This window comes from Enhydra lutris, unplaced genomic scaffold, assembly GCF_002288905.1.
Source record: "Enhydra lutris kenyoni isolate GAN:26980312 unplaced genomic scaffold, ASM228890v2 scaffoldscaffold48, whole genome shotgun sequence".
NCBI classification, from domain to species: Eukaryota; Metazoa; Chordata; class Mammalia; order Carnivora; family Mustelidae; genus Enhydra; species Enhydra lutris.
In genome coordinates this window covers 3,797,836-3,869,361 of record NW_019154132.1, presented here as the reverse complement: position 1 = coordinate 3,869,361, position 71,526 = coordinate 3,797,836, and the positions used below count along the sequence as shown (strand labels likewise).

At 47.0% G+C, this 71,526-nt stretch overlaps 1 protein-coding gene across 1 annotated transcript; it reads left to right on the top strand.

Moving 5' to 3' along the window:
- Positions 1 to 12,127: 12,127 nt before the first annotated feature.
- LOC111156762 (PX domain containing 1) lies at positions 12,128 to 39,620 on the top strand. The gene is made up of 5 exons (XM_022517829.1): positions 12,128 to 12,436; positions 25,757 to 25,848; positions 26,589 to 26,706; positions 34,158 to 34,269; positions 38,430 to 39,620. Exons 1-5 carry the CDS (start codon positions 12,181 to 12,183, stop codon positions 38,545 to 38,547), a joined length of 696 nt encoding a protein of 231 aa, XP_022373537.1. The 5' UTR covers positions 12,128 to 12,180; the 3' UTR covers positions 38,548 to 39,620.
- Positions 39,621 to 71,526: the final 31,906 nt, after the last annotated feature.

Genomic DNA, 71,526 nt, shown 5'->3' with positions numbered 1-71,526 from the left:
TCCCTCATTTCTTAGACTAACCCTCAAGAAGCTAGAACTGTTGTGTTGAGAAGGTAGAGATAAATAAACAAGGGTTTCCCAACCCAGAATGATACTCTTGCAATTCCAAAAGGAAGGCCACAGAAGGGCAGGAAACAAGAGATTATGCCCTAGAAGGGGAGGAAAAGAAGAATGTAAGTTGCTTAGGACATATGGCCGGGAACATGGTGGCAGGAATGCTATTGGCCATGGTGGGAGAAAAAATTGGGAGTGGAGAGGACCACCTGGCTGGCAGCACAGGCTACTGCCTGAAAACCAAGTCACACCTGCAGATTGTGAGTGGCAAGATGTGTTCTACCTGTCCTCATTGGGCCAGACCCTCATGGACACCTACAGACCCACTGCCAATGGACAGCATGCCCATCTCACTAAACATCTGCAGAGCCCCAGAATTGCCTCATATTTCCTCCCTTGAATGGCCTGAACCCATATAATTACCCCCAAAATAGAATAGGTCTTTGCTACTCAGCCATGCTCTTGGGGACAAATCTAAGCCCCTGGATGTGGGTGAGGTTGAGTGGGAAAATAGCATCCCCATCACAAATGCCTGCTCATTCTAATCAAATTTATGGATATTGAGTCAATCCAATCTTTTCAGAAGCATCTCTACTCCATAAAGAGTCTTCTCGACTAGGAGCCCTTGCTCATCTCACCTACATGGCTGATGGCTGATGTGTTAGATTGAAAAGGCACTAGATGGGCAAGATGTTAGATAGATAGATATGAGCAGATATCAAATGGAATAACCTTGACCCAATCTTTCCCCATAATTTCCTGAATGAGCCAGAAGTGCTCCAATCTCCTTTTCATTCCCTCATAGAAGAAAATGTTTACCCAGTACCAATCTAGAGTCTCTCTGTTATGTCATTCAACGAATGCAGGTGCAATCAGGGTACATCAGGGTAATATCTCTCCCCTCAGGAACATTAATAATTGTACAACCAACATTCACTACAGTGAAATGATCATTGAAGTCCCAATTAGCTAGCAGGTGAAATGATTCTATTAAAGTTTCATTGAATATCTAACTTGGGTATAAAATGCAATATCCTGGGGAGGATTCTTGTGTCCTATGGTGATGATGATGGGCCAAAAGCCTGGGTGTTTCAGGATGAAGAACCCTTGAAATATGGCTGTCCCCACTCTCTTTGTCACCTCATGCATAACTATAAATTACACGTAAGATGCCAGATTGTTTGCTTTTGCTTTTTTTTTTTTTTAAGTTATGTTCAGGTAGGCAACATACAGTATATCATTAGTTTTTGATGTAGTATTCAGTGATTTAGTAGTTGGGTTTAATAGCCAATGCTCATAACAACACGTGCCCTCCTTAATACCCTCACCCAGTTACCCCATCCTCCCACCCCCTCCCTTCTGTAACCTTCAGTTTGTTTCCCAGAGTCCATAGTCTTTCATGGTTTGTCTCCCTCTCTGAGTTCTTCCCATTCAGATTTCCCTCCCTTCCTCTGTGTTCCTCCACACTATTCCTTATGTTCCACATATGAGTGAAACCTTATGATAATTGTCTTTCTCTGCTTGACATATTTCACTTAGCATAATCTCCTCCAGTTCCATCCGCGTTGATGCAAATGGTAGGTATTCATCTTTTCTGATGGCTGAGTAATATTCCATTGTATATATGAACTACAACTTCTTTATTCATTGATCTTTTTCCTTGACTTTTAACTCAGTGACTAGGAGGTACTCTGGGGCTAATTCTAATATGCTTGATAAAAATCCTTGCCCACTGCTGCTTATTCACAATCTGAGCCTGAATATCACTTTGAGACTATCAATAGAAATAAACGGTTTCTCAAGGCAAGAAAACAGGACTTTTCCCCTCTCTTCTTGTTAATTTAGGACTTACTGATTTGAAATCATATTTAGATTATCTGGATACTATAAAGGAATAGAAATAAAAATATATTCTCCCTCCATTTTTTTCTTGTGAAAATTTTCAAAGATTCAAAAAAGTTGGAAGAATAAAATAGTGTAATAAAAGACTGCAATCCTTTACTTGGATTCAATAACTATTAATATTTTTCTACATTCACTTCATCTATCCATCTATTCAGTATTTATTGTGGAGCTAATTGAAAGCTAATTTTTAACATTATGGCACACCATTGCTAAGGACCATGGCATGCAGAGCCTAAAAACAAGGACATTTTCATTATAAAATACCATTATTGTACTTATGAAAATAAACAAAAGTTCTGGAATACCATTTAATATTTCCACACATAGTGTTTTTCCCCAATGGTCTAAAATTTATTATTTATGCTCATCAGCTAGATTTATTTTGATGTACCAGAGCTGACCTTACCCACACTCTGTTCACGCTGTTGGCAGAAAGCATGGCTTATGAGACTGTTCTAATACCCAAATTCTTAATTGTGGTGAATGTGCTCTAAACTCATTTACTTGAAGGCATATGTTATCTGACAATGAAGTCAGCCTGGTGGGATCACCAATAATCCATTTTGGTTATCTGTCTCTATGTACAGACAAGCAGCAACTACTACACATTGCTTTGAAATTTTCCCAGACCCAAATCACCACAGCCCATCCAGAGGGTGGACAAACCCGGGGTCTTGACTGTTCTTTTGCTCACGCAGTACAGCAGCTTCTGGGCAATGGGCAATTTTAGCAGCAGATCCTCCTTGTCCTACAACCACGTAGAGCTGGTGGCTCCTCAGACATCATAATTATGAGGATTAATCGATCCAGACAAGAAATCTGTCTTGTTGATTAAGAGTATATCCCCAATAAAAAACAAAAACAAAAAACCAACTGAGCATTCAGATAGCAGGAAGGACCTTATTTCATGTTAAAAAAAATGCCTGTGCTCTGTCCCTGTCCAGACTCAGAACCTCAGCCCTTCAAGGTTCTCACAAGTTTTACCTTCCAGGGAGGGGGCAGATCATGCCCTGTGCTCCGAAGAAAAAGAAAATACTGGAAGGGGCTAGTGATGGGCAGAAGTGCTCTGCTCTTTCAGTAGGGTGGATGGGGGGAGGGGTACTCGGATAAGGGGTGGATTTGGGTAGAGACCAGGGAGGGAGGGAGCCATCTGGGAGGACACAGGCAGCTTCATGCCCAGGTGGCAGTAACTGAAGGGCTGCAGTGGTCTGCTGGCTTATCTATGGGGGAGCAGACTGAGGGAGGGCAGAATGGTAGGGGATAAGCTGCAGGGCTGGGGGCTGGGGGGTTGAGGTCCTATAGAAGCAGGTCCTATAGAAGAGTTGGGAGGACGGGCTGCATTTCGGAGTTTAAGTCTGAGATAGGAAGCCATTGACGATCCACATTTGGTAACCAAATAAGGTTCTATGGTCTGCGTTATCTGTGTAGCAAATGCCTTTATTCCTTCTTCTCTTCTACCAAATTTTTTTAGGCTTTCAGTTGTAATTTATGCATTTTTTACTGTATATATAATTTGGCAAGTCGTCTTCAATTGTTCGTGAACTCAAACAATACATATTTATATCTCTATATCTATCTACCTAAACAGCAAAGATTTTAAAATTATATTACCTGTTTGGGGCTAACACTTTTCTGGTTAATATGAGCAGCGATGTTGCCTCCAAACGGTAAGAACAAAGTTCAGGCATGGAAATTTTATTTCTCTTCAGAATAAGGAGATTCAGAATCCTAGTAGTAACCATGGTCCTTAAATTAACTTAGCCATTCAAAGAGGCCTGATATCTGTCCTAATATAATAGATATGCCTCATATAAATATTATGGGAAGTCACTGTGTCTCAGACTACACTGTCAATCCCTTAGTATTTCAACTTTGATCTTGAAACTTTCCTTATTTTTCCTGTATTGTTTCCACAAACTGGCTTACTAACTCTGCTCATGGCAGCCTACAGAAAACAGCTTGAGTGCATGTTTCAACGAGCTAATAAATGTGAAAACAGCACTTATCTTCAAATCAGAAAATCATGTTCATTCATCTCATATATTCATGCATGTGTACCATTGGAGGAAATGGAGCAGGCCGGGGGAAGAGGCACAAATATTTGGCCTGTCCACAGGCTGTTTGCTGAATCACCTCGCACAAGTTCTACATCTAAGAACATTTACTGAATGCCCCTAACTAAAACGTGCAGACTCCATCAGCCTTTCCTAATGGGATTATTCAGTGCTGTGACTAATGCTGAGAGCTCTTTTTTTTTTTTTCCCAAGATTTTATTTATTTGAGAGAGAGAGAGAGAGAGAGAGCGTGCAGGAGCTGGGGGTGGTGGGGGGAGGGCAGAGAGGGAGAAGGAGAGGGACAAGCAGACAAGCAGGCTTCCCCCTGAGCAGGGAGCCTGATGCAGGCCGGATCCCACAACCCTGAGGCTGTGACCTAAGCTGAAGGCAGACTCTTCACCGGCTGAGCCACCCAGGCACCCTAAACGCTGATAATCTTAAACAGTTTTGCATTTTCACTGATTTTTCAGGGTGCCCTGCTCAAAAATGGTAACTTTGGGCATGCACCTTGACAGCAGCAATGAGTGAGGTCTGTTATCTAGATTTTAAATAAAGAAATTCCATCCTCAGAAAAGGGGGAGTGTGACACAATATTCAGTTTGGCAGAACAGGCAAAGCCAAGGTCGACAGCCTTGGGGCCGAGGGCAGTCCACCCCAGAATGTGCCACTTCGGCCTACTGGTGATTTTAAGTAAAGGTTACTTAGCAGACATCCTGCGCAAGGACTTTCAGACCCTCCTCTCTCTCCCTGTAAGCAGGAAGTAAATCTCCCAAGGGAGAAGTACCCTCCCTATACCAAAAGGTGAAGAGATATCCTTACCTCCAGAGAGGGAATTCCGGGGCGAGAAGGCTGTATAAACAATACTTGTTACTTTTTACTGATTCACTGCCCAGCCCAACTTCTGTTTAGAATGTCTTGATTGATTGTGGGGTGCCTGGGTGGCTCAGTCGGTTAAGCATCCGACTTCGGCTCAGGTCATGATCCTGGGGTCCTGGTTTGGAGCTCAGGCTTTGCGTTCAGCAGGGAGTCTGCTTCTCCCTCTCCTTCTCCCTCTGCCCCTCCCCGCCTCCATGCTCTCACGCTCTCTCTCTCTCTCAAATAAATAAACAAAATCTTTAAAAAAATTTCTTACTAATCGAAGCGCCCAAAGTTAAGTTTTCTTTGTCCTGTCAATTCCTCACAGATTTATTATCTTTTTTGTCGAAAAAATACAAAAACTGCCTGATTGGTCATTTCTTTAGGTCTCCATTTTATTACTGGGCCTCCATGGCCATTTAATTAAACTTCAGGGGTTTTTCTGCTGCTTGTTTGTCTCATGTAAATTTAATTCTTAGTCCAGCTGGAAGACCTCAAAAGACAGAGGGAGAGTTTTTTTTCCTTCACCACTCTACAAATAAGATTAGACCCCCTTGGGGGTAACAAGGGTAAGAGGGAATACATGGATAAAAAGATTCAGAGAGAGTTGATGTCTGGACAAGTCTCAGTACTTACCTGCAGTCTGCCCTTCCTCTGTCGTCAGGAAAGGGAGACAGTAGGGACACAGTTAGCTGAGAGTCTGCAGTGACACAGGAGAAGTGACCACGTACACAGAACGAGACAGAGCTTACATGAACTTGAACTTTTAAATGAATGAACTTCAATTTACTGAAGTTATGCCTGATTGTTGCATGAGGTTTGGAAAACATAAAAATGCACAGAAGGAAATAAAATCCCATTCCTGAGAGATTGGCATCATGAACAATTCGGTCTGTCCCTTTTTTTTTTTTAAATGTATTTATTTATTTGACAGACAGAGATCACAAATAGGCAGAGAGGCAGGTAGAGAATGGGGTGGGGAGCAGGCTCCCTGCTGAGCAGAAAGCCCGATGCGGGGCTCGATCCCGGGACCCCGGAATCATGACCTGAGCCAAAGGCAGAGGCTTTAACCCACTGAGCCACCCAGGCACCCCTGGTCTGTTCCTTTTTAAAATGGTTCGATGCCTGGGGTTTGATGATACATTATGACACTTGCCAAATGTCTAATCGTCGGAAACCAAGGGATAACATTTTGGTGTTGGCTCTCTGTCTAATTCAGTCATTCCATAGATACTGAGTGAGGATTCATCAGGTGTCAGGCCCAGGTCTGGGCATTGGGTATGCACATATGAATGAGACAGTTAGAGGTTGTCCCTCTCCCCATGGAGACAGTTAGAGGTCATCCCCTGTCCTCTTTTACTATATTCTCTCCATACCGTATATTCTCATTTACCATATATTCTCTCCAGGAAAACATGATTAACATTTAGTTACGATTAGGAATGAATGCAGCCATTATGAGATTGTACAACGGTGTCTCCTGACATTTCCCAGACTCACTTTGTCTGGTTTACGCTAGGATTAGCCTTGCTACCCAGAGGGACCGGCAGACGGTGAGCGCTGGCTTCTTCTGGGCAGTTGTCTGAGTTGCAGACTCTCAGGCCCATCCAGATCTAGTGAATCAGGATCTGCTTTTCAACAAGCTTCCCGGGGATCTATAGGGACATTAGGATTTGAGAAGCGCTGGTCTAAAGGGTGAGTGGGAAACAGTAGGCCAAGGCAGGTGGTGGAGGGGCATGGGGAAGGCCTGGCCGGCCCGGGAGTGGGTGCTGGGTGGAGGCACCTAGCACTTGGAGATGGTGGAGACAGGCCAATGCAGATGGACCAAAGCCAGATGAGGCTGGCAGGATGAGCAAGGGAGGCCCTCAGTTTGGGGCTAGTTATGGGTTGGGACCACTTTAGATCCTCTTAGAACCTTAAGTTTCTTCATGGGCCAAGGGACCATTATCCTCCTACCAACCCCACCCCACCCCCATCTCCGGGGGCTGTTGGGAGGATCAGATCAGTTAATGTACTGCAAATGTTCAGAGCGGCAGGCCCTCCCACAGCTTTTCTTTTGAAGAGAAACAGAGAAGAGCTATGGTCGGCCGGATGCTCACTGAACTTCCTTACTGTGTCTGGAACTGGGGAGGTGAAACTCAAAAGTAAATCCTGGTGCTGATATGAACAATTTATCAGACATATCCCAAGCAGCAGTGATGAAAAAAGACTCTTTAGCTGCGGTTTTGGATATTGGTGAAGGTAGAGTGTTAGGAAGGGGGAGAGGGTGAATGAAATGGTGGAACCTGTGGGATTAGGGCTGCTCTGGGGCCAGGACTGCCTTTCCCATCCCCATCTCACCTCCTGGCATTAGCCCCCAGCTTCCTATGGTGTTGTGGGATGCAGGAGTGGGACACAGAGGGCCACCCAGAGAAGTGACTACTTACTCTGCACAGTTTTTGTGTTATCGGTGAGAGCTAGAAAGGATAGAATCTAAAACAAAACAACAACAACAACAACAAGAACCCGAAACAAACAATGACAGGAGAGAAACAGAGAGGCCCCTAGGTGGCTCAGTGGGTTAAACATCTACCTTCAGTTCAGGTCCTGATCCCAGCATCCTGGGATCGAGTCCCAGGTCAGGCTCCTTGCTAAGCAGGGAGTCTGCTTCTCCCTCTCCCTCTGCCCCTCCCCCTGCTTGTGTGTGCTCGCACCCTCTCTCTCTCTCAAATAAATAAAATCTTGAGAAAAAAAAGAGAAACAGCAAAACAAACATCCCTTCAAAAGTAAAGGCCTTGAATTTCAGTGACTCTTACTAATCAGATGGAAGTGTCTGGTTTCCAAAGCTCTCACCTACACCATGGCTCTCCCTCCGTTGCACCTGTGTAACCCGGCACCAGGCTGGAAAGATGCACAGGTGACCCAGAGAGCTCCTCTTTGTTCTCCCTTTCACATTCTATTAGGTCCGCACAGGCCCTGAGCAGGCAACCCAGCTTGATTTACAGCCGAAACCACTCCTCCACCTTTGTATCTGGTCCTCACAATTATATCCCACAGGCCCTCAGAGGTGTCCACAGAACCTTTCCTGCCATTTGCCACGATATTTGTCCCTGTGGCAGCCATGGGCTTTTCGAAATTCTTGTTTACAATTCATAATTCACAGGAAGGAAAATCCAGGCCAAGAAAGTTCACGTGAGCAGTTTGAGATTGAACAGCTGGGGTCCGGCAGGGGCAGGGGAGGACCAGGAGTCAGAAGTTCTGGTACTTATTTCAGATATTTTTTTCATCAGCATCATCAGATAATATTTAAAGGACAGAAAGATACTAAGAAGGAAATCTCGGGGCGCCTGAGTGGCTCAGTTGGTTAAGCATCTATCTTTGGCTCAGGTCATGATCTCAGGGTCCTGGAATTGGGCCCCGAATCAGGCTCCCTGCTCAGCAGGGAGTCTGTTCCTTCCCTCTCTCTGTCCCTCCCCCTGCTCATGCTCTCTCTATCTCAAATAAATGAATAAAATCTTTGGGGAAAATAAAAAAGAGGAAGGAAGTCTCATTAGCGATTATTCCCACCTCCCCAAAGCGAACACTGAGGAGCACTAGGAGCACTCTGGCTATGGACTTTTAGGCTCCCACAGCGCCCTTGTCCTTTTAAAAAATTGCATGGTGTGGGCATTCATGTAATTCAGAAATGTATATAAGAACATTATAGGTAAATGTTCTTGACACCCTCCTATCCAGACTCATTCACCACCCCAAACTTACCTTTATGAATTTGGCAGGTATCTTTCCAAATGTAGTACTGTTTTGTTCTATCTATCTTCATTACTATGCTATACCCATCAGTCATTCTGAGATCTCTCCATACTTCTCTAACTGATCCATTTTTCATAGCTATATAGTATTCCATCATCTGTCACTAATTCATTCATCCCACTTCTGATGAACATTGAAGTTCTGCCCAGTGTCTTACTGTGACCAACACTGCAACAATGAGTGTCTCGGTACCTTTCTCTCAGTGCTTATGTGGAAATGCTTCTCTAAAATTGAATCCTAGGGGCTGCTGGGTGACAAGTCATCCACATTTTGAATTTTTTTTTAAAGTTTTTTTTTTTTTTTTGACAGACAGATCACAAGTAGGCAGAGAGGCAGGCAGAGAGAGCGAGGAGGAGGAGGCAGTCTCCCTGCTGAGCAGAGAGCCCGATGCGGGACTCGATCCCAGAACCCTGAGATCATGACCTGAGCCGAAGGCAGAGGCCTTAACCACTGAGCCACCCAGGCGCCCCCACATTTTGAATTTTAATAATTAACCTGCTAACCTGTCTTTCAAAGAGCCTGCTCCAACTCCTGCACCCAAAATCAGTGTATGAGGGTACGTGTCTGTCCATAGTTCTGCGAAAATTCTTGTTGTTGTCAGACTTGCCCAAGTATAATTTTCCAAAAGTTAAATAGGACTGTTGAATGTTTCTACAAATATGGCATGCACATGTGTCAGAAGTTTTATTCCCCTCATTAATTAATGAGAAAATTTGTAAGATGAAAAAGCTGACTCAAAGACCATTTAGAGAAACAGGTTTATACTGTCCTTAAAATATATTAAAATAAGATTATTAGACTAAATACAAAAATGGTTAATGTCCTACAGGGCAATAAAAGATAACCTGTGAAGTTATCTTTTCTCTGGGGCAAAAATTGTTTGCATCTCTATCAAGCACAAATCTGCAAGTTAACATATAACCCTGCAGAGTCTTAGCCTTTCATTAATAGTAAACAGCAACATCAAACAATGGTACATTCTCCTAGAAAATTAAGCAATCCTTGGGCTTTAAAACAATGCCCAGTAACATTGCGAGGTGACCGTCCTCTTTGCCTTCTTTCCAGATTTGGGATAATTTTTCTTAATAGATTTTTAGAAATCTGGATCAATGCAATGGGTGAAAAATAGTTCATTGTGTTTTAATCTGAATTTCTGTAATTATTCGCGGCTTTGGGGCAGTTGCTATTTCTACTTGGGCATATAGTTTTCTCTCCCTCTGTGTCTCTTCAAACAAACATCCCTGATAGGAAAATACTTTCTTCTCTTTGGTGACCAGGAATGCCTGGCACAGACGGAGGGACAGTTTCACAAAGTCAGGTCTCCTTGGCAACGGGGGACCGCAGATCTGATTGTTCCTAGGCAAGATTTTACAGAATGCATAAAAGCACCTTAATTCTGGCCTTGAACGTCCTAGCGAGGGCAGTTCAGCCCAGGGGCAGCTAGAGAAAAAGGGTGTGTGTCCTGGGAGGGTGGCTTGGTTGTGAGGGAGGCCTCACTGGGGCTTTGTTGAGGAAGATGGGATGCAGCCCTGCTCAGCTCCTTGAGCCTCTGTCCTCAGGCCCCTTGGACCACAGGGCAGACTCCCAGTGGTCAGCCTATCAGTCACACACCCCACTTACTGACTGCAGCCACAGTGGGAGCAGGGCACACCAGACTGCCGAAAACTCCTTCTCCCAGTTAACACAGCAAACGGAGACCAAGGCCAGCACAGAGAGGAAAAGATAAACCTAGATGGTGAGCCCCAAAGATAGAACACCTCGAGTCACTGGAGCAGTCTGAATAAACCCCGGTGGTGGTGAAGGAAGGCGGGAGTCGGGGGGGATGGGGTGCGGGGGGACACATCTCAGGCTAGACTGAGTCAAGTGACCAGCAACCTGCCCTCAGCCTCTAACGTTTCTGTGCCCTAGATTGGCTCTCTGCGCTTTCTGGAATTCTGCAAAGCGCTGAAGGGGGCCTAGCCCTGGCTCTCCCAACACTGCCTCGGGCGATGTGAGGTCACAGGAGACACTTCTGGAACGAACTTCCAATTCTTAAACTATCGCTTGAAATTCTTTTCCGATTAGGAACAGGCTAAAAAATGGGCTGTGAATCACGGCTGCTGTAAATCCCAGTTTTCAATATGGGCAGTTTCCCTAGATCGACTTCCGAAATCCCAGACTCACAAAGGGCGACCAGCTCACTTCGAGGGGCTCTTTCTGAGACTCCTTTCCACCACCAGTCTGTCCCACTTCTTAGCAGTGGGGGAGACGGGGGCATCCCCTCTCCTGTTGGAGGGCGACCGCTTGGCTAGGGGGCCAAAGTCCTAAGGGACTCCCGTTCCCTGTCTGTCTGTCCCTCTGCTTCCCGGTCTGTCTGCGGAGGGTGTCCGGGCTCTGGCACGACTGGAATGCGCGGGGGGACGCGGGGCTGGGAGCGGACACCGGGCGGAGCGGGGACGCTGAGCGCGGGGCTGAACGTGGGGAGATCGGGCCTCGGTCCCCAGCCCCCACCCCCGGCCCAGCCCGGCGTGGGTGGGCGACGGCGCGGAGACTAGGGCGAGGTCAACAATCCCGACCGCGTCCGGACCCCCGGCACCGCAGCCTCCCTCGCGCTCCGCCAAGCCCTGGTCCCCCGCCCCGACCCACGTGCACTTCCCTTCCCCGTCGCCGGCCGGGCAGGGCGCGCAGCCCCCAGCCTAGAGTTGCAGAGAAGCGAGAAACGGAAGAGAAGAAAGTGTGCACCGAGAACCCCGGGAGCGCAGGCCCGCCCCGTCCTCCCCTCCCCGCTCCTCGTCCAGTCACCGGCTCTGGGGCGGGGAGGGGAAGGAAGCGGTGGGGGCGGTCTGGGTCCGGGCGGGGGGCGCGGAGGCGGGGCCCAGCGCTCGGGTTTCGGCCCGGCTCCCGGCTGCTGGGGGTGCCGGCGGCCCCAGCAGCTCCGGCTTCGCGTGGGCGGCGCGGGGAGCGGCGGGCCAGGCCACCCCCTCGGCTCGCAGCCCGCCCGGCGTCCGCTCACCGGGAGGAGGGAGGAAGGCGGCGGCGGCGGCGACCTCGACGTCGACGACCGCACCGCCCGCGGGGAAGTGCCTTATAAAGACGCAGCTCGGCCGAGCCCGACCAACTAGTCGCCGCGCTTCCCCGTGAGTGTACACGGAGGTGGGGGACGGACCCCGGACAGACCCAGGTTACGAAGGACAGCGGCTCACGGACCCCGGCTCCGGACAGACCTGGAACGGACCCCGGCTCCTGGCGGACTCCGGCCGGATCTCGGCTCCGGGCAGACGCTGCAGACCCCCAGCCGGCTCCCGGGTCCCGAAAGACCTCGGACGGACCCTGACCCCGGAGAGACCCCGGTCCCGGGCAGACCGCAGGCACACGGCGGCGGACCGATTCCGGCCCCGGAGACCTTGGACGCACCCCGGCCCGGGAGAGTTCCCGGCCGGATCCCGGCTCCGGGCAGACCTCAGGCAGACCCCGGCCCCGCTGGCGGGCGGGCGGGCGGGGGCCGAGGGCGCCCCCGGAGGCGGGGGCATGCGCGACCCGCGGCATGGCCTCGGCGGTGTTTGAGGGCACCTCGCTCGTGAACATGTTCGTGCGCGGCTGCTGGGTGAACGGCATCCGCAGGCTCATCGTCAGCCGGCGCGGCGACGAGGAGGAGTTCTTCGAGATCCGCACGGAGTGGTCGGACCGCAGCGTGCTCTACCTGCACCGCAGCTTCGCGGACCTCGGCCGCCTATGGCAGCGCCTCCGCGACGCCTTCCCCGAGGACCGGCCCGAGCTAGCGCGCGCGCCCCTGCGGCAAGGTTCGGGGGCTGCGGGCACCGGGGTGGGGTGGGGAGGGCGCATCGGATGGAGTCTTAGGGGGAGATGTGGTTGCGAGGTCGTTTCACAGTGCAGTAAAGGTAGGAGGGGAAGTTACTGAAGCCGAGATTGCGGCTCTCCCCTCTGTCGTTGGGACGGGACGGGGGACGCTTAGATCCTGCGCCCCCAAATGAAGGGCGCGCAGGGCAGCAATGGTAGGAGGACGAAAGCCAGCTCATAGAGCCCTGAGGCCCTCCGGGCGGAAATCAGCAAGAGGGGCGTCCCGACTGTCCCCAAGGACGAGTCAGTGACCAGTGCCAGTACAGCGGCCAGTGTGGGCCAGTGTCGGGGTGAGCTCCAGCCCGACTCCGGAGTGGCGGCTTCCCTCCCTCCTCACCCTCGGGTGGGCCGGCTGTGACCCCCACCCCTCCCGGAAAGCGACAGGACGGGGCTGGGGAAATGTTTGGGAAGAGTTAACAACAGTGTCCGTTTGGGGTCGCGTCGTGTCTGGCAGCCATCCCCCTCGGAGTGCTCCCCTGGAAAGGGCTGTGCCTCTGATCTTCTCCCGTGACAGAGGAGCCCGAGTACGAGGTGCCACGCAGCCTTCTGTCACTCGTCCGGAGGGGCCTCCCTGCGGCCGACTTCAGGGGAGAGAGCCCAGGTCCCCACGCCAGGGGTGGGACCGCATTCGGGTTTGATTAACTGCGGCCTGCCTCCTCCCAGGCCTTGTGACTGTCCTGGCTCCTGGGGATTCGAGTTCTCAGAGAACTTGTGTGGCTTCCCCTTTCCTACGCCCTGGCTGACGCCCATCCCACCGGCTGCACTTTGGAGGCCAGGAGGAGAGGCGGCTGGAAGAGAGAAGGAAGCGCGTGAGAGAGGCTGAAGTTGAGCCTAGAAGGAGGGGCGGGGTGGGCGGGTTCAGAAGGCCGGGGGAGAAGGGGAGAAGAGGCCTGGGAAGACTGTGGAGCACTGAACAGTCCTTACCCCCGCCCCCACCCCCTCACCGCTTGTGACCACCTGCAGCTCTGAGACTAGTCACACTTCACGGAGAGGCCTTCCTTTCCACAATCTTACAAGCAGACCTGGTGGCACCTGTAGGGGACACTTCCTGAAGCTGAGGGACCCCAACAAGATTCCTTAGCTGTTGGACTGCCTGAGGTCTTAAGATAACCTCTACTTCCCCCTGCGGAGCCCCCGCCCCAGTGTGTGAATTATATGGATGATTAACTCAGTTCTCATGACATCGTTTGGAAGGGCTCCCAAAGCCAGCAAGTTAGAAGGCCCTGAGTGAGATGGCCTGCCTTTCACGCTTCTCTTTGCTCCCCAGAGTCTCAGGTTTATTGCCATTCTGGAGATGGCTGAGCGTTATTTCAAGCATGGCAACAGTTTTCCTTGGATTTGCTATTTGGGTGTGTATATTGTATTTTTTTTTAAACAAAAGAATGTTCAAATCAGGAAAGCTTGCATGAAGGAACGACGGTTTGTTCAGTGACTTACATCTTTGGTGGAACAAGGCGAGCCGTTAACAAATTAGAGCCCCTGAGAGCCGGCCAGTGCACATGCCCTCCCCTGTCCTTGCCAGGTCTCGCTCTGGGCGGGTGGGGGGTGGGACAGCTCAGCTGGGACCCCAGGCAGGCAGTCAGGCTGGAACTGAGCTCCTCCCCTGTAACACAGAACCAGTCCTACTTTTTTGGGGGGGGGGTGGGGTTCAGGATTAAAATGCATAGTGTAGTGTCTCATAATAGTAAGCCCTCCATACATGCTGGTTGTTATTGTTACCCTCAGCATCAGCTGCTCCTGGCAAGGGTTGTAGCCAGTGGGGAAGCCCTGGGATCTGGTAGTGAAAAGGACTTGCCGGGAGCAGAAGGGAGGTGGGTGTGAGCCACTGGACCTGCCTTGCACACACCCCGGCTCTGACCCTTCTGTCCTTGTGCTAACAGTGCTGGGTCAGTTCTGGGTTCCTGAGATGTAGACACAGAGTGTGTGTCTGAAGTGAGAGTGAGACAGATTTAGGAAGAGGGGGATTACCAGGGGGAAAGGAAGATCTAGAAGGATAGGAGAGCTGCTTAAGTGTCTGAAGGAGGGAGAAATTAGTTTTGGGTGTTAGCCCTGCTGCTGGTGGAGGTGGGGGTGGGGCAGGTGCTTAGGATGGGGACCAGTGATGGGGTGAAAAGGCTTTCTACTGGAACTGCTGGCCCCTTTGTTCAGGGGAGACCCCTCTGAGGGCTGGGCCAGCACCCCCTGGAGGGGAGGAGATGGGGTGACCTTAATTCTTTGTCCTGGTGGTCCTTGATTCTCTGCATGAGGCACGCTGCTACTGCTCTGGGGCACCCCTTTGAGTTTCCGTTGTGCAATCCCAGGGGAAGCCCCGTTCTTTTCTTAGAGTCTTTTAAGTTCAGGGAAATTGTTCACTGAATCAAGTACATAATAGTAATGTATTAAGAGAAGATTCTACCTGATTTCCATGCAGATTTGTTATTTGCATAAAAACATTGTCTGGATATACAAACTGTAAGTACAGAAGGCAACCGGATGCGTGTGTTGTATGGGAAATGTCAGGTTTCCTCAGTATCATTCCCCACCAGATTCCCTCACTGAAATTTATTGAAATGCTTCTGGGCCAGATTAGATTTGTGCTCTCGACTTGACTTCTATTAACGAGCCTCGCAAGCAGATCTGGGTTTCAGAGCTCATGCTGGGAGCAGGCAGGTAGCTCTTCTTGGGAATGTCCGACTGAACGCCCTCATGGGGCGTGAAAGCCTTGCCCCCACTTGCATTTTTGAGTCTGTATGCAGCTAAAGGGATGCTGAGCCCTTTTCCTTCGCCCCTCAAGTCGTGCTATGGGGGAGAGTGTGTGGAGAGAATGGGCTTTTCTCTCCCTTTGGCACACACACTGTGGTGTTAGGCTCGGGGACTGTCCATGGCCTTGAATGTTTCACTTTGGCACACGTTGTGTAAAGATACTGCGGGCCCTGCACACGCGGAGGGACCTCGCTCACTCACTTACCTTCCTGGCCTTCTCTTGGGCAGGGCTGACCTCAGGAATTGTCCTGCTTCTGTCCTCTGTCCTTTTGTTCTTAGAATCTTGGCTTCCCACCTCACCCTCTTCTTCCTCTGGATCTGAGATACCCACCCATCCTTTCTGGTGCCCCGGCCCAAGGAGATAGAGACAGCTGTTTCCTCTGGATATTATCTCTGGGTGACAAGGGGCTCCTTTTGATTTTTCTAAACCCCTCACCGGTGGGGCTGAGTCTTGAACCTGAATTCCCTCTGTGTGATACTTATGTGGTTCCGGGTTTCCTGATGTCGTCAGGGTCTCCTGCCTGTTCCATCTCTTACAACTGAGAAGGTTTACACGTTAAAACATAAACATGCAGAATCTCTGATTGGCTGTTTGGTGCTCTTTGCCCATTTTTATTTTTATTTTTATTTTTATTTAATAACACCGATTTCAGGCCTGGTGAAGTCTGAGCCATCCTGGTCACCACTCCAGCAAGAGATTCTATTTCCCAAGTAGTCAGGTGACCTTTGATTCTTGATGACCATGAAATCCAACATTTTGGTTTCATATTCATTCATGCAGTGAGTATTTGCTGAATGCCTGCTGTGTGCCAGGCATCATTCTAGGGGGTGGAGACACAGCAGTGATCAAAAGAAGACCCAGAAAAAAAAAAAAGAATCCTTGCCCTCTTGATTGTCTTATTGTTGGGAGAAATCCAACAATAAACAAAGATAACTAAATAATATGGTAGATAGTGATAAATATTCAGAAGGAAGCAAGTAGGCAAGGAAAGCGGCTATGACTTCTAGAGGGAGGAGTTAACTTTCAGATAAAGTTCTCCAGATAGTCTCAAAGGAAGTGATCTTTGAGTCTAGGCCTGAAGGAAGGGAGGGGTCAAGCCTCTTGGTCAGTACTTGGGGAAGCAAGCATTCCAGGCAGAGGCAGGAGCAAGTGCAAAGGCCCTGAGGCCAGCATAGGACTGGTCTACCTGCATAAGCATAGATAGTCTGGTCTTAGATTTGAGATTCTGAGGACTGGAGTTAGGGTACCCAGGAGAGAACCAGAAAAGGCTGGGTGCAGATATATTTGCCGAGCTCCCACAGTCCAGACCATGCTCCCAGGCCCTGAGCCTGCCCACTCATTCTCACATGGACTGCAGGGGAGAAGCTCTGTTCCAACACCGGCTGATGCAGAGGAGAAACTGTAGAGCCACCAAGCTTACTTGCCTAGTGGAGGTGGCAGGAAAGAGATCAGATGCCACATGGGGCCTGGGCAGCAGACCAGAGGCAGCAAACCCAGCTCTGCCTGGCCTCACAGGGCCCTTGTAGCCTGGTGCTGGCTGAGTGTGGCTCTGCCCTTTGCCTCAACACTGCTCCCCACCCCACAGCCCTTGTGTCACTTCACTTTAGGGCATCCTGCCCCTTCGGACAGGGGCAGCTTTCACTTCTCACGGGGATTTGGGGGTATTCTTTTTGATTCACAGATGTATTTTTTGAAGCTCTTCTAGATCGGTGGTTTGTGCGCTTTTCCCAGGCCCCAGGGCAGCACGCCATCCCAGTCCAGCACCAGCGTGTCCACCCCCATGTAGCCTGCTCTCCTCTCTCTGCCTTCTGTTTTCTCTCTCTTCCCCAAATGTGCACCCGAGCTTCGTTGCAATTTCCTTTCCCTGCACTCTAGGGCCCTCTCATTTCTCTGCAAGTGGCTGAATTGGTTCTTGGTCCTGTGATCTCATCCCATCAGATCTCGGACGGTTGGGGGGCCCCAGGTGACCTGACCTCACCTCTCAGCTAGAGAAGGAGCCAGCCAGAAACTCACACATGGGGTTAGGTGGCTGGCTTCTAGGTCACAGTTACTTTCCGCCAAATTCCCGAGAAGAAACTTGGCCTGCTTCTTGAGCAGACAGCTCCAGGAGCCTCCCCGCTGCCCTCGGGCTGGCCCACAGGGACACCGGCCCCCTTCCCTTCTAAAGTCTGGGCCTCATGTGTCTCTGTGGTCTGTCTCTACAAACACTTTTCCAAAAGCTGAAAGATGTTCCTGCGTGGTGAAGAGTCAAGGAAAGGCGAGACTGGAATGCCCGTGGAAGTGAAATAATGGGGATTGGATGAGTTTGTCCCTTTGCAGTGAAGCTCAGCCTGGAGTAAGGTGGGATTCAGGCAGGCTGGTAGTGAGAATGAGCCTCATGTGCATTTGCCCTGGGGGGCCTCTCTAGCAGACCCACCGTGGGGCCCCCCTCTGCCTTCCTGGGGAGGGAGTGCGTCCAGAACGGTGGCTGGTATTGCTGATTCTCTCAAATCGCTTTTTCTTGGTATTTGTGTTCATTTTTACTTTCTTGGATGTCCCTAGGCATCTGCTGGACGCTTCCGGTTGTGATCACTAAACAATGGTCTCCATGTCTGGGAACAGGCCTGAGAAGCTCCCTGGGGCTGCTTGGTGTGCACCCTCTCCTTGAAGGGTGGGGCGAGGGCCTGTGCACCATTCTCTGCTGGCCAGACTGGGCTTCCGTCAGTAATGGGGGCACGGGTGTGTCACACCCCGGCACAGACCCACATGCAGGATGATGTAATTTTCCAAACAGACACCTCCAGTCTGCCCTCCTCACCCCACCCCCTAAATTGAGTCATGACCGTGAACGGAGCCACTTTGGTCCGTGGCTCATTTATGCTGGCAAGCTTTCATATTTGTTTTGAGACCAAAACATCTTAATCACCCTTTGCTGATATGTAACTTGGAATCAGCAGGAAAACTCTGATGAGCAGTAATTGGACAGAGAGTAGAGGGAGGCGGGAAGGAATCCCATGTGGTGAAAACTTCTGCCTAGAGCATCTGAATCCCAGCAGGAGCCCATCCTGCTTCCTGAGGGAGAAAATTCCCCACCCTGGCCCCAAAGAGTGAGGACCCCCCTGGGGACAAGGATCCAGGTGGGAGGGGTCGGGGTCATAATGACTCCCTTGGGGGTATCGCAGGGTCCCTGTGGGAGAGGCTCAGGCTGTGCGGTGGAAGGTGGGGGCTTTGGAAGCCCACAGGTGAGGAATCAGAGACCGACTCTGTCCCCTGCTCCTCGCCATGACTTTCGGCAGTTGCTTAGTTACCCAAGCCCCAGATGCCTGATTGATGAAATGGCATGAAGGTATCCCAGGTAGGGCTGCTGGAGGGCCCGACAGCCATGGAGTACCCAGAACCGGCTGGACGCCTGAGACCCGAGACCTGCCGGGTGTGGACTCAGGAGCACAGGTCCCTGGAGCTTCCGCCGTCTGCTCCTGGACACGCAGCATCTTCCCCGGGGTAGTCCAGATGAGCGGGGGTGGGTCCAGGGCCCCCCCTGCTGCTCCTGACGGCATCCGCTTCCCTGGGCCTCGGCCCCCCACCCCCAGGTCCCTAGGAGGCATGGATGGTGCAAGCCCCAGCCCAGGCTAAAGAGAAAGCCCACAAAGGGGGTCACCGCCCTTACGTACTTCAGTGAGAGCCCTGCAGACCAGGTCTGTCGCTTTGCCGATCCAGAAACTAGAATTTGGCGCTTGGAGGGGGTCAGGCTTGGGGACTGTGCTCCAAGGGGCGATTTCACCAGGTAGAGATGACTGTGGGATCCTAGGGTGGGTGCGTATCACTCTAAGAAATGCAGTTGCCAAGTGGGTAGGGTTCTTGTGAGCAGAGCCTACATGGGAAGCCATGGCTCCCCAGTGCCCACTGTGGGGTTTACCCTTAATGCCCTTTGTCGGGCCCTGCTTGTTTTAGTCCTCACCCCTCTGGCCTCCTTAGGGCCTCTGCACTTCCTGACCCCACTCAGCGTTCCTCTCCTCCCTCCCCGGGCCCCCTGTGTGGCTCACCCTGCAGGCCTCCGACCCTGGTGAGGGTGTCCCAGCTTGGAGTACTCCTGCCCCCTCCAGGGGACACCCTACTTTTTGTGGCTGATGTTTGCCACATGCCCATTGTCCTGACTAGCAGGAAAGCTCTGGGGAGCCCGGGGCCGTCTGTCTTTCCAGCTACGGTACCCCCCCCCCCAATGTGATAGGGTGCCTGGCACGGATAGTTTAGGAGGAGTGGCTGAATGCGTGCTTCCTGTTTGGGGAACCCAGCAAAGGATGGGGTGTCCTAAATACCTTTGATCCAAAGACAGACTCCCTGAGGGAGTGGCTTCTAAAATGCAGTAAGTGGGAAGTTCAGTAAAAGAATTGTGCTTTTATTGGGAGAGGATAATGAAGAGGGCCAGGGAGGGAGGGACTGGGGAAGGGCACAGTCAAGGCCAGTACCGTGGAGTCCAGCAGTCCTTCTCTCCTGCTGATAAAAACACATCATTCAAGGGGGCACCTCCCAGGAGCAGGAAGAAGCAGAGAAAGGAGAATCTCCTCTCAGCCCCTTCTTGGATCCTCAGGGAGGTGCTGTTTCTTCTCGGCCTCTTTGGTGTCCTTGATGCTTTCTCTGCCCTGCTTTTCGTTCTTGGAAAGATGCAGAAGAGAAATGCGTGCCCAGCAGCTCTCACCTCTTACAGCTCGGTGTGAGCATCACCAAAGCAGGCAGCCTCATGGAAGGAGGGTGGGAGGGTGAACCGTGCCAGGAGGGAGGGAGAAACAAGGTTTCTGTCCTTCCAGAAATGCTGCGCGACACCCCACGCACAGAACTCTACATAGAGTAGAGTAAGCACGGGCTCCTCGGGAGTGAGGGCCCCTCCTGGGGTGCTTAAGTGTGCACAGAACCAGCTCCCTTATGCTGTCAAGCAGATCATTTCTAACTCTCCGCTTCTCAAATGTCGGCTGCCTATTTAGAAAACAGGTACCTAGGAAATCAGCATTGAAAATTTCCCTGGAAGATTTCAACTATTTTACTTCTAAAATGGTTATTACACACCACCTTTGAGGAATACCTCTCTCTCTCACATGCAAGATGACCCGAGCCGTCTGCCTTGCTGTACGGTGTGTTGATGGACACATTTTATTAAATGGAGAAGGAAATCTTTAAACCTAATTTATTATCTGACTCAATTTGAAAGTGTGCTTTACAGAAAATTTCCCTAGGGCTCTGCTGTGAGTCTCCTCTAAGAGACGTGTTCTTGGGGTAATGGGCACTCCTTAATGTGCTTTGAAAAGGACGTTCTTCCTTAGCAGTTGATCCAAGAGGCACCTTGTCTTTATTTCTGGAATGAGGGGAGAAGGCCCCAGAGTCTAGCCATGGAGGAAGCCCCGCAGTTACCAGAGGTGTTCATCCCAAAGCCTCCACTTACTGAAAATGTGGGACTTTGGACTCAGGGTTTCTGAGGTTAGGAAACTGCTTTGTTTATGTTTGCTCTCCCTGATAAGTCTTTGTGATGACTCCAGCATGTTCATTTTGGATTCCAAGAATAAGTCAGGTGTTTATGTTTGCATAAAGAAGCTAATCCTAGGGGTGCCTGGGTGGCTCAGTCGGTTAAGCGTCTGCCTTTGGCTCAGGTCATGATCCCGGGGTCCTGGGAGGGAGCCCTACATTGGGCTCCTTTTTCAGCAGGGAGCCTGCTTCTCCCTCTCCTTCTGCCTGCTGCCCCCCCTTCTTGTGCTCTCCCTCTCTCTCTCTCTCTCTCTCTCTCTGACAAATAAATAAATAAATAAATAATCTTATAATTTTTTTTAAGATTTCATTTATTAGAGAGTGAGGGAGAGATCACAAGTAGGGGGAGAGGCAGAGACAGAGGGAGAAGCAGTTTCCCTGCTGAGAAAAGAGCCCAGAGGATAGATAAATAATCTTAAAAAAAAAAAAAAAAAAAAAAAAGCTAATTCTGAAAATGACAGAATCACATTTTGGGTTCTCAATTTTCAGTGCTAAACTAGTTTAGAAAGAAAGGACAAACTGGCTGCTCTAGGCTGGTCTTTGGCCTCCAAATATATTTAAGTTAACAGACTATAATTTATATATAATCACATTATCAGTCTTTCAGATTCAAATCTTTACTTGTTTTGAGGCTAATCAAATTTACACATTACAAACTGGGTACAGTGAAATTTTACAAATGGGGATTATATGAGTGACTATGCTTTATCGGAAATTAAAAAGATTTCCAGGGTCTGTGAAGTCTGCGAGTCTACTTCTAACAATTAAAGCGCTGGTGGACCCTCCTCCCTTCTGTCCTTACCAGGCGAAACCTGGTTGGTTCCACAGAGTGCTAGCACCCCCTGCTGGCTACTTCTAGGGTGACAGTCTTATAACCAGTAGATGCTTACCAAGTTTTTCTGTCCAACTGTGCAAAATCTCAACCATTTGCCCGCCTACAGCTTTTGTTATTACCATCACAGATAGGAAAACGAAGTCAGACAAGATCCCCACAGAATTCTTGTTCCATCCACAATATTTGGAACATAAAATCCAGAAGTATTTAGATTGCTGTGTTTAAGCCTATTTTTAAAAATAAGTTTTAAAATTGCTATTTGCTGTAAACAGTTCCTATTCGGAGAAGCTTTATCAGCCATTAAAAACCAAAGCTGTTGGGTCACAAAGGAAAAATACAGCAGATAGGCTAGAAGGAAACTCCAGTGCATATAATCTGTTTGGGGTAGCAGTCCTTTGTGGGCTCTATTCTTGCCACCTGCCCGTGAAAATAATGCAGTGTTCCACAACTTCACCTTTTAGCCCTGTCACATTTTGAGAGTTTATAATAATTTCGGGTCTCGCAGTAGGTGTCTAAATTTCCCACCCATCATGAAACCGGTAAGTCTGAAGAAAGGAACCCCCATGTGTATGAAATTCTAAAATGATGATTTAGTTCATATTTGCACTGTGGCCGTTTTGGGCTTGTCTTTCTTAAAAATATTTTCCTAACACATTTAAGGTAGCCATCATTTGATGGGAAGCACTTTTAAAACAACTGAGAAGGGTGATGTCCAGGGCCCCGGAGGGAAGGGAAAGTCTGGGCTGCAGGGAGGTGCTTGGAGAGTGGTGACTCCTTCATGCCATGCCTGATTTGGGGTGTTGGGGGACTTGCTATGCTCTGAGCTCTGGTTGGTGGTGGTAGCTGCTGTTAACAAGGTTTCATGGTGTTCAGCTGGATCCATCGTTTCCTGAATCCCTCTGCTTTTGATTAACTGAGGCCTCTGCTGGGGTCACCCGGGAAGCCAGGATGGAGAAGCAAATGACAAAGTGTGCCCCCAGCTAAGGGGCAGCCACCTGTCATTAATGTTCTTGGAGCGAGGGATTCCAGCATCTTCCTTTGCCCGGTAAGTTTCCAGAGCCTCCTTTTGTTTGGAGGCGTGTTTACATTTCCAAGGAGAATGATCTGGCTGCTGTTGAGGATCATAAAGACAGGTCAGAGGAAGCAGTCTGGCTCTGCACACGTCCACAGATAAAATCAGGCCGGCAGGCTCATGACTCATACGTGATGCCACTCGACTGTCAGGCCTGCGACCTCGAGCTAGCTGGCAGCAGGTTCTGGTGTGGTGCTGACTGAGTGTGGTGCTAAGAAGCATGAATTAGGGTGATGATCCTATGGGGCAAGATGGAGTGCACCCACAGAAGATCATTGACGCTTGACTTCTGTGCTCTCTTCTGTAACTTCGGTCGACCAACAGCCAGTAAACATAGAGTCCCCTTCGTGCGTCAGGCCCTGTGATGATAACAGTGAGAGGAAGAGGCACCTGCTCCCCTCAGCTTTGCGCACGGGGATCTTGGGGAGACCCATAGGTCCAGGAGCAGTCACAGGGCTGAGTGGTGAATACTGCAGAGGTCAGGAAAGTTCTCTGGGAGCCCAGAGGCAGCTCGGGTTCCGTCTTCAGATGTGGGGAAGGCTTCTCAGAACAGATGGTGTGCGCCCACACCTTAAAGGATGGGTGGGACATTCCTACCTGTGAGCCTGGGGGTGGGGGGAGGTCAGGGGGATTGTGTTTGGGTAGTGTGGACCTTTGAGATTGGCAGGAGAGTATGGGGAGTTGCAAGGCACAGAGCTGGTAAGGTAGGCTGGGGTCGATTGGGGAAGGTACTTCTTGCCTTTTTCTACTTCATTCTGGAAAACAATACCCTACCAGGAAGATAGGGCTGCTGGATAAAATACAGAACACCAAGTTGAGTTTGAATTTCAGATAAACAGCAAATAATTTTTTTAGTGTAATCTGTCCATACTACTGCTTTATTCACTGTTTATCTGAAATTCATATTTAACTAGGTGTCCTTTGTTTTATTTGCTAAATCAGGCCATTCTAAAAAAAGAAGATCACTATAGAGCAGAATGTATTTATCCTACTATATATATAACTTTGCAGCTATGAACTCATCCGTGGGCTGAACATTAATTAAATCAAAGATGTAACCCAAAATGTGTCATTGAGGCAAAAATGCATGAATTATAAACCTTTATACTACCTTAAGATTGTTAAGTCGTGATGTGTATCCTATGATTTGGGTATTTGTACGCTGCGTGCATTGACCATCCGAGAGGCTAACCTTCGTACAAATGCACGTACCAAATATAAAATAAGAAAACTACTGTGTCATAAACATGAGTGATTTAAAACTCGTATTCTAGAGGTAACGAAAGTTGAACTTTAATAATAATAGTTTTGTTCATCCTAGAATGAAGAAGCATTTGGTGGGGATGATTAATTCAATTGTCCTCTCTTAAAAACAATTTTCCAGAGGATTTTGCATTGGGCCTTTTTCCCTGGGCAGACTCCCGGTAGCAAGCAGAAGATGAAAGCATTTTGGTGCAAAGAGCAAAACAACGTGTGTGTGTGTGTGTGTGTGTGTGTGTTGCCAAGCAAGGAATTCAGGGCTGAGGAAGAAGCATCCTGAAATTCTGGTACTATTTTCTTTCTTCTTTCTGCTTCCCGGAACATGCAGGGGGCATGGTGGGGCCTGGTAACCCGAGGAAGAGGGGAGAAGGTAGAGAAGGCCCAGTCCCTTTCTCTGGTGACTGCTGGGGTGTGTGCCTGGGCCCTGTGGACAGAGGCCCCAGGTGGCTCAGCCAGCGAGCCACAGCCCAGCCAGCTCCCTTGGGCTCCAGCCACCTGAGCAGCTGCTGACTGGCCCCTGGGCCTGCAGGGCTGAGGGGGTGGGCAGGCCCAGACAGCCCCTCTGACACCCGCGGTGGCCTGTGCTTTAGGACGTTGAGGGAGCCTTGCTTAGAAGTTGGCCGTGACTCAGGCTGCTTGAAGGAATTCCCCCTGCGACAGCGTAGGCGTTCAGACATGTCCTTGCCCTATGTTCGGGGCTGTCCCTGGTTCCATGGATTGTATGTTTAATCATTTAGTTTAGGAAATTAACTTAATGACTTGTAGTTTCCGTTGATGAATTGCCTGAAGACCAAGCCTTTCTCCTGCAAAACCAAACCAAACCAGAACTGAAAACCTTAGACGCAGCAACTGGTAATAGTTCTGGGATGATCCCAGCACCTGGTCTGGCCTTGGCTCCCAGGGACCGTCCTGCCGGGCCACACGAAGTATGGCAAAGAGGCCTGTGTCCTTGGGAATGTCATTCCCGTGTCCCCAGGAGTCCGGTGTGTAGAAACTGAAACGAGGAGACTCAGGCTATTTCCTGCTCACGGGGAGACGGAAGCACACCCAGGTCTCCAGGCTGCCCGCCATCATAGTTTACAGACTAAAGTCTCTACTTCCCAAAAGTCACTCAGGATCCTGTTACATGTAAGGAGGGTAGATGTTCAGATTCTGAAAAAGTGCTGTGAGCCATACCCACTTTTTTTTTCTGGGAAAAGATCTGACTTTTCCCCTTCCAAACCCAGCATGTAAATGACTTGTCTGAATATGGACTCCATTTCCATAGGCTCTGTGGTGAGGTCAGTGGAGGCCAGGGGAGCCAGCCCTTCCACTGAGTGGGTGGGGCAGGTTCTGGGCCACACCCCCTGTGGCTGAGTGGGTGTGGCCTCAGGCCACACCTGCCTGGGGCTGAGTGGTCCCCAGTCAAGCTTTGGTCTTGTCATGAGGCTGGCCCTGACTGTCCCATTCAGAGGGGACTTTGATCACTGGCTTATACCTACGTTTCCCACTCATTCCACTGTCCCCCGCCTGCCAGACTTCTCCTTTCAGGGAAGGGCATCATCTCCCCCAGCACACATGGTAATCATTCACTGGGTCATTGAAACTTAAAATGAGGTTGAGAGCACTGCTTTCAGAGTAAGGCTGCGTAAGTACTCCCAGACGTCTTTGGTGGAGGGGGACACTGGGCAGTGGTTTCCTTGTCATGGGGTTGTCTGTTGTTCTGTATTTAATCTAGGAGCATATTTCCAGTCTGTTTTGTTTTTGGTTTTGGTTTTTTTGGGTTTTGGGTTTTTTTGTTTGGTTTGGTTCGGGTTTTGGTTTTTTTTACTTTAGGCATTTCTGTCTTAATTCTGTCTGAATGTCTGTCTCAATTCTAGGCCTGGTTGCCATCAAGGACGCCCGCGATATAGAGACCAGGCTTAACGAGGTGGAGAAGTTGCTGAAGGCCATCCTCAGCATGCCGTGCAAAGTGAGTACGACTGGCAGGGCTGGCGGGGGCGGGGGGGTGGTTGGGACACATCCTGCCCGCTTCCAGACAACAATGCCCTCACCCACGTAGCTGGTTGCTCCCTCCCTGGATGGTTCAGGCCATGGGGAGGGGCGGACAAAACCAGGGGAAAGGAAGACTTTTGTGGGCTCGTGCAGCTCCGTTTTCTCCTTGGTAAGAAGTGAGAGTCAAGGGCCATGGTGGCACTGAGTAGGAAGAGACATGGTCCCTCCACTACCATGGTCTTTGTTTTCTTGCCTCCACTCAGAAGCCCACCGGTCTTGCAGAGGGTGTTTTGGAAGAGGGTGTATGGGAGCCAAGGAGAGTGTTAGCATCCACATTGGCAGATGGCCTTTAAATGAAATGGGCAAGCTTCGTGCACTTGGGACCCACTTGACTCCCACGGGGTCCATTTCCTCCTCTGCGAATGGGGAAAGTCAACACACTCACCGTTTATCATAAGGGGGACACATGTGCGAAATCCGGCACGTACCAAGCGCTCAGAAAATCTCCCCATCGCTTCCATCCACCCCATCCCCTCTGTCCCTGGAGCCTTGCATTTTTGCCACATGGGGCCATTTGTAAGTGAAAGGTGGGCCTTGACTACAGCCTCATCAGTGTGGCCCCCCCGCCAAGCATCTGGAAGGTGCAGGGGCATCAGCCTCACACGAGGCCACCTCTAGGGAGGACTCTAGTTTAGTCATTAACGCACTTATCGCCAGTATTCCAGGTCAGAAGTTGTGCTCACCTTCTTTGAAAGATCTCCTCTGGACCAGGTGTTAAAAAACGACAACGTACATAAAATTCAACCCAGCTTTCAGAGTCCAGTGAAAATATCAGGTAAGAGCTGCAGGGAAGGTATGAGGAGGCCGGGTCCTGCTGTGGATGGCCGTGGTTCTCTGGAAGCCTTTTCAGTTCATCGGGTACACCTTCTACCCTTGGGATCCAGAAAGATGATCCAAAAGAGGAATAAAGTGGGTGGAGGCTGTTACCTGATTTTCATGGAACGGTGTTTTCCACCCATCGACCTGCAGTTTACACTTCTCCAGTTTCCAAAAGGAGTAACTCGGTATATCAGTGGGAACTTTCTTACGAAACAGGGTCACGATGAACACATTAATGGGGCACTGGGAAGTGAATGATGTCAATCAGGAGTCTAGCCAGCTGATGTAAGATTGTTCACATAATATGGCAGTGACAGAAAGGGGAGCGCACAATTTAGATGTCACTAACATTGACACCGGACCATACCTTCTAGCCCCGAAGAGGCCAATGTCTGCAGCAGTAAAAGCAAACGCTGGCTGGGAGGAGCTGCTGGCCGGCTCACCTGGGGGGGGAATGGAAAGGTGGGGGGGGGGGAGCTGGAACTTAGCCCTGTTTGGTGGCTTTCTGCATCTGGGTTGCAAATGTTGTTAGAACACTAGACTTTCATTTTTGCAGTACTGTTTTGGTGAAGGCTGCTGAGGGGCATTTTGTGGGGAAAAGAGCTCCGTCTCAGAGTCCTGGACATGGAACTCCCCCAGGCAATGGACAGTCAGCTTTGTTAGGCCCAAGAGATGGCATGTGACTGGGGTCGTGTGGGAGTGTGGCGGGTGGAAAGGGCGGAAAGGCAGCTACAAGAGGAGATAGAGTTTGGCTCAAGGGGAGATCCTGCAGAAGGTGCTGGTCTGTAGGAAGAAAGGAAGGATGGATTCTGCATTTAGCATTCTATTTCCAAATGGAGGAGGGAGGAGAGCAGAAGGAGCATGGGCGGGAGGGATACCCCGGAAGTTGGTGAAGAACAGTCAGGAGACGAAAGTGCATCTGAGCCCAGAGCTGTCTCCTAAGAAAGCACTGGGGGTTCACGGTGATAGGGAGATAGAGGACCAATCGGGATGGTGGTGGTGGGTGTCTTTAGTAGGAAAAGTGTCCTTACTGAGCTATGTGCTATAGCAGGGATGAGATTCTTAACCATGTGTGGGGGACGGGTGGAGAGGGTGGGCAAGTTCAGGGGACCCAAAGGGAAAGCACATTAGGATGTGATTGTGTGTGCGGGATGGCTGGCAGGCTTGGGCTTGCTGGAGTCTGCTGCTTTTGATGTCCATCCAACATGGCTTCCTGTGTGTTGTTAGGAAGAAGAGCAGGGTGTTTGGGTATCCCTCCTTAGCTGGCACTTAGTATCCAGAACCTTCTTCATAGGAGAAATGGCAGTCGTTTATCCCGATTGGGTGTCTATGGACCTCAGTCTTGGAGGGCACAGTGAGGGTTCCGGGACGCTTGTCACTCATGGTGGGTTTTATGTGCTGCCACTAGAGCACAGACAATCTCTGTTCTTTTATCCTGAGCAGAAGAGTCCCAGCACGGGTGTCACCGTTCTGCTTTATTTCTGTTTTGAGCCAATAGGAGAGCAAAGAGCAGCAGAAGTCTTCAGGGCCCTGTGCTGGTAGCAGGAGCGGGACACTTGCTTCCGGTTGACCCCGGCTACACAGAATTGCTTCTGATTAATTCTGGAGTGCAGCCACCTGGAAACACTCCCAGCGCTCTGTCTACCATCCTATTTTTACTTGTGACAGGGCTAAACACATGACATGCCCCATGTTTATCCTAAAGGGCTGGAAATAATGAGGTGAAATTTATCAGGGATAATTGTAGCCTCCCGTGTGAGGCTTTAGCTACACTCTCTGGGTCTTCTGTGAGGACTGAGGACAGGTTTTCGGTCCCAGGGACATTGCTGCGGGTACAAATAACCACAGGGATTTGAGTTCAGCACAGAACACTTTGTAGCAACGGGAACTCCGTCCAACAATGGAGTCTGTAAATATCTATTTCAAGTCTGATCTGAGAGCCTCGTGGCTCCCTGCAGAGGCCAGGGCAGCCTGTCAGAGGCATCCCTCTCAGGGTCGGCGGCTGGGAGAGGCCTCGCCCACCCTTTCAGAGCTAAGATTCCGTCTCCTGGGGCCTTCATGAATCTCCTTATCCACTTTGATCGATTGGGCACCAAGTCTGAGGCTTCTCCCCTGGAAGCGTCCCAAACTCCCCATCTCTGTTCCAGGACTAGGCGGCCCTCACTCTGTCTGAGGAAGGGCTTCTCACCATCAGTGTATAGATATGCAGACAATAACGGGGTGTGCCCCCGGAGTGTGAGATATACTTTCATATATCTCACTGAGTGAGGAAAGAAATATATTAAGACAATGAACTGTGGTAAATTAAAACATACTTTTCAATGAAACCTTTGTTTACAGTGCTACTGTAAGAACTAGTCTACACGTGGGCAAGCCATGTTCTTCAAGCTTGTTCTCCTATGTGGGTGTTTGTGGATTCGAGTTCCCCCCGACTTGAAGCTTCACACTCTGGGCAACAGGACCTCCCCCCCAGCCCGGGAATATCCACAGGTCTCTCTCTCTCTCTCTGTCTCTCTCAGCCTCCCCCCTGCCCCAGGACAGACCCTGAATACTGAGATTGGTCATTCTGGACCTCTGACTTCCTGGGCTCATTCATTTTCTCACAACCTTACACTCATGATAAAGGCCAAGTGCCCTAGTCATTCCAGCAGGCCAGAGTCTGGTTCACGCTAGCTTTTTGATGCCGTCACCATAGAACCCTTTGCTCCAGACCCCGGGCCTCCCCTTGGTGGGGCTTTGCTGTGCTGTGGGCTCCCATATTCCCTCTGTTCCCACAAACCTCGCCCGTCCATCCTGTCCTGCTAAATTCCACTCACTCCTGAAAATGCCCCTGCCTGCTGCAGCTCACCCCACCCTTCCTCTTCCTTTCCTCTCCGATTTCTGAATGCCTGCTGCTACTGTTGATGTGGCATGTAGGGAGGTGGCAGCATGGGCGACAGGCGCTGACCTAGGCTTCCCGTGGCGGGCAGGGGCGGGGGGGGGGGGGGGTTCATTATCTCCAGGCGTGCGCGGGGGCTCTGAGTGCGCAGCCGCGGAGACTGCTGAGCGCCAGGGCTCCGCTAGATGGCGCCAGGCGCTAGCCACATCCTGGGGCCGCTGCAAGGCGGTGGGAGACCCTGTGACCTCCTGCGGGATGCTTTGGGCGAGTACATCCTTAAACGTTCTTCCTCCCATGTGAATCTAAATGTTTATGGAATCAGAAAAACTTAAATAGAGTTTTCTACATGGTGGCTGGGTCCGTGCTTAGCAGGAAGCCTAAAGCGCCACTGTGATTTGACTACTTGGACTAATCTATGTAAGCCACAAAAATGTAATTATTCAGGTTTGGGGGCGGGGGGGTGGGTTGGAAATGAATTCTAATTTCGTATTTCATTAACCAGGCAGCTGTACCATCTCAACCTTAATTGTCACCGTACAAGGTTCATCCAGTTGGCGAATTAATAAAAAGGTCATGCTTTGGATTTTGTTTGATTGCTGGACTACACTGAAAATATAATGGGAGAGAGGATTTGGACGGAGGGAAGCTACACTGTGAATGCTTTCGGAACTGAGCTAATGGCTTCATTAAAAGAAGAACGTAGGAATTACTGAACTGAAGGAAGGATGGCCAATGGGGCAGAGGAGAGCATGGCGACAGCTAAAAAAATAGAAAAATCATGACCCGTACACACCACAGTCGTACAGTTGACCCCTGAACAGCACAGGGGTTAGGGGCTCTGACCCCTTGCACGTTGAAAATCCATGTATAACTTTGATTCCCCCAAAACTGTTGACCGCAAGCCTTGCTGATAATATTAACAGTTGATTAATATATACTTTGTATGTTATAAGTATTAAATATTCTTACACAAGTAAGCTAGAGAAAAGAAGATGTTATTAAGAAAACCTAAAGAAGAGAAAATACATTTATGGTACTGTAGTGTACTGTAGTGTAGTGTATGGTACTGTAGTGTAGTGTACTTAAAACACACACACACATACACACAGAGTGGACCTAGGCAGTTCAAACCTGTGCTGTTCCAGGCCAACTGTAATTGTTGCAGGAAAGGTCCACTGGTAAGATGAATGGGAAAAAGTTGGAGAGAAACAGATTCTGCACAGTATCAGTGCATTGCCCCAAGATATATATTGACTGCAAAGAGAAAGAGTGAACCTGGCAGAAACTTCTTATGCAAGTGATGCTGATGTTGACATCACACCCCCTAACAGGATGCGGGGGGGGGGGAGGGGACCACGGGGTCACTCTACAGGATTCCTGCTGGGAACACTCCACGTCAGTCAGAGCTCAAAAGCACCAGACAAATTGAGGGACCATTGATAAAATAACTCACCAGCCCCTCCCAAAGTGTTACTTTCATAGGAGATGAGGAGAGACGGAAGAACCTTCAGAGGCTGCACAAAACAAGGAAACAGCAATGCAGGGATCCCCAACAAAGGATCCAGGGCTGGGTCTATAACAGAAGAAAGGGACATTGGTGGAAAAGCCTGTACACTCCAGTAAGGGAGGTGTCTGGTTAAGTCCACCAGCTCTGATCATTGCACCATAGCTACGGCAAATGTTAACATCAGGAGAAACTGGTGAGGGCTACGTGAGAACGCCATGCCGTCTCTGTAACTTTTCTGTAATTTAAAATTAGCTCAAAAGATAGAAGTTAAGAAATGGCAAAGCAGAACTCTTCATGTGAAAAAAAAAATGAATGCAGAGAAGTACCTTGAAAAGGAACTGTTTCATGGAATCAGTCATGTATGGGATTAAAGTAATGACACTGGCCAGTGATTTTTTGCTATAGGGACTAAGCTGACTTCTAAGACATTCACATTCTATGTGCGTTTGGAGACGGGATTCAGATGTGAGCGCTGCTCTGTAATCATAACCTTTTCTCTGGTTCGGTTTAATTGCATGACACAACAGCTATGAAGACATTAGCAGTAATGACAGTCATCACTGCCATTTGCCCGGCCTGCAATACTTGTTAGATTCTTTACAAATACCATCTCATTTTATGTACTCTTGTGCTTTGGGGATGGGTATGCCCATTTTATAGATGAAGGAAGTGAGCAAGCAGTAAACTGCTCCCCATGCATGAGTAGCAGAACTGGAGTTCATAGCTTGCCTTGCACACACCATTAAACCACATGATTGTGTACAGAGGTTTCTTTGCAGGGAGAGTTAGGGAGTGATTTGTTACAAATCTGTTTTGGGGGGCTGGTAAGGACTCCATTTCTTAGAGATCCAAATTTCACATTTAAGAGAGATGAGGAAGTTTGAAAGTTCCTCTGTGAGGTAACTCTTCATTACCATCAGATAGGTTTTGTTGCACAGACATTTGTTTTCCCTTGCAGGATTTTCCCCTCCAAGCTCCCTTAGCAAAGGGGTGGTGGAAAAGGCTGGAGGCTGTGAGCTGGCTGAGGTTGGATGTGCTTCTGAGACAGACATATTTGAGTCAGAGTTAGTAAAAAGCAATAAAGAGAGGGGTTCTGTGCTGCTGTATGTTTTGATTGGAGAGGCGAGGGCATCTTAATCTTTCTTGTTACAATGTAGTCATCTTCAGAGTCTGTTCACTCAGACTTGGGTAAACATCTTCCCGCCTGTAGAAATGTCATTGATCCCAGAGGTTCCAAGCACTGACTTTTCATTAGGTCTTGGTGTTCCTTCTCATGACTTCAGGCTCTGCAAGCTTGTCTTTGCGCAGGGAGGGCGGGTGCAATTCAACCTGGAGGGGTGGGGTGGGCAGGGAAGAGCAATGCGCTGATGTCACCCAGAGTGTTACTGAAGGGACTGGTATTTCAAAAGACCAAAGAACCATGAGCTGTCACTTCTGCAGAAAGTCAAGTGGAGATGGTAGCAATTACTTGGTAAATCTGACTGATGAAGCATCGTTTTATTCCTGTGGGGCTGAGGAGGAAACCTTCTCTTTTTCTTTGTTTGTTTTTGTGTAGTTTTCCTAATTCCACATGGAAAGAAAGTCAAAGAACTGAGAACCAGGTATCTGGAAAGAGTAAAAATAAATAGAAAGTTACAATTATACTTATGAGAAAAGAAAATCCATGCATGGGAATAAAAAAAATCTAAATTATGATGAGATGAAGGAAAAAATTAAAAGAAAACAATCTCCCAAACAGTAGTGACAGGTGCCTAGGGAGACTGTGGACAGGTGAGGGATGTTTTTGTTACCTGCGCTGGGCCAGTAGGAGAGGAGAGCTATTTCAAGCTGTGTGTTTCTGTGTGTGAGCCTTTGAATGGGAAGATGATAATCCTTTGGATTTGAGAATGCCCCAGAAATTGAGTCAATTTTTTTTAAGATGAGGTAAGGAGAGGACCTGATTTGAGAGGACAGACAAGGGCGGTGAACATGACCCTTCCCTGACTAAGAGCTAAGGTTAGGGGCAGCTTTCCAGAGGGCTGAAGAACTCCCAGCACCGAGGAGAACTAGTAATGGCCACCAGACCAATTCTTGGAGCATTTTACAGAAACACATTCCCTGTGGAAATGTAAATAAAAGCTACACCAGATAGGAGAAGTCAGTCAAGACACATTGACTCCTTATACTTAAATGGACAAGATGGCGTGATGGAATCCGGTAACTCATGAGAGTTTAGAATTGAAGGGATCCTTGGAGACCATCCACTACTATGCTGAAATTCCCCAGTTGAGGATACTGAGTCCCAAGACCGTGGACCTCTGGTGGGTCCAGACTCCCAGTCCAGGGCTGTGTCCCCTGCCACACATCCAGGCATGCCTGTCCTCTCCTCTCCCGGTGTGGGGTAAACACTAGACTTCCATCCTCAGAAGCTCACTGCCTAAGGCCAATGTAGACTACTTAGTTTGACCTTTTAACTACCAAAATTTGTGCATACAGGTTAAAAAAAAAAAAAGATCAATTTGTTTACAGAATTATATAAAGTAAAAAGGTGAAGTTGCCCATTTGGTGTAAAATGCATACTGATCTCAGCTGACCCTCACAGCGACCCAGGGCAGTGGACAGTGTCATCTGCATCTCAGGCACAGGGAAGATCGGGTACCTGTGCAAAGCCTCATGGCGGCAATGTGTGATGGACCCAGACCCAAACCCAAGCCAATAGACGTGAGCTCAGTACTCTCTCTATGCCAGCTTTAAACTAATGGGGAGGGCTTTTGGGGAGGGTGCTGGTAAAATTCAGAGCATCTTCCTGGAGCCTCTTGGCTTATACAGGGTCCTCAGATGTGGTTTCTGTGGAGGTTGGCATTAGCTCCTGAATATGTTGGTAGGACTCCAGAATGGGCCTCTGGAGTGTAGAGCATTCTCTTGGAGTGTGGGGAAGAATTTAGGGCAGTAGATGGAGGGGGAAGTAGAGAGATTGGTATAAGCCCAAAATTTCAAAATCTGGCCCATCCTGCATATTTACTTCATTGCTTTCATTTTTCAGAAATCATGAGGTCCAATGGATTTTGCTTAGCAAATACGGAAACCATTGTTATTGACCACAGTATACCAAACGGAAAAGACCAGCACCTGGGTGTGGACCCGACAGAGCACTTGTAAGTAGACTGATTTGAATATAATTTTATAGAAGGGATCCCTGACCTGTCAGCCTGTCAGCTGGTGCCAGAGGCTGGAGTTCACAGCCCATACAGAGCTCTAGAGGAAGCAGATGTGGCCGGAGATACTGAGCCATCCTGCCTGCATTTGGACACTTTTTTGAAGTGTTTGACTTTTCTAGAGGACAGTGAAAGCTTGCTTCATAAACCTTGCAGGAACAAAGTTCCTTTGACCAAGGGGCTGGCTGAAAGGGGGCATTAAGGAGAAGTGGCCGGACTTCAGAGTCTGGTCTGTGCTGGGCCCTGAGGAACTATGGCGGCCATAAGCCTCCCTGCTCCAAGGGCCTGGTCTCCTGGGATGGGAAGAAATGTCCCCTGCATGGTGTCACATCACAGGGCTGGATTCTCCAGACTCTGAAGTGGCTTCCGTAGAGCTCACAGGCTGAAACCTGGCGCCACTGGGCCTGCTCTGAGGGGAAGGAGGATGTGTCTGACTAGTGAAGGCAGGATAGCCAAAGACACCACAGCCTTCCCTGTCCCTCCTTCTCTAATAACAGAACGTTTCACCATGATAAGCGCACTGGGAAAGCACAACACCTGGCGTCCCCGCGAGGCACAGCCTCCTTCATCCCTGGTGCACTTCTGGGTCATGTCCTTGGGAGTCTTCAGGAGGCAGCTTGAGGGGACATCACAGCTTGGCTTCTGTTGACTGTCCAGGCCAACCTCACGGCTCCTGCTGGTTATGTGAGCCTCAGGAAGTTATTTAACCTCTTCTGGCTTCTCTTCTCCTCTGAGTGGGGCCCCTGAGGCTCTCCCGGGGTCATTGTAAAGATCTCAGGTGGTAAATGGGAACCCCCTGGCCCAGGAGCCCCCGCAGGCCGCGCTGGGTGCTCAGAGTCTCCCTGGGGGCCCATGAGCAGCACATCCCGGGATCGGGGCCTTGGAGTCTCATATCCGGCCTTACCCACTGAGGGGCCAGTAAACACGCACTAGGACAGACTCTGTGCTGAGACCCACCCCAGCCAGCTGACAGCAGAGCAGAGCACGAGCCCCGGGTGTCCCTGAGCTCCTGCTACAGGCGGCCGGAGCCTTCTGCTGGAGTCTTGCTCTGTGACCGAGCACAGGGGGAGCCACGTCAGGCCCATGGAACCGGCAGCTCCCACTTTCTCAGTTTCAAAGATGTCTCCTGGGTCAATGGCACAAGGTTCCCTCACCATGGAGATGTCATGAAATGCTTGTGTAAGAGGTTATGATGGTAAAGCTGCTGGGGGTGGCCCTTCCCTGACAGGTCCTTGTCCCTTTGCATGCCTCCCTGTGACACCATGTGGCTTCATACCCACTGTGCGTGTCTATAGCTCATTCGTTCATGAGCCGGGGGTCCTCCATGATCACACAGGGCTGGCACCGAGGGGGCACGAGATTGCTCTCTATGAAGTGGGTGATTGGAAGGAGAGGCCCTGGAGCGTCATGGGAGGAGCTTCTGCGGAGGGGCTGTCTTGGTGGACGAGGGGCAGGTGGAGACCCTCCTTCATCAGTAGTAGGGTCCCAGCTCTGGCAGCACAGTTTCTCCCGGGAGACCTTTTCTGTCGTCGGGAGTCCTAAGAGGCCAACCCTCCCTCGGGGAGATTGGACAAGTAAGTTGAACCATGAATAGTTTTGCCGAGGAAAGAAGCTCACAGAGAGAAAGCAAGAGTGGTAACGTGACCCCACAGCTCTGCATGGAGAGGGATGACACGCCCTTAGCATGGGGCCGCTGGGCTTCAGGATGCCTGGCTGGCAGGAAACCGAGCAAGAAAAGCCTCGGTGATCCCAGAAAGGCTTAACAAAGAAATGTCTACTTCCGAGTGGCTCAGGGGAGCATTTAGAGGGAATTCCTGAGGCGGGCTTGCCAGGGTTTTCTCTGGGTGTCTGATGTAGGGCAGTGCGCTGAGCTGACAGTTGGCCGCTGACTGTCTCTCAGGAGCAATCTGTTTTAACACTCCACAGGGCTGTCAGGCAGGTGGTGGGGGTTGATGATGGGGACAGGAGGTCACAGATAGATGTCGTTGGAGAACAAGGCTTTGCCTCCCTGCCACAGCCATCCTCCGTGGTACCTGTGGGTGACCGTTTGGCCCCCACACTGTGAATTCAGTGCTGTCAAGCCTGCCATTAGAACTTGTGCCGTGATGCCAAGAGGGCAGTCTTCATGCTTCTGGGGCAAGAATGTTCCAGAACCCAGGCGCGGACCGCACTGTGCTCAGGAAACGGGGGTGTGAGTCAGCAGGCCCGCGGGACCTCTGGTGGTCATCCTGGTTGGCTGGAGTTGTTACGGGGCTCCTAGAAATCCACCCAGAGCTGAGACAAGCCCCCCATTCTGTCCTCACAGGTTAGGAGCAGAGGTATTTGCCAGGCCTGCTGAGGGTCGCTGGGGATGACGAGGCCGCTGGACTCGGGCCGGTGACTCATTTTCCCCAGCGTCCCAGCTTCCCCTCCCTCCCTGGGTTTTTAGGGTCATGTGATGAGGGCCGGAGGTGTAGGAAACCGGCCCTGTTCCTCCCCAAGCTGAGCCTTTCCCTGCATCCAAGAGTCATCTTTTAAGTCATTCCGCTGTTGGTTTCCGGGAAGAGACCAAATCCTGGAAAAAAGTTGGAGAGCTGGTCTTACCTCCATGAGACTTGCCGCCCCGGAGGCTGCGCACACTTGCGTCGGAGCCTCGATCTCTTTCTCCGCAGCCACAAGCTACCCAGGCAGGCAGTGCGGGGAGGAGGAGCCGGCCTTGAGCCCTGCCCTGCCCCTGCAGCGGATGCGGGGAGGCCCCGCACATCGCCACACAACACCCCTCACTGGGGAGGCGGAGGCCTTTTCTCACTGATTCAAAGCCTCCTCCTCCACTTTTAACTTAAAGCTTGGACTGAGAGGAAGTAAGCCCCATTCTGAATTAGGAGGATGCTGGGAGGGGCGCTCTGCGGGCAGGGGCTGGGCCTTTCCACTGCCCCCCTGTGCGGCGGCTCCCGTGTCCTGGGCTCAGTTCGTGTTCTTCCCGGCCCCGCCCAACCCTTCCAGGCAGAGTGGAGCTCCTACAACGGTACTCACTAGTGACGCCTTCCAGTGCCAGGAATCAGCGCGGGGACACACTGTACGCTGTGGGTTCCTTCGCAGGCCGCTTGCTCCTGGGAGAGCCCTAGGAGAGCAGGGAGGGAGCGCGCCTCCGCCCACCTCTGCCCTGCCCCCTCTTTGTTGAAGAAAATGGAAAAAGCACAAGCAGCATCTCTGTGGCCCTTCCTGCGGAGAATGTCCCTCAGGGAGCTGTTTCTCTGTTTGAAAAATCTGGAGGTTGTTACCCCCTCCCCCCCCCCGCCCCCCAGCTTAGGAGGCGGTGTCTGGGTTAGACAGGGAGTGGAAATGGTTTCAACTCATGGGGGAATGCTTATCCGGAAGGCATTAGTCACCTTATGTGCGGAGTACATATTCTTCCCCAGCTCTTCCTGCCTGCGCTCCCCGCATGTAAACCCCCACACTGAATACACCGCCCCTCTAGAAGGAGCCCTCCCTCCATGACCTCCCTCAGGCCCCCACCCAGATCCTCTCTGGGCCGCTGATCTCGCACCCCTGAGTCAGCAGCACCATGTCACTCGGATGTGGTTAGGTTGTGAGCTTGTGACCACAGTGGCTTTTCCCACTCATCTGTGCTGTTTGTCTGTGGGGCCCCGCACGGGGTGGGCTCCGGTTCTCACAGACTGGCTCCCTGCCTTGCTTCCTGCCGTGTCCCCAGAGCCTGACACAGAGCAAACCCTGGACGGAGAAAAAGAATCGCTCTGTGAATGAGTGAGTGAATGAATCTCTTAGTAAACACTGGTTCATGAATGCAGATAGCAGTGTCTAAGCCAGTAACCACCAGAGCTGTCAGGGACTTTAGAGAAGGGTCCATTTCGCCTCATTAATTTGTCACCATGGTCCTTGTCACTCTTCCTAACCTACATTGAGAAGGCCATGCCCCATGGTCCGATGAGCCCATGCCTCATAAGGAGCCTTAGGGAAAGCCCTTCCCTGGTGTTTGGTACTGACCCCTAAGTGCCCTCCTGCCAATGACCTTCTGCCCTTTCTTTCTCCACTTCAGTGGGCGTGGGGGTGGGGGGTCAATGAACCAGCCCCAACCCTCACCTCTGAACTTTCCTTTTCAGGTTTGAGAATGGTGGTGAATTTACCTCAGAGCTGGAAGATGGTGATGACCCAGCAGCTTATGTCACCAACCTGTCCTATTACCACCTGGTACCCTTCGAGACAGACATTTTGGACTGAGTCTCTAGTGAGGCCCACCTCCCCCCACCCTTGACTGGTGGTTCTGTCCCGGCTGCAGGGGCCCCATTGCTGCCCCAGGCCTGGGTCAGGGGGTGTCTCTACGGTGACAGTGCCTGCGAGGCCTGGGCCCATGGAGCAGCAGGGCTTTCCAGAGGGCCATTCCCAAGGTTTCCCACAAGCAGGAGCCAGGTCCCCGGAGCCCCGCGCAGCCTGCTGCTTCTCTGCTCAGCACCACCAGCCTGTCTCCACCTGCCTGGGACTCGCTCCCCATCCGTGTGTGGGAGAGTCACAAGTGCCTGCAGGACATGTGGACACAGGGCGGACACACAGGGCCTGGCAGTTCCCTCGTTTCGCTGTGACTGCTTCCTGGGGAGGAGCCTGTGCCCTGGTGCGGCGCTCCCCATGGCCGCCTGGCCACCGCTCGCTCCCCACCATTCCCTCACACGCGCGACAGGAGCACAACATGGCCTGTGAGGTGGTGAGGAGTCACCACAGTCTGGACGACATGGGCAGGGAGTGTTAAGTAATCCAGGATTTCCCTGGGAACCAGGAGGTGTGGCTTTCATTTTCCTTTTTCATCTTCTTTGTGGAAACTGTGGGTCTGGTGTCAGCCAGCGGGGCTCCTTATAGAAGGTTCTTTTGGGAATGGTGAGTGTTGGCTACAGAGATAGGGAAATCACTGCCCATCAGGTCTCCATAAGCAAGGACTGAGAAGTACTGATTCCCCTCCAGAGAACAGAGTTCCTGCCTGGCCTGCCAGCATCTCTAACGCCCCTCAGCGTGGGGTAGCCGTGCCGTAAGCACCCCAGGTTCACCTCTCCTGCTGTTTACCAAGCTCTCAGTGATGTCATTGCCATATTCACCTGCAAGGGGGGGATCAACAGGAAAGCGCCGAGTCCCCCTTTGCCCCTTGGGGAGGGGGGGGAAGGCGGGTCTGCATTCTGTGTGCTGATCTCCTCATGGTGTCTACTAACGACCAACATTTGCTAATGTAAATAATAGTAAATTATTGAGAATCCTAATTCTTTTACACAGTCTGTTTTTTAATCTATTTTAATTAAATAAAGTGTATTACTCTACTCCAGGATTTAAGATGTCTGGTGTCTAAAGGTACGGCTCTTTCTATTCCAGGCCGCCTCAGGGCTGGCCCCAAGCATTCTGGCCTCATTGTTATTTAGAAAATGTGTTCTGTTCTCACCCTAGGGAATAATCTGTCTAAACCGAAAAGTGAACAAACAGCTTGTTTTTTTTTTATTTTTGTTTTTCTGACTTGGGGTTGCCCCCCCCTTCTCCATGTTCCTCTTGGCAGCCCCAGGAACTCTCCTCTGTGACCTGACAGCCTAGCATGGGATTTCCATGGGATCTGCGTTTCCCTTCTGCCTCCCAGCTGTGCTCGGCTGAACGCATCCTGCTTTCAAATAGGCTCTTGGATGACTGTTGGGAGTTGGCTAGTTGCCTTTCTTCTCTTGCGGGGTGAATTCAGTTCCTTACAAGGATAGGGCTGCTCACCTAGCACTTAAGATTAGAATCAATCACCACATTTAGTTAATCACCATCTACGTTTCAACAGTTGATCCTCAGGATCCCTATTCCCTCTCTCTGCCCAGCCGCTGGCCAAGCTCCTCTCTCTGCTTACGTGTACTGTGTTTCCCCACTGGGGCCCAAGGTTGGCTCTTCAAGCTTCTTCACTATTTCCAATCAGTACACCGTGAGACTTCTCAACTAGGGGTCGGGTGTTTGGATATTTGTTTTCCTAGGAAGCACATCAGAGCATTCTCTGGCTTCCATTCCCCCCCCCCCCCCGGAAAAACACAAGGTAGGCTCATTCTCATTCTGACATTTGAAAGAATCTGAAGTACAGGTAACTGTTTCTTTAAGTGCAGTGGTGATTGGTCACTAGCGCTCAGCATCCCTGTGGTAAGGCCAGTGTGGGGTGGTGGGGACTGGAGCAAACACAGAGCTCTTGCACTGTGTAAAGGGAGCAGTTAGTACCGCTCTGTTTAGTGGACCATTCCAGCTGGTTGGGTGGGCTCAAGGTGGCCAGCCCTCCCAGGTTTTCAAAAGGAGCTGGAAATCTGACTTTTTATCTGAAATATCCCAATTTTGAAGAGTTACCAAAAAACACCCATGACAAGAAACTTTTCCAAGTAGAAGAATGAGGAAGTTTCGGTTTCTAAACCATCAGTTCAGAGAATCAACACCAGACAAGTTCAAGTTCACGTGGGAAGGTTCCACTCCTGCCCACACATTTCTCCAGAGACTTCTTTACAACAACCTGCCTCTCTGTTTCCTCTGTGACATGTCCCTCATGCTGCCCTGGCAACCAGAAGGCCCTTGGCAACAGTGGCCTGGACACTCCCCTTTGTTACCGAATCGTGTCGGAAAACTCGTTTACTCCACTGCAAAGGGATACGCAGTTAAGACAATTTTTTGGCAAATTAAATGAAAGAAACCTGCGTTTCTTATTTGAAAGGAACCTTCAGCAAACGTTATTTATAGGCGGAGGGATCATCTGCTCTTTGTGTTGTAAATAGACACTGTATTTCACGGATGAGATTTGCTTGAAGGTACACCACGAGGACACAATCTAGGTCTGCCCTCTGATGAGCCTGCAGAATTGACATGCTGGGCGGTCCACGTCCTTGCTGCGGGACAGCAGACGGGCACAAGCTACCTGGTAATTGAGCAGACTGGGGGCTCATTAATAAGCACACCGTCCTCAAAGATAGAACATTCATTAATAGAAATATATGCAGGGTGCTGGCAGCCAAACCTCCCTGAGCAATGTGTCCTAACCTTGGCCTCTTTCTCCTCCTGGGGATCGAATGCATTCTTGGTCTTCATTTAAGAGGGCATTCTGTCAAATTACAAGCATTTTTATTGCAGGTGAGATTTCTGACCCATGTCCAGAGGGGTTAAAGTACTTTCTGCATACCAATTTCCCGCCCTAGGTGCATTACTATTTTCACATGTAGATTTTATGATTATAGGGGCATGGCAAGGCCAAGAGATCAGAGGACTGCCATTGAGAACATGGTTTGTTACTCACAGACCCCAAGAGGAGGGAGACGCAACACCAGCAGGGCCACGTGGGGAAACACCAGGGCTGGTCAGGAGGCAGAGAGAAGGGGGGCGATGCTGTGGGCAAGAGCCTACAGAGAAGAACAGGCAAGGCAGAGATAAGCAGGTTTTGGATTGGCCAGACTGAATAATTTCAGTGGGGTCTGGGGCACTGAGGCTCCCCGCCTGGGTGTCTGACACCTGTCCTTAGGGTGATTAGGGCAGGTGGACAGTGGCCCAAAATATGAGAGCCCATAAAGGAGGTAGTGGGGGTGTGGGCTCTGCACTGTTGGTTTGCATATACAAGGTGGGCTCAAGGCAGATTGTTCACTATTTCTAGGAATTGGCTAATCCCAAGAAGGGCAGTCCCTCCATCACGAGCAAGGTCCCAAGATGTGTAAGCATCAAATATAGTAACTTAGAAGATGTCCTTATTCCACAAATTAATCCCTAGGAGTCCTCTGAATCCTTGGTCTCCAAAGGGATCTGATATTATCCCCTACGGAGGACACAGAGGAAACCAAAATTGTGACATAACTTGATGCCTCATGCAAGAAACTTCCAGGAGGTACAAGGCTCCACAAAGATACAGATGTCACTTTTTCTTGATTTGAATGGGTAATATAGTCCTGTGCTGCAGAACTCAAAATGATTTAAAGGGTTTTGCACAGAAAGTATATTTCCTATCCCTGTTCCCATCCTCTCCTCCCTAACACTGATTAGTCTCTAGCACAAACTCATAATATTTCTTTATGAAAATACCAAGCACACATGAATATACACATTTTTTAGACAACAGAAGAATTCCTCTGAAGTCTATATAGCTTAGCCTTCATGGCCATTAACAATGTGTCCTGAAGCACTTCAGAACTCAGTGGTCTGCTCAAACGTGATACGTTTTGCTCCTAATCAGAGTCTGAACAACTGAAGGACTTGGCAGGTGTGCAGCGTATCGTATCTTAAACACGTTTAACTTTATTAGATTGCTGGGCAAAGTGTTAGAATTTCTATTATTTGTTCCTGTCTGTTTTGGGGTTGGGGTGAAGATCAGGGTGGTAGGAGTTGGCAGAGGGTTGTGAATTTTCCATAAACTAAGGGCTGCTCTTGGTCTTAAGATAGTAAATCCTGAGAGCAAATTTTTCTTTTGTGAGCAAATTCACATTAAACAATCTTTTTTTTTAAGTTTTATTTTTTATTATTTTTTAAAGATTTTATTTATTATTTATTTGAGAGAAAGAGAGAGAGAGAGAGAGAGAGCGTGAGAGGAGAGAGAAGTCAGTGGGAGAAGCAGACTCCCTGCCGAGCAGGGAGCCCGATGTGGAACTCGATCCCCAGACTCTAGGATCATGTCCTGAGCCGAAGGCAGTCGTTTGACCAACTGAACCATCCAGGTGCCCCACATTAAGCAATCTTGAGACAGATGTTTAAATCCCAAAATGCCCATTTATTTATTTACAGTAGTTACAACTGATCCAGAAATCAGAATCCTAAGAAGTTATGGCTGGCCAGTGCATTCACTCCTGGCAAGTGGGAAAAGTTGAATCAACGATCTAAAGCCTGTTCATGAATATGGGAATTAGAAGGGAGGAGATTAATTAGATTAAACACTCCTGGAAATATCATTGGTACCAGGGCTTTAAAATTCTGTGGAAGGCATTTTGACACCACACAAAGTCAACAGATTTTTTTTAATATAAGTGACTGTTCTGTGTTTTTTCTCACTTCTCTGTGGACAAGTGAAAATTTGTCAGGGGCAAGCTATGAGATTTTTGGAAACACCAGTGTTGAATGAAGAGACAATAGAGATGACCTCAACAATGGAAAAACCAAGCAGTAACATCTCCAAAATCAGGATGGCCTTGCCTTGCCTGTAGGCAAATGCAACTCAAATATCGAGGTGAGGGTTATGGGAGGCCAGACCCTCTACTTGGACCTGCAACATCCTTGCTCAGTAGGGAAACTTCTCAGGAAGACTTCGTCGGTGGGAGGATGGGGCGCACAAGGTTTCATCCTTTATGTTCCTTTGGATAGAACAATTATGGTTTCCTACTGCACCAAACACTCAAAGTTGGTTGGGTTGGTCAAGATTTCTCCACTGGATGGTGACTGGTGGGCACTGAACAAGTTTATTTCTGTAAATAATTCAGACATGTCTTACACTCAAGTCTTGGGATCCATTCTTCTAAGGAGAATTTGCACATCTTAATTCTAATCAATTGTTAATTTTGGAGTATAACTCACAATGACAACCTTTTATTATTATTTGATTTTAGTTTGGGGGCAAGTATTGTTTACGCACAGTACAAAATTCAATATAATACAAAGTGGTGGTCCTTGAAAAACAAGTTCCTGCTCATTCTCATGCCCTAGCTACCCTAGGGACAAACATTAGAACCAGTTTCTTGGGTCTACTCCAGAAGTATATATGAATGTGTATATTTTTTTAATGTATGCACCTGGCTTTTTTCCTTAAAATTAGTTTGGAGATTCCTAGAGTTACCTCATTCTTTTTACCTAGATGCATTTATTTAGCTAAGCAACATTTTCCTTTTTTTTTCTTTCCTCATGATACTTTCTCTGTTTCTGTTTCTTTTTTAATTTTGTAAATATGTAAACCATTCACATATTTCAAAGTATTTTCAGTCCATTCACCCACTCATTATTTGTTCAAGAAATACTTACTGAGTGTCCACTGGGTACCACTGTTCTAGATTCTAGGGATATATCAGTGAAAAAAGAAGATTATTTCTCATGAAGGGAGCCAGCAATAGACAAAATAAGTGAATATGAGATGGTAAACTGGAGGACATGGAGAAAAACAGCAGAGATGAAGATCTTAAGGCTGGTTGAGGGTGGTCAGGCAGGTGAAACTTCAGGGGTGAAATCTGAACAAAGCTGAGGGAATAAGCCATATGGACATCTTGGGGGGTGACGTGAGGATCTGGTAAGCCAATGTAAGGTACTGGCTTTCCTGTGAGATGGAACCCCTGGGGGAATTCAAATGGAGGAATAATAGGAAATGATGTAGACAAGGGTCATTCTGGCTGTTGGGTGGAGAATAGGCCTGAGAGGCCAAAGTAGAAGTGAGGAGACCAGTCAAGAGGTGTTGCAGTAATCCGGGGGGAGATGATGGTAGACCATGGTGGTAACATTGGAAGGAGGAAGCAGTAGTTGGGTTGGCCACTGGGTAAGAGAAGAAAGGACTCCAGTGTGACTGCAAGATTTTGAGTCCAAACAACCAGATCATTTGATTTCCATCAACTGAAATGCCAAAGGTAGAGCAGGTTTTGGAAAGGAAGACCAGAAAATGATTTGGATGTGTTAAATTTGAGATGACTAAGACTTGGGTTTGAAGTTCAGGAAAGAGCAGATCTGATGGTGGAGATTTGGGAACTACCAAATTAAAAGATGGACTATTTAAAGCCATGGGGCTGGATTTGATCATCACATGAGTGGGTGTAGACAGAAAAGAGTCTCGGAGATTGTGCCTGAGAGCTAGAGAGAAGATCTAAAGATCTAGAGAGAAGCCAGGAGAATGAGAAGGGCCAGTGAGGTAAGAGAGAAACCAAGAGTACGTGGAGTCCTGGAAGCTAAGCAGAGACAGTATTTCAGGAACAGAAAAGGATCAAGTGTGTTTGATGTTCCTGATAATGAAGTATGGTGAAGACGGAGAGAAAAACATTGGATTTTAGCATAGGGGAAGTCACTGTTGACCTTGACAAATGCAGTTTTGGTGGAATAATGAGAGCAAAAACCTGATTGGAGTAAAAAGATATATAGTAAAAATGTTCCTTCCCATTTCCCCCATATGCCATTTCTCCCAAGCCACTTGCCCCAGCCAGGTAACCAGTTTCATTTTTCCTTATCTGTAGGTCAGGAGTTTTTATACAAATAGAAGCATATGTGTATCTATATATTTTATTTTCCTGTTGTTTCACTTTGGAGGATTGCTCTACAGATCTACCTATATGTGTACTGTAAAAAGGTTATTCTCTGCAATATTGACTGTCATAACCAAAGAAGATCTGAAACAGTGCACCTGTCTACAGAGGATTGGTTAGAGCACTCCCACAACGAACTGTTGTGCAGATGTCAGCCAAGAATGAGGAAGTTCTGCATAATAGATAGAGATGCTCATTGTAGCCTGTTAAATAAAAAAAAGCATGATGTAGAGAAATATACATAGTATGCAAAGTGGAGAATAGGAAAACGATGATAGATAGATAGATGATAGATAGATAGATATCTATGTTATAGGGTACACTAATCTATAATTTGGTAGACACTGTCAAATTATCTTCCATAGGAGCCAGACCATTTTGCATACCCACCAACAACGCATATGAATATAGCTAGGCCTCTACTGATGGAAAATGAGATTGCTTCATATATTTTACCATTGCAACATAAAAAGCAAAGGTATATCTGAACACAAAATTTCTCATGAATAAGAATGTATTTGTAGAATAAGGCCTCATTTACTATAGAAGTATTATTTTATGTGAGAGATGTAGGAGTTTTTTGTTTCTTTTGTTTTTAAATGAAATTACATGTTTTTAAAGGAAATTAGCCTTTGTATCACTCAGCTTTTGCTGCATAAGACAAGCTCCAAACTTAGTGGCTGAACAGCTGTTTGTTTAGCTCCCAGTTCTGTGGGTCAGCAACACATCCTGGGATGCACTGGGTAGTTCTGTTGATTGTGACCAGTCTTGGCCGATCTTGGCTGGGCCCTCTGCTGGAGAGCTGGTATAGGAGAGCTCCTGGGGTGGGTCAGCGTCTGTGTTCAGCATGCTCTCTCCTCCTCCCCCTGGTCAGCCTAGGTTTTCTCACATGGGAACTCAGGATCCTGGGGGCAGAAAGACAGCAAGCCCCAATATGCAAGTACTTTCCACGTCCGTTCCCACCACATTCGTTACTGTTCACTGGCTTGGGCCCAGAGTCAGTGTAGGAAGATGCGACCAATGACATGGGTGCAGGGAGGTTTGAACAAGTTGGAGCCATTACTGCAATGAATCCACGACATCCCTTAAAGGCCCAATTTTAATTCTCTGTTTTAAGAATTTGGGGTCACTCTAGTCCCTGTTACTGATCAAGCCAGGTACTGTGCTAGGGTAGGAGACACATGAGTTATGGTCTCCAAGTCCTTGATTGAGTCTGAACCACAGTTTCAGTCTAGAATATATGAGCTTTTCCCTTGGAAGTTTATTTCTTCTGAAGAGAGATTTAGTGGGAGTGAGACCCTGATTTTTGTAGTTTCAAAAATACATTTTTATTTTCTGAACACTTTGCTTTTCTTCACTCAAAAGGAACTTGATGACCAGGTACCCATCCGGTACCCCATGCAACCCAGCAGGAAGGGTCTGACTTTTGCTGATTTCAGCTGATAATGTGTTTAAATGGAAATATGCAACATCCAAACTAGGGCTCTCAGAAATGCACTAGAATGGTTGGATGATTGAGTTAAAAGTCCCCCAGTGACTTGGAATTTTGACTCATTGAGAATAGTTTGATTGACGCTTACTCTCCACCCAATTTATTTTTTTCATTTCCTGTGTGGTATTGACTTGATTAAATCAGCCTAGGAGCCTCCTTGCTTTGGAGAGAGAAGTCTGCAATAAAATCCATGAATTTAGTCCTCTGAGAACTTAGGCAGACAGGTGACAATGACTTCCCATCCCCTGAGGCATGAGAGTTGACGAGACATGATTGTTTTTACCCACATCCAGGCCTGAGAAACCACAGCAAGCCCTTGACAGGGAGCAGGAAGAGGACAACGAGAAGTAATGTTTGTTGAGCATCTACTATGTCCCAGGCACTGCTCAATGCAGAGTGTCCAGAGATGTGCAAGATGCTCAGTACTGGGTAGATAGCAGCTGGCCTGTGAAAACACCAGAACAAAGCATAATATGAAGGAGGAAATGGTGAAGGAGGAGATAAGTAAGATGGAAAAGAAGGACAAGAAAGAAAAAATAATTCCAGTAAAGCAAGGATAGTGAAAAGGTATGGACAGACCAACTCCCTGGTAGGTCGTTTGAAGGTTCTCCTTCACTGTTGTAGACAGCGCCCCTGACTCCTTCAGCCTCTGATTTGCTTCAAGACAGCAGTCACCTCACAGAATAGTCTGAGCTTTCAATCTGCCTCAGCAGATACTCAGTGTCCACACTGGATGTCGTCTTTATCTTTGCGTTTGGTCCGCACTCTGACCTGGGGTTTGTGGGTTAGCATCATGGGGCCAGAACCTGCTTTCTTTAGAACTAGACTCCACTGCTATGTGATTGGCAACCACCCAAGAGTTGAGCACCTTGAAAGTCTAAGGAACTCCCTCAGGGCCCCTTGGATCTGATTAAATGAGACCAAAGGCCCAGTGTGTCTTGCTCACCTCATCATTCTAGGCCTAGAAAGATGTCTTACGTGCAGGAAGGTGCTAAATTGTGATGTGTCAAGAGAGCATGTCATTGTGGCCTGAATAGGTTCATGCTTTCTCCCCAAAGACCCACAGTGCCCTGGAGAGTATTTATTCTCTCTGGGAATCTGGTTCAACTTGATCTTCAGTAGTCTGGGTGGGGTCAGGGAAAGGGGGCATGGTTTGTACCTGCCCCTAACCAGAAAGAATTTCTCCTCTCACTTACCAGGAAAAAAAAAATAAGAAAAAAGAACAAGGAACTGTAAGTCATACATTCTCTGTGTCTGGCTTATCTGCTATGGGAAAATATTGACCGGAACCCAAGGACAAGGTCTGCTCTCCTGGGGCAGTGGGTGATGGGTTATTTGGCTGTTTGGATCACTAGAAGCAACATGGAAGTTTTGATTCAGAAGATTACAGCTCATCCAGCAGGTAGCAGCTGGACACTCGGAGCTCCTCCATACCAGCAGCTGGGGTGTGATCTGGCTTTGCCCCAGCCCCTGCCACATCTGCTTACTGGGAAGGCTGGACTTTAGTCTGGACTTGCTGGAGCATCTAGGTACCTGACAGGGTGGGATGTTCCCTGAATCCAGCTTGTTCTGCGTGGAGCTGTGGAGGCCTGTCTATCTCCCACCAGGCACCCTGTTCCCACAGTTCTCGCTGTGGCTCGTGGCCTTCTCCACCCCCATGGTATACGTTGTACGACCCCGTCATCTGCCAACGGCAAAACATCACCTCACCATGAGTGGGGCTTCTGATTTCCAGTAGATTTATTGCTATTGCTTAATATGTTTTGTTTAAAGCCTGCCTCTGCCCCAGCCCCCAAACATACGGCCTAGAACCCACATAATCCCTCCTGTGTTGCTGGCTCTGTCATAGTGAGGTAAAAACAAATTTTGGTGGTGAATTGAGTAGAGCATGCCTGAGAAGTTTTATTTTCTCAAATCATGTTTTGTTTGAAGGTTTATTTATTTTTTGAAGAAGAGAAAGAGAGATGAATGGGAGGGGCAGAGGGAGAGGGAGAGAGAATCCCAAGCAGACTCTGCACTTGGTGTGGAACCTGATGCAGGGCTTGATGACCCTGAGATCATGACCTAAGCCAAAACCAAGAATTGGATGCAACCAACCGCACCAGCCAGGCACCCCTCAAATCTTTCCAAAATAATAAGAGGCTTGATTAGATTTCATCATTTATTATCTTCTTGAAAATCAATTTTGAAAATTGACACCGAGTAGGGCCATGTTGGTCTCAGTGGGTTTGGAGTAGCCTAATGTTGGGGGACAGGTACCACCCTCTCTTTCCTCCAGCCTGGTTTTTGCCCTTCTCATATAGGAAGTTGCCAAAGCTGCTCTGTAAAGCATAATTTCTCACTTCCCTTCTCCTGATTATCCTAACTAGAATAGATGAAAGCACTAGTCTCTTGTTACTTTGTCATGGTTCATAATTGTTACACTTTAATAGGGAAGTAGTTACCACTATGATTCTTCTTTTACAGTCATATATTAACGATAAGGGTCAAAGTTGCTGTGATAACCCACAAAGCCAGTGGTAGAGCATCATACTTGTAGTACAGTGTTTGGAGCCAGATAGGCTAGATGCAAATCTCGCCACACACGGAACAGCCATAAATTCAGCAAGTTACATGGCCTCTCTGTGTCTGAGTTTATTCACCTGGAAACCCAGACAATAATTACTCCTTTACAGATTTGTTATGAGGATTGAATGAAATAAGGAAGGCAAAACTCTTAGTAATGTCTAGAAAATAATATGTGGGCAAAAGTGGTAGATTCTGCTCTAGGTGTCTATTTTGGAAGCAATTGATTTATTTTTTTCATTATTTTTTAAATTATGTTCAGTTAGCCACTGTATAATACACCATCAGTTTTTGATGTAGTGTTCAACAATTCATTAGTTACGTATAACACCCAGTGCACATCACAACACATGTCCTCCTCAATACCCATCATCCTGTTAGTCCCCCCACTCACCCCCTCCCCTCTGAAACCCTCTGTTTGTTTCCCATGGTCCAGAGTCTCTTATGATTCATCTCCCTCTCTGATTTCTTCCCCTTCAGATTTCCCTCCCTTCTTCTATGGCCTCCCATGCTATTGCTTATGTTCCACATATGAGTGAAGCCATATGATAATCGTCTTTCTCCACTTGACTTACTTCACCTAGCATAATCCTCTCCAGTACCATCCACATTGATACAAATGGTGGGAAACCATATAAAGTATCATGTCATCTCCAAAGAGTGAGAGTCTGACTTCTTCTTTGCCATTTTCGGTGCTTTTATTTCTTTTTATTGTCTGATTGCTTAGGCTAGGACTTTTAGTTCTATGTTGAATATTATTAGTGGTGAGAGTCCCTGTCATGTTCCTGATCTTAAGGGAAATTTCCCTTAAGGGGAAAACTCTCAGCTTTTTCCCATTGATAATTATATTTGCTCTGGACTTTTCATAGATGGTTTTTATTATGTTGAGGAATGTTCCCTCTATCCTTATGCTCTGAAGAGTTTTAATCAGGAAGGGCTGTTGTATTTTGTCAAATGCATTTTCTGCATCAGTTGAAAAGATTATATGGTTCTTGTCTTTTCTTTTATTAATGTGCTATATCACACTGATTTGCAATTCATTCAACCCTTGCATCCCAGGAATAAATACCACTTGTTAGTGGGGGAGTAATCTTTTTAATGTACTGTTGGATCCTATTGGCTAGGATTTTGTTGAGTATTTTGGCACCCACCTTCATCAGGGATATTGGTCTGAAATCCTCCTTTTTGGTGGGGTCTTTGCCTGGTTTGGGGATGAGGGTATTGGTGGCCTCATAGAAGAAGTTTGGAAGTTTTCCTTCTGTTTCTATTTTTTGAAACAGCTTCGGTAGAATAGGTATTATTTCTTCTTTAAATGTTTGGTAGAATTCCCCCTGAGAAACCAACTGGGCTTTTGTTTTGGGGAGGGTTTTTCGTACTATTTCAATTTCATTATGATTATTGTTCTATTCAGATTGTCAATTTCTTCCTGTTTCAGTCTTGGTAGTTTATAAATTTCCAGGAAGACATTTATTTCTTCCAGGTTGCTTAATTTGTTGGCATATAGTTGCTGGTAATAATTTCTAATAATTGTTTCTATTTCCTTGGCTTTAATTGTGATCTCTCCCCTTTCATTAATGATTTTATTAATTTGGGTCCTTTCTATTTTCTTTTGGATACATTTGGCCAGTGGTTTATTGATCTTATTAATTCTTTCAAAGAACCAGCTTCTAGTTTTGTTGATCTGTTCTACTGTTTTTCTGGTTTCTATTTCATTGATCTCTGCTCTAATCTTTATTATTTCTCTTGTTTTATTTGTTGTTCTTCCTCTAGTTCCTTTTGGTGTAAGGTTAGCTTATGCATTTGGGATTTTTCTAATTTTCTGAGAGATGCTGGATGGCTATGTATTTCCCTCTTAGGACCACCTTTGCAGTATTCCATAGATTTTGGACTGAAGTGTTTTCATTCTCATTAGTTTCCATAAATTGTTGAAGTTCTTCTTTAATTTCCTGGTTGATCCAATGATCCTTTAGCAGGATGCCCTTTAACTTCCAAGTGTTTGAATTCCTTACAATTTTTTTCTTGTGATTGAGTTCCAGTTTCAAGACATCATGGTCTGATAACATGCAGGGAATAATCTCAGTCTTTTGGTATTGGCTAAGACATGACTTGTGACCCAGCATGTGATTTATTTTGGAGAAAGTTCTATATGCATTCAAGAAGAATGAGTATTCTGTTGTTTTAGGATGGAAAGTTCTGTATATATCTATGAAGTTCATCTGGTCTAATATGTGATTCAAAGTTCTTGTTTCTTTGTTGATCTTCTGCTTAGATGATCTGTCCAATGCTGAAAGTGCAGTGTTAAAATCACCATCTGATTCCTTATTTTGGTTAACAGCTGGCTTATGTAGCTGGCTGCTTCTATGTTAGGAGCATAGATATTTATATTTGTTAGATTTTCTTATTGGATAGACCCTTTAAGAATTATATAGTGTCCCTCTGGATCTCTTATTACAGTCTTTGGTTTAAATTCTGATTTGTCTGTTATATGAATTGCTACCTCAGTTTTAGTTTGAGGTCCATTGGCATGAAAATTGTTCTCCATCCCCTCACTTTCAGCCTGGAGGTGTCTTTAGGTTCAAAATGAGTCTCTTGTAGCCAGCACATGGATGGGTCCTGTCTTTTTATCCAACCTGTGACCCTGTGCCATTTCACAGGAGCAATTGGGCTGTTCTCCATTGAGAGTAACTACTGAAAGATAGTTATTATTGCCATCCTATTGTCTGTACAGTCCCTGTTTCTATGGATTATCTCTATAAACTTCTGGTCTATATTACTCTTGGGGTCTTTCTTGTTTTATAGAATCCCCTTAGTATTTCTTGCTGGGCTGGCTTGGCGGTCATATATTCTTTCAATTTCTGCCAGTCCTGGAAGCTCTTTATCTCTCCATCTGTTCTGAATGATAGTCTTATTGGATAAAGTATTCTTGGCTGCATGTTCTTCTCATTTAGTACCCTAAATATATCTTTCCAGCCCTTTCTGGCTTGCCAGGTCTCTGTGAACAGGTCTGATGTTATTCTGATGTTCCTCCCTCTGTACATAAGAAATCTCCTCCTCCTGGCTGCTCAATGCCAGGTCTGTTCTCCTTGATCTTGTGAGCAATTCTCTCTGCCTCTTGGAAAAGAATGCTTGTTTCCTTCCCCAGATTAGGGAAGTTCTCAGCTATGATTTGCTCAAATATACCTTCTAGTCTCCCCCACCCCCACCCTCTCAGGGATCCCAATAATTCTGACTTTGGAACGTTTCATGGCATCGTTAATCTCTCTAAGTCTGTTCTCGTGGATTTTAAGCTGTTTGTTCCAGGCCTTCTCCTGTTCCTTCTTTTCTATCAGCTTATCTTCTAGATCACTGAGTCATTCTTCTGCCTCATTTACCCTGGCTGTTAGAGTATCCAATTTCAACTGCATCTCATTCATAGCGTTTTTAAGTTTGGCCTCATTAGTTCTCATTTCTGCCCTTCGAGATTCTATATTGCCACTAATCATCTTCTCATGCCTAGCTATTGACCTCATAACTGTTATCCTGAATTATGTCTCTGACATCTTGCTTATATCCATATCAATTAGGTCTGCAGGGAAGGTCTCTGGTTTTTTTCTTTGTTGGGGTTTCCTCCGCCTATTTATTCTGTTGAAGGGTGGTTAAGGGAATGTACAGAGTCAAAAATATCAACCACAATCCAGGAACAATGCACCCTGGGAAAATCTGGAGGGGTTAGAAGTCACCACCAAGAAAACAAAGGCAAAATAAAACCCAAGAATAAAATTTATGAAATTAAAACATTAAAAAGAAATTAAAAATTTTAGAAGGTGGGGGGGCATAATCCCTCAGTGTGGGCAAAAGATAGGGTGTTTCAGTTCTTTCTGGTTGTATTCTGTTCTGTTTATTAGAAGACACTACTCCCCAAAGCTACAGGGAAAATAAAACTGGAATATATAAAAAGGTAATATTGAATGGGGAAAAAAGGACCACATTGAAGCTTATATCTATATAAGAAAAATAGAGTTGTAGAAAAATGCAAGTTAAAAAGCTACTATGAAGGATGTTATATTAAACATCTAGTTGAAATGAGAAAAAGGTGAAAGGAAAAAACAGAGAAGGAACATGATAAAGAACAAAAAGAGAAAAAAAGGAAAAAAAAAGGTTGTATCTGAAAAATACACTAGCTGTGAGGCAACACTTGGAGCTCGGTATACTATTTTCCCCTGGTGCTGGGGTTTTACAGTTTTATGGGGATCCTCAGGTTGTCATCCTCTTGTTTTTCCAGCTCATCTTCTGGGGGAGGGACCTGTCCTGCTGTTTCTCAGAGAACCCAGCTTGGGCAGAGTTGCCCTGGGGGCTGGGCTCCGTGGAAACCGTTTTTTTTTTTTGTTTGTTTGTTTGTTTGTTTTTTTTTTTTTTTTTTTTGAGTTTTTGTTCTCTGGTGGCTTTCCATGCCTTTTTGGTGGGTCAGAGCAAAGGAAAATGTCCACACTCAGATCTCTGACCCAGCGCAGAGAAATCATGGGCTGCTCCTCTCTGAACCTTCTAGGACACACAGTCTCCATTTCTGTAAGCACTGCTGAAAACCACAGCCTCCCCAGGGTGGTGCACGTCCCCAGCGACTGTCTGGGCAGTAGACTCAGGATCCCTGCTTGTCTCTGCCCTTTGTGCTACTAAAACACCCAAGGGGGCCCCAGGTTCATGCATGACTGCTCCCGCAGCTCCTGGATCTTGTTTGAGCAGCTTGATAACAGCAACCACCAGGGCTCTGCAAGGTGTCGCTGGTCCCTGGCCCAGGATGCTTTTGCAGTCTGGTGTTTTATCACTTTCCAGGGGCCAGCTTATGGCAGCCCCCTCCCCCTTCTGTTTATCTTCTGATATCTGCCTGCAGAATCACAACTCTGCCCTTCCTACTTTGGGACGGGTTGAGAATTTCTGCTTATAGAAACCCAGATACATCTTCTTATATCTTGGGCTGATTTCATGGATGTTCAGAATGGTTTGGTAGATAATCAGGTAAATTCAGGGGACTGGTTGAAATGGTGTCCCCTACTCTGCCGCCATCTTGCCCGCCCCTATTTTTTATTGTTTTTAAACATTTCCTTAAGATTTATTTATTTGAGAGAGAGAGAGAAAGTGCAGGGGGAGGGGCAGAGGGAGAGGAAGAGAGAGAATCCCAAGGAGACTCCCTGCTGAGTGCAGAGCCCAAATCGGGGTTCGATCCCAGAATCCTGAGATCATGACCTGAGCCGAAATCAAGAGTTGGTTGCTCCACCGACTGAGCCCCCCAGGCGCTCCTAGTTTGGAAGCAGTTTATATTGGAATTTTGTCTAGAACAACTTTTATTTGTTTTGTTAAAGATGAAGCACGCTGTTCATATTTATATAGACAAGTTTCTATTTCTAAGTGAATATAAGAAAGGTTAAGTGACTTGCAGTTTGCATGCACATCTACAGATGTTTCAGAAGGAAGCTGAGAAAATGGGCACAAGGGCCTATGGGCTTCTGAGGTGGCCACAAATGCTGCCCCCCCCATGGGCCTCCTCATGCTCTCTGGTGATGACCGTGAACTGGACAGTTCATCGAGCTGACTCAGTGGGCATTTCTGATGTTTTCACGGATAATTCAGATGAAAACACTCAGCAAGCATCTGAGGAATATGCTCAAGGAACCAGACAGAGAAAAACAGGGCAAAGACAAAGGGTGACCCTTTGTCTTCATCAGAAGGACCCTGTTTCGCTTTAACCATCTTTTGTTATCACTCGGCAAACTCATAGCAGAAAGGCTTTCGGTGCCCTGTAGAACTGCAGTCTTTTCAGTCAGTGTGGCATGCTGTCCCCCATGCCAGTGGCACATCTGTTGTCTGTCCCCAAGTGCCCCACCAGTGTCCTCACAGGCAAATTCTCTCGCTTACTACCAGACTGCTTATTTACCCTGGGGTACCAAAGCCTGATTATAGTATAGGGAGTCATCCCTCCTCTGGGTATTGAATGTTTTATCAGGGGATCAAAATCTCAAACCAAAGGGCAGATAGATGGTGGGATTTCAGGGCTCTGTCTCTATGAGCAGGGAAAGAATGGAAGGGGGGGGGCGTTCAGTATCTTGAAAATACCTAGGAACTGACACTGAAATAGTGTTGGACACAGACTCTGAATTGTCTTAGCAAAGCTATGATGGAATGCCAGGTGTTATCTCAGGACTTGTGAGGAACCGCTTTCCCCAATGATTGGACTTGACCATGGGACAACCATGTTAGGCAAGCCCTCACTCTACCACTGCTCTACCATCTCCAACATCCACAAGTTTTCAAGAGGACCCTAAGACTTTGGTTTACAGGAAGATACTGTATAGCTGTGATTCTGAGTGATAACATCCTTGGTCCTCCCTCCTTCTTTCCTTCTGATGTCATTTGGTGTGGTCAAAAGTGCATGAGCTTTGGATCAGACAGATGTGGTGTAAATCCTGTGTTCAGCCACCCTGTGTGTGAGTCTGGGTAGGGCAGCAACTCTGCCTCAGGCCCTGGGCTTGCAAGCATTAGAGGGGTAGAAGAGGACCCCGGCCCTGAGGCAACCGGCATTCTAGCAGAGGGGCACACAGTGCAGTGGTTAGTCACAATAGGGATGCGAATCCTGAATCCCTTAGGAGCCTGCTATAGCCCAAGGGTCTGGTCAGGCTTTCCCTGAGGGAGTGACAACTAATCCGCAGTGTGGAGGGAGGATTAAGGAGGGGGTGGGCGGCAGGAAAGAACAGCTCAGGAGAGGGAATGGCACGAGCACAGCCCCTGAGCTGGAAGAGTGAGTGGGCACATTTTGTTTACCAGCTTCTTCCCAGGATTTTTCCAGAGGAGAAGTGGAAGGCAACAGCACGTACTTAGCGAGTTGCACCGTGATGGCACACTCCCCCATGGGACTGCTACCTTTCCCCCAGTACTCTCTTTTTTCCAAGGACTGGGAATGCCCACCTTCTTATTATTAAAGCGCTCATTGCTTTTCCTCCCCTTACAAAGAGCGAACGTTCTAGAATTCAGAAGTTGTTGTAGCGTCAGGGATCCAGGCAGCCAGAAGCATCACACAGCACGAGGAACCACAACCTCCAGAAGGACTGAGCCATACAATGATAAGGGGGTAAGAAGGTATCATTTCGCTGAGGGCTGGAGAGCAGTTGGTTGTGGTCTCATCTGGCTCCCTGTGGGACTGGCTACCTGGGTGAGTACTTCCTCCTCTGTCATTGTGTGTCTGTGTGAAAGAATTCTTGGTTCCTTCTGTTACGCTGCATGAAAAAGTCTAATGACTGTAGGATTTCTCAGCTATAGGTCTCAACTGAGCCTTAATTATTCATATGTGCCAGATTAATTATTCAGGACGATGAATTGGCCTGTGCGGTATGGGTTTACTAGTAAACAAGGGGCTGTGTAAACAGCGTTTGGCAGGGGAGAGAAGGCCCCTCGATTATTTAATTTGTATATGGATAGAGGGGTTTGGTCAGTGATAACTTACCCTAACTTCAGGAAAGAAAGACTTTTCCAGTACTTTTTGGATAGGGAGAAATGTGGTCAGACCCTGTCTTTGGGCCATGGCTCCTGGGGCCAGATGATATTTGATCCTCAACTGATGATATGTCTGCCAAGATTTCTTATGTGTTTGCATTCTTGATCATTTGTTGTAAAATGTGAACCAGATCTTTGGCAAAAATTCTCCTCTCAGCCTGGAGTACCTAAAATTGGAAATTGACAGAGCCAAGGACAGGGAGCTCAATCCCAAGACAAATGTGGATTCCTTCTGCTGACAAGGTGGCTAGGATTTTCTGAGATACCCAGATGGCAGGAGCAGCCTCTCTGGGGCCCTGCACCTCTCCCTTGCCCGACTTCACCTCTCCAGCCTAGCAGAGCTCTGGTTCTACCACAGGAGCCCTTTTCCTGCTCCCCTTTCAGTAGAGGCCGCTCATTTTCCTACAGCCCCGGTGTTCCAAGCTTTGCATATTACAGGCAGGCAGACTTAAGTTCTCTCCCTTTGCAAAGGAGGCTGGTACTTCTCTGCCACCACAGTCATCCCTGACTTCCAGGGGGCAGCGCTCCTCACCTCCCCTCTCTCCTCACTCACAGGGGCAGTGACACTGCAGCCTGAGCTCCTTGATCTCCTTCTTCTCTCATCTTCCCCACAGTTATGCAGCCATCACCACGTCCATCTCCAGAACTCTCTCATCTTCCCAACTGAAACTCTGTCCATATTGGACACTATCTCCCCTTTCCCACCCAGTCCTACCTACCCCTGGCACCCACAATTTGACTTCCTGTCTCTATAAATTTGACTATTCTACAGGTACTCCACAGAAGCAGAATCATACGGTATTTGTCCTTTCTTGATGGGCTTAGTTCACTTGTCACAATATCTTTAAGATGTCTCCATGTTGTAACATGTGTCAGAATGTCTTTGCTTTTCAAGATCCCATCCTAGTCTATGATCTGTAACAACCACATTTTGTTTATTCATTCATATGTTGATGGACACTTGGGTTGTGTCCACCTTTTGGCGACTGTGAATGATGCTGTTGAGAACATGAATACACAAACATCTTTTTTGAGTCCCTGCTTTCAGTTATTTGGGGTATATATGCAAAGGGGGAATTGATGGGTCATAGAGTAATTCTGTCTGGCTTTTGGAAGAACTGCCAAAATGTTTCCCATAGCTGCTGTACCATTTTACACTCTTAGCAATAGTGTACAAGAGTTCCGGTTTCTCCACATCCCCACAAATACTTGTTATTTTTAATTCCTTACTTATGCCTTTGTTTATGTTAGTCACGCTAATGGGTGTGACGTGGTCTCTCATTGTGGTTTTGAATTACATTTCCCTAATGCACCCGACACTGAATTTCTCTTCATGTATTTACTGAAGTTTGTATACATTCTTTGGAGAAATATCTATTCAAGACCTTTGCCCATTTTTCAACCAGGTTATTCTGTTGTTGTTGGGTTGGGGTTTTAAAAAATACATATAAAAATACATATTTTGGATATGAATCCCTTATCAGATATATGATTTGCAAATTTTTCACCTATTTTGTGGATTGCCTTTTCACTCTCTTGATTGTAACCTTTGATACATGAAAGTTTTAGTTCTGACCAAGCCCAAGTTATCTATTTTCTTTACTTGCCTGTGCTTTAGTGTCATAGCCAAGAAATTATTACCAGATTCAATGTCATGAAGCTCTTCCCCTATGTGTTTTAGACTTTTATAATTTAGCTATTATGTTTAAATCATTGATATATCTTGAGTTGATTTTTATATATGGTCTAAGGTAAGGGCTCAACCTCATTCTTTTTTGTGTGAATATCCAGTTTTCTCAGCACCGTTTACTGGAAAACTGTCCTTTCCCCACTGAATGGTCTTGGTATGCTTGCTAAAAATGATTGGGCCATATATGTGAGCTTTTATTTCTGGTCTCTCTATTCCATTAATCCATGTGTCTATCTCTATGTGGGTTCCATACTGTTTCAGTTATTGTAGCTTTGCAAATTTTGAAATCAGGAAATATGAACTTTTGACCTTTGTCCTTTTCTTCAATATTCTTTGCTATCTGGGATCCCTTAAGATTCCATATAAATTTTAAGATGGGTTTTTTCCATTCGTGACTTTTTTTTTTTTTTTTTTAACTTTTGGAGCTTTTTCTGTCCGTCCACACTCTCATTCAGGCTCTCATCCATGGTGTATCATTATCATTGCTATCTTGCAAACATTCTCAACACCCTGGATCCTCCCTCCCTTCTTCACACCAAGCTTGCGTGCCCAGCCGTCTGCCTTCTACCTGCCTGGGCTAATGGGCTGCTACTACTGTTATTGCCACGGCTGCTGCTGCTACCATTATGGTAATAATAGCGAGCACACACTGAATGCTCACTGTGAGCTGGACATAGTTCTCAGCCTGGTATGTGAATTAACTCGTTCAATCCTCTTGTTTCAATAGAATGGATCTGGAGAAAGCGGAGCAGACCAGTGTCACCATAAATTCATAATCGTGATCACAAATGAATACTTAGCACTACCCTATCGTCTTACTATTTTTTTCCACTAGGCTGGCCTTTTCACGCTCCAAATTGATTTTCTTACCTTCTTTGTGTCTCCCAAAATGACCCTCTCCACACTCTTTCTCAGTTGATGACCTTGTTTCATGCTCCATTGAAAAACACAGAAACCATCAGATGGGAGCTCCTGCTACCAAATCCACAGATATACCCGCATCTGACTTCATCTTTTCCTTTATTCTTTGTGGGCAAGAGTCTCTCAACTGTGATCCCTCTACAAGGAGTTCCTGATTCCATCCCTTCTCAAGCTTTCAAGAATATCGTTCCCTTTGCTGTTTCCTCTCTCATCCTCCTCAGCCTCTCCATCTCTTGGATGCAAACGTGGTGTAGGGCTCCCTACCACAATAAATAAATAAATAAATATCCTCCCTGATTTCATATTCTTCTGGCTTAACCTGTCTAAAGCAATTTATCTCTTTCTTTCTTCTTTCTACTTTCCCCCAAGGAATCTGCATCTTGGTGAATAATAACGTCATCTATCCATTTGCTCCATCCAGAAATTGGGGAACCATTCTTGACATCCCCTAACATTTGCCTCCCCCACACTCATGCCATCATGAAATCCTGCAGATTCTACTTCTAAATTATATCTCACATCCATCCACCGCTAGGTCCCCCAGGGCTTTAGCCCTCCAGGTGACATAGAGAACTCTTTATGGAAAAGTTACATGTGGATTCTGTCTCCATAACTATATGGGTGAAAGGAGTAAGGGGAGAATCAGAAGGGCTGACTAAGCTGTGGGCTGTGGCCTCAGTGGTCAGCCGTCAGCCCACACACTGGGTTGTGAGTGCATTATTTCTCCAGAGGTGGTAACTCCTGGAACAGCTGCAGCAGAATGTGTCTAAATAAATGACTCCCATCTCACCTCTGACCTTGCTCTTTCTTTAAACGCACATGGATATACACACACACGTACACATACAGGCACACAAACTCACACACACACACACACACACACACACACACACACATGCAGCAGATGTGTTATTGGACTCTTTGTCTTTGTTTTAATTCAGAAAAATGTCCAGAAGCCTGGACAGAGTTCTGACTGTGGCTAGAGGAAACAGCCAAGAGGAAAGGGGTGGGAAGCAGGCTCTCTCTGACCACTTGGTGCTTGGCCCCTGCCATTTTGGCCTCTAGAACACAGTTGAGCTCAACTAGCTCAATCCATGGGGATGGCAGACCTTAGAACTCTTACTGGCCACCCTCATGTTGAGGCAGAAAGGGAGAGGGATGAGTTTCCCAGCAGTCCCTGAAAGACAAGACAGTAGCGCCATGGCTCCATCCCTTTCTCGAAGAGTAGGCGTCCAGGTATGGAAAATGGTTCTCTGAAGTGTCAGCAGACCACAAGCCAGGGACAACTCAGAGTGGACTTGTGGGGGAGAGGCAGGCCTGGCTCCCCTCAGTGAAGTTTTTTTTTTTTTTAAGTTTTTATTTTTTTTAAGATTTATTTATTTTTGGGGTGAGCAAGATAGAGAGAGAAAAAGCATGAGCAGGGAGAGGGACAGAGGGAGAGAAAGAGAATCCCAGGCAGACTCCCCACTGGGCAGGAACCCAAGGCAGGGCTAGATGCCAGGGCTCAATACCCTGAGATCATGACCTGAGCAGAAATTAAGGCTCAGACACTTAACCAACTGACTGGCTCTACCCTTTATGGTCCCTTTTCATGCTGGCCCATTCTTTTCCTAGGGACTCTTCAGGTGTCATCCATCCTTCAGGTCCCAGCTGACTGAAAACTATGAGAACTCACGTTTACTAAGAGTGGCCCTGTGCCGAGGGCTTTACAAGCATTTTCTCATTTAGTCCTCAAAGTAACACTACAAGTGGGACAATGTCATCATGACCATCACCATCCCCATCATCATCACCATCATCACCGTTTTCCCCTTTTCATTTTTAGATGAAGAAAATGAGCTCCATGGTGAATTCACTCCCTCAAGTTTGCACAGGGAGTGAGATTTGGCCCTGGGCCAAGCTGTGATCCCAGAACCCTGCTACGGGCTCCCTCATTCTGCCACTTCCCCCTGCCCCCAACACACCTGCCTTCAACTAGTCTGGGCTGTGGGCACCTCCATGCTCTGCAGAACCAGTGCTCTGCTCCAAGCAGAGCTGAGGGCCTGAGGGGGGCTAACAGTCAGCCTTGCACTGTGTGGCCTGGTAAGGGGAGGCGGCAGCTTCTGGAAGGTAAGGCACCTTTTCACTGTGCAAGTCCTACCAGTCAAGCCCTTGGGCCACTTAGAGGGGGCCCATTTTCTTAATTCACACTGAGGCACCATAGAGGCTAGGGAACTCTGGTATTACCAACCCATGATTACCGCCTGGTAGCAGTTACCACAATGATCGAAAGTTTTAGATCTTCAACTGCCTTCATGCAGGTTTGTCATCAAGTGAAGTACCACAAGGAAGAGACCAGTGACTGCTTCCAGCTGCAGAGGCCTCTCTCCCCCCACAGCTATGCAGAGACCCTCATAGTTCTGCTCTCTTCTCACTGGCTGTGGAAACCTGTTTACATCATTCAGCTTCTCCCAGCCTCAGTGTCCTCATTTCTGAAATGGGAATACTAACGTCTACCTCTTAAATTTATTGTGCACATTAAGTGAAGCATGGCTGGGGAGGGTTTAGGATAGGGCCTGGTACAAATTACCTACTCAGTATATGTTAGCAATGTATCTGACTCTAACTAGGATCATTACTACTGTGGAAGGCATGGCCTTTGACTCCCAGTTGCTTAGGCTTTGAACAAAACAGACACATCAACAAAGGAGCAACATCCCATCAGTACTGAATGTGAAAGTGGGCAAGAACGGCTTTGGGAGCTGACGTGAGTGTGGGAACTCGAGGGCTCAAGCTGGGCCAGGGAGAGCATATGGGAGGTGAGTCTGAGCTGGGTCTGGAGGGATGGCTAAAGAGCAATTCCAGGTGCACGAGCTGAATGAGTGAGCCCCAAAGGTGCGGATAATCCCCCTACCTCTCCAACTCACCCATGGGTCTTAGCAGAAATGCCATGACTCAGGCTTCACTGGACCCCTTCATCAGGCCAGTTCCTCTTGTTCCATGCTGAGATATTGATGCCAACTCTCCAATGCCAACCGGGGGTCCTGCAGCTTATTTTAACTCTGACACTAACCACCTGGTGTTAGCATCGGTTTGCACACATCAAAGGGCACAGTGTCATTGAGACTATCTTCATTTTATATGGGAGATGCACTTGGGAGGTCCCCAGGCCATCCACACTTGATAATTTCCTAGAATGACACACAACACTCTGGAAATGTGCTTAAGATTATGGTTTTATTGTCAAGGATACAAATCAAGACCAGCCAAAGGAAGAGACGCATCCATCGTTTCTCAGCGTTTTGGCTAAGATCAAGTGCAAATGAGGAGAAGCACAGGGCAAGGATGGGGAGGAAGGGGACACAGAGCTTCCATGCCTTGTCTTTCTGAAGTCCAGGCACATCACCCTCACAGGACATCAGTGTGTTCACCAACCAGGAAGGTCCACTGAGTCTTGTTGCCTTCATGTCCAGAGTTTTGACTAATGTTTCATTACATGGGTTGCTAATTAAATCATTGTTAAGCATCTGAACTCAATTTCCAGCCCTGTTGCCTCCCCTGAGAGTTGGGCAGATAAACATTCCAGCCTTCTAATCACATGGTGACCAGCCCCATCCTAAAGCTATTTGGGGGCTGCCAGGGTCATCTCACTAACATAACAAAGACATTCCTGTTACACAGGAAATACCAAAGTTTTCTGAAACTCTGTGCCAGGAACTGGGACAAAACCCAGATATAGTCCTTGTAGCACTTTTCACAGCGAAAATGGATTATTTGTGCGGTTCTATGTTGACTGTTCCTTCCTTCCACCAGACTATAAGCTTTGTGAAGGCAGGAGTTTCATGGTTCTTGTTCTCCTGTAACCCCGACATGTAGCTCAATGTCTGGCACCTATGGGGACTTAACGGGTATTGACAAAGTGGATGACTATTGGGGGAAGAGACTAGAAAGTAATATTGGGACCAGATTGCAGAAGGTCTGCATGCTTGGTGGCCTTAAATGTTTCCAGCATTTCTCACATTTCATTGCAGTAACTGCTAGGAAAATATTTCTGGGAAGGTTTGTAAAATCATCCAGACTGCTCTGGCTCCATGATGTTCCTTTGCAATATGAATCTTAGGAAGTCTGGGAAGGAGAGGGTGAGAGCCATGAATGACTCAGCATGTAATTGCAGTAAGGGGTGTGAACTTATCTCTAAGTTGAGGGAAAAGGGCCAGAAATACAAAATGTAGAAATGTTTGTCTCTCTCATGTCTAACAGCCTGAGAAGTAATTTAAGAAAGAAGGAAAGAAAGAAAGAAGGGAAGAAAGAAACAAAGAAACAAAGAAAGAAACAAAGAAAGAAAGGCTAAGGCCCATTGGATAGGGAAGTGGGGAGATAAGCACTGGTTCTTGTTGAGCAACAAAAAACATTATGGAGGAGAAGAGAGAATCCAGGGGGAGGAATCCAGCTTCTCTAGGAGGACCTGACAGTTGCCTTAAAGGCTTAGTTTACAAACGTCTACCATCCCCTGTTAATGGCCAAGCTAAAGGAAACAAACAAACAAAAAAATGGATGTCTATTCATTAAAAATAGCAAAAACAGTGAAGTGGGAGACTAACGATGTTACGGTGTAGAGATGGGCTACTGGTCTATTCCAGACTATTCGATGTTCCCCCTCTTGTCAGAGCAGGACTTGAATGGCTCCAAATACTCAGCTAAAGGTCTCCATTCTTTACTTTATCTGCTTGTGTGGTCTTAGCTTCATTTTTTAGAAGCATGCAATCACTACTAGATTTGAAAGAAACCTCAAAACCTATCATTTGGAACCCTATTACCAGGGTCCCTCAAGTCCAGTCTGTATGGGGACTGAAACTCAGAGACGTTAGCCCAGGGGCATAATGAAGAGCTTTGCTGTAGGTGGTTGTTGTTTTAATGAGCCCCCTTCCAAGAGTTTTCCACAATGTGCCATAGAGTAAGCTTCTCAGAAACCTCAGGATATTATGCCCCTCCAAATTTCCTTACTAGGGGCAGTCACTCTGTCTTTCTCCTTTTCCTATCTCAAGGTCTTGCACTGTCATTCTTCTTTCCCATCCATTTCTTGCTTTCCTTCCATCTTGTCTTCCAGCTCATCCCTGCTGCTGGCCCTCTTGTGTGTAGATCTTCACTAGCACTGAAAACTTTCCTCCAAGAATCCTTATTCAATAGTTTTGGTGAACAAAACTAACCATCTAGTTATTCTTATAAGAAGCTGTCCCAGTGCTGGGCATGGTATAGGCACTACTTAAACCTTGACTGGATGAAAGACTATAAGGTTTTTTCTCATAAGATTCCATTCTTCCAAAGTCAGCAGAAGCCTGTCTGCATCTCACAGACCCATGGAATTACTTATTTCATTCTAAGGCAAAAAGGATGAGACAGTTCTACGAATCAGGGGTCCTACTTTGAGTTCCTTGGGTCTTCTTTCTTTTGCTGCTCACTCCATTGGGTGGCGGGTCCATTCTCTGCTGGCGTAATGAGGAGAACCCACTGTCTAAGTCCCCCACTGGGGGGAGATCTTCTCTAGGATTTCAGAAGGGAGGCTGAAGAACCTGTGCCAAGAATCCTTGGTAAAGTAGGGAAATTCTGGGTAAAGCCCCATCCTCTCAGGCTGCTGATGCTCATGAGAGAAGATTGAACTCTCTGCTGCTTCTTTTCTCATGATTCTGTTCCCCTCAGTGTGAAAAAACAAAACTGTAGAGAGTTAAGAGCAAAACCTTGTCCCTGACTAAATGGACAGCAAACTCTGGTTTCTGCTCAGGCTTCTTGTCTGTGCTGTTGGCTGCCTTCTTAAAGCTGCAGGATTATAAAACCAAGCTGCATAAAATGGCTCATTTTCAGTGATGTTTTGCCTGATATTAGAGCAAGACATCATCAGGTGAAGGGTGAGGGGGCCGTGGCTCTTCCAGGAGGTACAGTTAACTAAGCTTCATGTGCTTTTCAGTTCAGTCATATTTTTATCACAAACTAAAAACAGAAGCTTTTAGTGCAACAATTAAATATGAACATGTTACACTGTCAAATAAACTTAGAGCAAGAATTTTAAAAACTTGAACACTAAAATAAAGACAGTTACCTTAAACACCCTACATTATTATCTATAATCCAATAATTCCGAGATGGTTCCATCATATTTTTTCAAAGTATGCCTTGGCCCTTCAACCTTCCCCCACCCTTGAAGAGCTGTCCCAAATCACTTAGCTCTGGCTTCCCTTGGGCGTCCTTATCTCCTTTTCTTCTTCCTTTTTCACTCTTGTCTCCCACCTGGCCGCCTCCTGACCTGTTTGAGGTTGTGGGACTTTCAGAAGTTTCATCACACATCTACACTTTGATGTTGATCTTTAACATCCCAAACGAGTAAGTCTTAAATCCTGACGCTTTCTTGCATCTCCTGTATTAATGAATGCTTTTCTCTTTGTAAACCCCCACTGTTGTTCCCTGGCTCAAGGACTGTCCTTCTGCAAGCACAGCTCCAGGAAGAGAAGATGACAGTCGCGGGGGACTCTCACCAGCCCCCCAAACCCTCATGATTAGCTTCTTTCCCAACTACTGTAAGCTTCTTCACAACTACAAATTCTGCCTCCCTTAAAACAAACCCAAACTCTAAGTTTTTAAATCACTTTAGACTTACAGAGAATTTTCCAAAATAGTTCAGAAAATTCCTATACACTCTTCATGGAAATTCCCCCTGATGTTCTATGTAACCAGAGGTCAAGGATTAAAATTAAGAAATTATTAATGCATCATGAAACTACAGACTTTGTTCATATTTTCCCACTAAAGGCTTTTTTTGTTGTTGTTGTTGTTCAGGATCCACTCCAAGCTCCCACCTTGTGTGTTTTTTTAAAGATTAAAAAAAAAATTATTTATTTGACAGACAGAGATCACAAGTGGGCAGAGAAAAAGGCAGAGAGAGGAGGAAGCAGGCTCCCTGCTGAGCAGAGAGCCCAATGTGAGGCTCGATCCCAGGACACTGGGATCACTACGTGATCCAAAGGCAGAGGCTTTAACCCACTGAGCCACCCAGGCGCCCCTTCTACCTTATCTTAGATACTGTGAGTTCTTGGTCTCCTTTGACTTCTGTCGATTCCTCAGCCTTTCCTCTGATGATCTTGTACTTCTGAAGAATACTAGTCCTGGTTATTTTTGTTGCATGTCCCCTCAGTTTAGTTTTGTCTGATTGTTAGATTAAGGTCATAACATTTTGTCAAGAATATCTCAGAAGTGATGGGCCCTCCTCAACACGTCATATTGAGGGGGAAATAATGTCACTATCTCTTATTACTGCTATCAACCTTGATCACTTTGGTTAGAGTAGTGTCAGCTGGATTTCTCCACTCCGAAGTTACTATTTTTCCTCTTGTAATTAATACTATCCTGAGGAGATACTTTGAGAATATAAATATCCAATTTCTTCTCAAACTTTGGCTTATTATTGCTGGCACCCATCAGAGGAGCTTCTCTGCAGTAACTCTGCTGTGATTTCCTATGGCCATTCTCTATTTTCCTCATTCCTTCTACATTTACTAATGAATTTTTCTGTAAGGAAGAACTATCTTTACTCCCCATAATATTCATTTACTCAATTATGTATTTACCAGTATGGACTCATGAATATTGATTCTATTCTGTGGGTTATAACTGAAACTATCTCTATTTATTTTGTTGCTAAAATTGTATCAGATTTGGCCATTGGCTGCCCCTTTGGGTTCACTCCATGCCCTTTTGACAAGCTCCATCTTTTTAAAGCATTTCCTCACTTTCTGACACCAGAAGACATCCTAGGCACTTTTTATTGTATTTTTCCTGTCCCACCCCTGAAATCAATCAGTTCTTCATGGATCCTTAGTTCCTATATTGAGGAGTATATTTAGAAATATAGATCTGGGTCTTACATGTGTTCATTACTATTGGGGTATCATAGCTTCCAGACCCTTTAAGCAAACAGGACTAGAAAATAAATGTATGTATACTCACTCATACATAGACACCTCTCTCTCTCTCTCTCTCTTTCTCTATTTATCTGTCATTTATCGATGTATCTTTATATTGAAAACGATGAGTTTCTACTGATACTTTAAGTCCAGCACCATAGGGTTGATTCTAGCCTTGTCCTTTTCCTTCTTTGTAACCTTTTAAAAATTATCGTTAAAACTGATCCATGTTGCCTCTCCCTCCTGTTCAGCAGTTTTGTATTGTATTAGTTAAATACACATCCAGTCATTTCCTTTGCAACCATATTACCTCTGTTCTCTTCTTTGTTCCCCTCAGCATGAGCAAAGAAAATTGTGGAAGGCTAAAGAGCAGAAACTTTTCCCTAACTCAATGGACAGCAAATTCTCTTATCTGCTCAGGATTCTGGTCTGTGTTACAAGCTGTCTTTTTATAGCTGTATGTTTCTGTTTTTGAAAATACGCTTCTACGTTTATGTGCTTAGACAACTTAATTCTGTGATTTTGCAACTCCAAGCTCATCAGATTACCTCTAATGATGGAATCTGATAATGCTAATGATGTAATCTAGATGACTATATTGAATCTGTGCCAAATCCCAAGGAAAACAAATACACAAAATAACATAAATGAATTTACAAAAACAAAACAAAACAAAAACAAGGCAAAGAGGTATTTTAAAAATTTCTGAAGGAAAAGGATGGACCAGCTACAAAAGAATGACCAACAGATTCCTCATTAGCTATACCAAATGTCAGAAGACCACAGAATGATATCTTCAAAGTGATAGAAGAGAATAATTGAAAACCTAGAGTTTTATAATTAGCAATTCTACCAATCAAGGGAGAAGGTAAAATACATTTTCAGATTAACAAAATCTAAGAGATTTTACTACCTACTGATCTCTTGTTCAAAGAACCACGAAAGGATGCACTTCATCAAGAAGAAAAGTGAATTCATAAAACTGAAGTAGGGTGCAGGAAGAAATGTGCAGCAAAAATGTTAGAATGACCTGCTGGTAGACCAGCACAAAAACTAACTTTTAAATTTTAATCATAATTCACTCTGGGGAGACAGTCAAAAACATGGGGAAGTTTTCATAGTAGACAATAATAATGTAGAAAATGGGAGGAAACTTAGACGTCCTTGACTTTTTGAAGAATAAGATAGACATATTGATTAGCCTTTTGCCTTTTTAAAATATGAATTATGAATGTGTATCAAAAATGAGATAAAACAATAGAAATTGAACATTCAACTTTAAAAATTATAGGAGAAAAAGGGAATAAAGAAAAATTGATCCGATAGAAGACAGGAAAGGAGAATAAAAAAAGAGAAGGGGGAAAAAAGCACAGTAAATAGAAAATACAAAAGAAAGTGGAGGAACACGTATAAGTATATCCATAATTCAATCCATATAATCAGATTACACTTATCTATTTCAAAACAGAGACTCTCAAATTGGATAAAAAAACAAAATCCAGTCAATCGATTTTATAAGAAACACACCTAAAATTTAATAATCCAAAAAGACCTTTACTAAGAGAGACATGATACAGCAGAACTAATATCAGAAAACAATAGGATACAAAAAGAGCAGGAATAGAGATTTTAAAAAGTCATTAGTGAATGGTTAAAAAAAAAATAAGTAAAAGTGGCAAATGTATATGTTTTTAAGACATAGCCTCAAAGTATACAAAGCAAAAATTGACAGAATTACAAGGAGAAATTTACAAACTCATAATGATACCTGGAAATTTTAATGAGTATGTCAGACATGGTTAGTTGTCCTTTTCTTACTAGATAAGAGAAGTAATTCTGAAGCAGTAGGGGAATCCATTGCTCCAGAAAAGCTTTGGTCATGCAGTTAGAAGAAGTTCTTACTTCAATTTCTAGACACACAGATTTTAAAATGTATGCATGATGTATTGATTCTAAGAGCTATTACACTGTTGGTGGGGGGGTTCCCCTACAGTTCCACCAATTCTCTGAAACACCAGCTGACGGTCCTCAGTTCTAACATTATCTACCTGGAGCTTGTGTCACCTCCAGCAGGTCAAGAGCTCAGTCCCACAAGACTGTCCCTTCCCCAATTTCAGATGCCAGCTGAAAGCCCAGGTCGTCACTTACACTTCTGACAGGCCAGCTATAGATTGAAGATTCCAATGTCCCCCCTCCTTGGGTTTGAGAAATTTGCCAGAGTGGCTCATTGAACTCGGGAGAACAATTAACTCATACTTACCAGTTTAATAAAGGTTATGATGAAAGATACAGACGAACATTCAGATAGAGATACATAGGGCAAGTCGGGGAGGGTCAAGAGTGCAGGAGCTTCTGTTCCCCATGGAGCTGGGGTACATCACCCTCCCACTGTGGATGTGTTTTACCCACCTAAAAGCTCTCCAAACCCCATCCTTTTGGGATTTTTGTGGAACCTCCTTGTAGGCATAATCAATTATTAACTCCTGTTTTCAACCCTTGTCCCTTCTCTTGAGAATGGGGGGTGGAGCTGAAAATCCCAAACTTCTAATCGCGGCCTAGTCTTTTCTGTGACCAGCCTCCCTCCAGGACCCCACCCAGAGTTGCCTCATTAGAACAAAAGACGATCCTATTTCCCATGAAATTACAAGGTTTGTCAGAAGCTCTGTGTCAGGAACCAGGGTAAAAGACAAAGTAATAGAACAAAAATGCTCCTGTGCTCTTATCACTTAGGAAATTACAAGGGTTTCAGAAGCCCTGTGCCAGGAACTGTGGGGAGAGACCAACATATATATATATATTTTCTATTCCCTCACACATGGCAAGATTGTTTCCCAGTGAACCTGTTTTACACGGCCTGCATTGATCTCCTTTTTTCATTCCACCATGAAACCAACAGGTAGGCAAAGGGCATTTGGGGGTCTACTCAGAGGTCTCTGGTGTCCTCCACTGGCTGAATGCCTTCCACCTCAGATATGGGTTTCACATTGTTCAAAGCCACTTTGGGAAAAAGATAGGGACAAGGTGTCCATGACACTGTGAGTTCAACAGATTTAGCTGAAACCAATAACCTCACCAGTAACCAAACACGGGACCAAGTTAATTAGGGAGATCTGGTCTGGGACCAGTTCCTGCTCCTGTCTCCTCACTCCTTATCCCACCCACCATCTCCTGCTCCTCTTCCATTTCCCACTCCACCCTAGGCTCCTTTTCAAATTTCTGTGTAATGCATATACTGTGGACGTTCAGAGTATCTCCTATCAAGAGTCTAATTTTTTTAATGTTTATGTTCTATTTCTTTAAAAAGAAGCTTTGCATAATCTCTTTTTAAGACTCTCTTTGGCCTTTCTTGCCTAATTTTAAATTGCCCAGGTCCATTGGTAAAAATAAAGACAGTTTTTCTGCTCTTTGTTCCAAGTCTCCTTAATTTTGTTTCTCACACTGCATTTGTGCCTGAGTAAAATTTACCTCTGAAAACTGTTGCCATAGTAACTAGGGGGCTGTCTAAGTGAAACAAATCCGTGACATGTAAATAAATGGGGATGAAAGTGATGGTATGGCACCGATATTCCCTCTTTTACCAGCAATCTGTCCTATTCAAACCCATTGTGATATTTCAATGTTCTTGGCAGATTTAATCACATAAACTTCCATTCATATAGCACACGCCCCAGAGTCAAGTACGATGACTAAGTAAATGCATCTGTTCAAAGTTATCTCTTGTGTTAGCTAGCTCCCAAGATGGCTTCATCTTGGTGTTCACACCCTTGTGCAGTCCTTTTCTCCCCATTTTACTGGGATTGGTCTGTGCGGCCAATGCAATTCGGCAGTTGCGATGGAATGTCACTTCCAATATCAGGT

Excerpts from the sequence above, each read along its gene's own strand:
- LOC111156762 (XM_022517829.1), top strand. The coding sequence starts at position 12,181 with ATGGCCTCGGCGGTGTTTGAGGGCACCTCGCTCGTGAACATGTTCGTG. Across the intron at positions 25,849-26,588 it reads TCCTCAGCATGCCGTGCAAA|TATTCCAGGTCAGAAGTTGT; the intron begins GTGAGTACGACT and ends ACTTATCGCCAG. Across the intron at positions 34,270-38,429 it reads GTGGACCCGACAGAGCACTT|GTTTGAGAATGGTGGTGAAT; the intron begins GTAAGTAGACTG and ends TTTCCTTTTCAG.